This window comes from Sinohyriopsis cumingii, unplaced genomic scaffold (assembly GCF_028554795.1).
Source record: "Sinohyriopsis cumingii isolate HCF-2022 unplaced genomic scaffold, ASM2855479v2 utg002490l, whole genome shotgun sequence".
NCBI lineage: Eukaryota > Metazoa > Mollusca > Bivalvia > Unionida > Unionidae > Sinohyriopsis > Sinohyriopsis cumingii.
Genome location: NW_028316229.1, coordinates 169613 through 241701, shown reverse-complemented (window position 1 = coordinate 241701; position 72089 = coordinate 169613). Strand labels below are relative to the sequence as shown.

General features: G+C 37.9%; 1 protein-coding gene across 2 annotated transcripts; it reads left to right on the top strand.

Annotated features, from left to right (window-relative positions):
* Positions 1-13014: 13014 nt before the first annotated feature.
* On the top strand, positions 13015-55889 carry LOC149770188 (phospholipase A and acyltransferase 3-like). Of its 2 annotated transcripts, none has more exons than XM_089949262.1 (5): positions 13015-13133; positions 32012-32104; positions 34472-34628; positions 43641-43773; positions 51324-55889. In XM_089949262.1, exons 1-5 carry the CDS (start codon positions 13130-13132, stop codon positions 51408-51410), a joined length of 474 nt encoding a protein of 157 aa, XP_089805388.1. In that variant the 5' UTR covers positions 13015-13129; the 3' UTR covers positions 51411-55889. The 2 variants fall into 2 exon arrangements, with proteins under 2 accessions (XP_089805388.1, XP_089805387.1); XM_089949261.1 differs by lacking the exon at positions 13015-13133 and adding an exon at positions 27668-27816.
* The last annotated feature ends 16200 nt before the right edge of the window (positions 55890-72089 follow it).

The following is a 72089-nucleotide window of genomic DNA, read 5'->3' as shown; positions in this document are numbered from 1 at the left end:
CTTCCTGGCTTAGTCCAGCATGTTGTAATTTGACTTCCTGGCTTATTCCAGCATGTTCTAGTTTGACTTCCTGGCTGACTTACTGGCTTAGTCCAGCATGTTTTAGTTTGACTTCCTGGCTTAGTCCAGCATGTTTTAGTTTGACTTTCTGGCTTAGTCCTGCATTAATTTGACTTCCTGGCTCAGCTCAGCATTAGTTTGACTTCCTGGCTCAGCCAACCATGCTGTAGCCTGATTTCCTGGCTCAGCCCAGCATTAGTTTGACTTCATGGCTTAGCCCAGTATGTTGTAGTTTGACTTCCTGGCTTAGTCCAGCATGTTGTAGTTTGACTTCCTGGCTTAGTCCAGCATGTTTTAGTTTGACTTCCTGGCTTAGTCCTGCATTAGTCTGACTTCTTGGCTCATCCCAGCATTAGTCTGACTTCCTGGCTCAGCCCACCATGTTGTAGTTTGACTTACTGGCTCAGTCCAGCATTAGTTTGACTTCCTGGCTTAGCCCAGCATGTTGTAGTTTGACTTCCTGGCTTAGTCCAGCATGTTTTAGTTTGACTTTCTGGCTTAGCACAGCATGTTGTAGTTTGACATCCTGGCTTAATCCAGCATGTTGTAGTTTGACTTCCTGGCTTGACTTACTGGCTTAGTCCAGCATGTTGTATTTTGACTTCCTGGCTCAGCCTAGCATGTTTTAGTTTGACTTACTGGCTCAGCCCAGCATGTTGTAATTTGACTTCCTGGCTGGCTCAGCTCAGCATTAGTTTGACTTCCTGGATTAGGCCAGCATGTTGTAGTTTGACTTCCTGGCTTATTCCAGCATGTTTTAGTTTGATTTCCTGGCTTAGTCCTGCATTAATTTGACTTCCTGGCTCAGCCCAGCATTAGTTTGACTTCCTGGCTCAGCCCACCATATTGTAGTTTGACTTCCTGGCTCAGCCCAGCATTAGTTTGACTTCCTGGCTTAGCAAAGCATGTTGTAGTTTGACTTCCTGGCTTGACTTTCTGGCTTAGTCCAGGATGTTGTAGTTTGATTTCCTGGTTTAGCTCAGCATGTTGTAGTTTGACTTCCTGGCTTAGCCCAGCATGCTGTAGTTTACTATTGTCTCAGCATGTTGTAGTTTACTATTGTCCCAGCATGTTGTAGTTTGACTTCCTGGCTTGACTTTCTGGCTTAGTCCAGCATATTGTAGTTTGACTTCCTGGCTTGAATTCCTTAGCCCAGTATGTTGTAGTTTATTATTGTCCCAGCATGTTGTTTACTATTGTCCCAACATGTTGTAGTTTACTATTGTCCCAACATGTAGTAGTTTACTATTGTCCCAGCATGTTGTAGCTTACTATTGTCCCAACATGATTGGTTCATTTTGATTTTAGGATGAAGACATCAGTTCCAATATTCTGATTTCAAAGCAACTTGATACATGTATTTCCCTTAACCCAAGTAAGAGTCTTGTTAACTTGTAGCTATTGTTAAAAACTTATTTGACTTATTTATTTATGGATGGCAACTTGAGTTCTAGTGGTGTCTAACAAACAAATTTTATAAATAAAGTATAGGGGCCCCGAGTGGCCAAGTGGTCTAAAGTGCTCTCCATTACGGATCACTGCCATCTCACCTATGTTTGTGCCAGTTCAAGTCTCGGATTCAGCCAGTGTGGGTATGTGAAAAAGCTTGCCGGTAGCTTCTCGTGGGTCGGTGGCTCTTTCCAGGGTTTTCCCGGGTTCTTCCTCCACCATTAATACTGGCCGCCATGTATAGCCTATAGTGTGCTGAAAAATGGCTTTAAACCCAACAACAACAACAATAGCAACAACAACAACAATAAATGAAGCATATCTATTCTTCTTACCCCATAAAGAACATATTTGATTTTGGATTTGTTTGCTCAAAGGATGAGGTTAGTGCTACAAAAAGCAGATTTTACATTTTCTTTCATTTTAGCCCAAATAAGTATGAAACTTGTACATGTGACTTGGGGGTATGTACCTTTGAGATTAAAATCACTTTTAATAAAACAGATTTGGCCCCTGCATAAACTTCCATTTTTACCCACAAAAAATCATCAAACCTTTGAACTACACTTAAACCTCAACAAAATCATTCCATGATAGGTCAGGTGACAGCTTGTATGTAAAGATATTTGGTAAACAGTTATTCATTCCTGTTTATTACCAGTCTTTGGGAATATATGATTAGAGTTTCTAGTTGTATTCTGATATAATTTGGGAGAAATTATTTATTTAAATTGTTCATTACAATTGCCGAGTGCTTTCTAAAGTTTTGGACTAAAACATTACTTTGGGATTATTGAGAACTTGTTCAAAGATATTCTGGATTATGTGGTACATAAAGACTCTTGGTACATCAGGACATTCAAGATTATTTTAATACATTTTGAACATTCTATTCTTCTGGACTTTAAGTAGAACATTTTAGATTATTTGTTATTTAATTCACAATACTGTGTCTATTGAATTTTGGTTTGTATTTTAGGGAAATAAATTATTGATTGATATTACTAAACTTGTTGGTTTTGTTTCTTTCTGTTATAAAGTTTAACACCTAGAGTCATATCAGGTACTTATCTGACATCCACAGTTACCACCATGGCAACCATCTTGGAAAACTCGCCTGTTTGTTATTCAATCAGATAGTCATTTTGACGTGAAGACTTGTTATTAAGAAACGGATCATGGCAACTTATCTTGTAAAAGTGCACTGAGAAAGCTTATCTTGTAAAAGTGCATTGAGATAGCTTATCTTGTAAAAGTGAACTGAGGAAGCTTATCTTGTAAATGTGAACTGAGGAAGCTTATCTTGTAAATGTGAACTGAGGAAGCTTCTTGTAAAGGTGCACTAAGAAAGCTTATCTTGTAAAGATGCACTGAGAAAGCTTATCTTGTAAAGGTGCACTAAGAAAGCTTATCTTGTAAAGGTGCACTGAGAAAGCTTATCTTGTAAAGGTGCACTGAGAAAGTTTATCTTGTAAAGGTGCACTGAGAAAGCTTATCTTGTAAAAGTGCACTGAGAAAGCTTATCTTGTAAAAGTGCACTGAGAAAGCTTATCTTGTAAAGGTGCACTGAGAAAGCTTATCTTGTAAAACTGCACTGAGAAAGCTTATCTTGTAAAAGTGAACTGAGAAAGCTTATCTTGTAAAGGTGCACTGAGAAAGCTTATCTTGTAAAAGGGAACTGGGAAAGCTTATCTTGTAAAACTGCACTGAGAAAGCTTATCTTGTAAAAGTGAACTGAGAAAGCTTATCTTGTAAAGGTGCACAGAGAAAGCTTATCCTGTAAAAGTGCACTGAGAAAGCTTATCTTGTGAAAGTGCACTGAGAAAGCTTTCATGGCTTCTGATCATCAGTTTGAATGTAGCTCAGATACTTCACTGTAAAAAAAACTTTTGTTTCTCTCATGATAAATGATATTCTGTTAATTTCATGCCTACATTCATATTTAGTAATGTTGTATTTAGAAAAACTAGACAAAATTAGTCAAATATACTAATAATGGATGCGCATTCCTACCTTGGGTGCATTCATGGACAGTTTAGTTCAGTCTCATTCAAGCCTTTGAATTTTGGCACAACATGTTATGTTTTTCTATGCTCTTTAGTACATATTAATTGTATTGTTCAAAAATAGCTATCCAGACAGGGAGAGGTAGGAGACCATCAAGATGACTAGATTAATTTGGGTGTTGATATATTTCACATTTTGTATTAGTAAGAATAATAATAATTTTATTAGTTACAGAACTGTTTGTTTTTATCTCCATCCAAAGGTTCTGGGATGTAGTAGCAATATTTAATGTCCAGCATTCTGTCAGACCTTCTGTAAATCAAGTGGTTTCTGCAGCATGACTTTAGTCTGCTGTGGGACCCCCTCCCCATGTCAAATAGGTTACCAATTAGTAGAGGCAGAAATTTATCAATGTTAGCACTACTTGGTTCAAGGTCACTTGAGCTGAAACTTTAATTTTTTGGCATGATATTCAGCAAACATCATAGCTGGGCAGGGTCAGCTTGCTACTGATTCTGAGACTGGGAGGTGTAAGGTAAAATTCATTGAATACAACGTTGTAATTGTTCTGGTTTCTGCTTGGTAAACCAAGTGTCCTGGATCAAATTATCATTCAGCTTCTTACCTTGTTGACAACTGCGGTGGCCTAAGTGGTTAGAGCATCTGCCTCAGATGTGGGAGGTAGCGGGTTCAAACCCCAGCCAAGACATAATAAAGACATAAAAATGGTATTAACAGCTGCTTCGCTTGGCACTCAGCATTAAGAGGTTAGTGTTAGGGCTGGTCAGCCTATGTGTCAGGATAAAGTGACTGGGTGGGACATAATGCTACATGTCTGCATCACAATGCCCCAGTGCTAGACATCAATATAAACTGCCACACTGCAGCCATTGTAGCGATATGACTGAAAAATTGTTAAAGCTAAAATCCAACTCTCTCTCTCTCTCTCTCTCTCTCTCTCACACACACACACATTATACCTGGAATCACACGGACTTCATGAGAGGTTCATAAACCCAAGATGCTATGCACAAGTCTCCATTCTTCTTTTGGACTTCAGCAATAATTGATCCAAGTGGGTAGACACCAGTTCTACTTCATCCAAGAGGGCATCCATTACTATAGTGAGTAGACACAAGTTCTACTTCATCCAAGAGGGCATCCATTACTATAGTGAGTAGACGCCAGTTCTACTTCATCCAAGAGGGCATCCATTACTATAGTGAGTAGACGCCAGTTCTACTTCATCCAAGAGGAAGAGGAGAAGAGAAAAAGAAAGAAGAAGAGTAAATGAACAGACCCATCGTATGTCACCTTCTCCTGAGACAGACCAGTGAAGTCAAGCCTATGGTGAGGACACCTCCCAGCGATAAGCACCACAGCCACTACCACCACCAAGACCCGTGGATCCCCAGATAGAAAATTGGGAAGTGGAATTGGCAAAGCCAAGTGTGGGAGCCTCAGCGAACACAACATCCTTGGGTGCAGAATAGACGATGGGGCAAAATCAAGTCGACATTATTCCTCAAATGGAGGAGTGGGATAGTGAAGCCACTCAAGTCCCATCTGTGCTCCCATCCACAACAATCAATTGGGACAACGATTGGAGTTGGCGTTGTGTCTGTGGTGCCCAGCCTGGGAGGTGTCACCATTAAGCTAGTGCATATGAATTTTAAAACAACAGCCCTTCTCAGGGCTACCCATATCTCTAGAAAAGAGACTATTCAAAATTGCCAACTGGTGTTTATGTGGAGCAGTATGATTATAAACACTGACTCCTTTCCTGATGTAATTGTGTGTGTGTGTGTTTTTATGTGTTTGCGTACGCTTGTGTGGATACTAGATATTGTGTATGTATGAGTGTGAGTACGTAAGTGTGGATAATAGATATTGGGGTTTGTTTTCCCTCCCCTTATGTATTGATAGTATAATTGGGATTTTTTTTCTTCTTCCCATGTGTGGATAGTATATTTTGGGTTTGTTTTCCCTCCCTTCTGTATGGATAGTAGATATTGTGTTTGTTTTTCTCCTTCACGTGAACCGCTCTGGTGGTCTAGTTAGTGCGTCTGCCTTACATGCGGGAGGTCATTGGTTCGAACCCCGGCCAAATCATACCAAAGACTTACAAAAATGGTACTAACAGCTGCCTCGCTTGGCGTTCAGCATTAAGAGGTTAGTGTTAGGACTGTTTAGCCTAGTGTCAGGATAATGTGACTGGGTGGGACATCATGCTACATGTCTGCGTCATGATGCCCAAGTACTAGACATCACTATAAACTGCCACAGTACAGGCATTGTATTACTGGAAAAGCTATGTTAAAAATCCAAATCACACACACACACACACACACACACACACACACCCCCCTAGTCAGCTATTGAGCAGAGGCTTCTCCATATTGAATCTGGAGGCCAAAGGTCATGGTCACAGGAGCTACAATTTTCAATTTTGTTGCCACATAATAAAACTTCTTTTCTCATGTTTCCTGAACCAGTTTTTGTCAGTTTATTGTTTCATTTCATTTGATAAAGGACAGTTCCCTACTGAGCAGGCAATCAATAAATCAAATGTCAAAGTCACTAGATATGATACTACAAATTCTGTTCATTTTGTACCGTACAGAGATTTCCAGTGTTTAACAGTAATGACAGGGAACCAGTCTAAGCTGACAGTGACATTTTGTTTAACTAACAAGTTTACTATTTTTATAGCACAACAAGACTGGCCTCATGATGGTGGGGTAGTAAGCATTCATTAATTCTGAAGTTGAGTTAGAAGGAATAAACTATGAATTGATGTGGATAATTTCTTAATGTATTTATTATTGAATGACCCTTTGAATCTTGGATTCGGAAATCATCAGTTTTGTGTTTGTACCATTTCACAAAACTAACCAGTTAACTCCAAATATTAAATCAACTTGTTGAGGTCCTGTGATTTACTAGGCATTGGATAGCAGTTAAAGTGTAATATGTGGACCTTGGTTAAAGTGTAAAATGTGGACCTTGGTTGAAGTGTAATATGTGGACCTTGGTTGAAGTGTAATATGTGGACCTTGGTTGAAGTGTAATATGTGGACCTTGGTTAAAGTATAATATGTGGACCTTTGATGAAGTGTCATATGTGGACCTTGGTTGAAGTGTAATATGTGGACCTTGGTTAAAGTGTCATATGTGGACCTTGGATGAAGTGTAATATGTGGACTTTGGTTAAAGTGTAATATGTGGACCTTGGTTAAAGTGTAATATGTGGACCTTGGATGAAGTGTCATATGTGGACCTTGGATGAAGTGTAATATGTGGACCTTGGATGAAGTGTAATATGTGGACCTTGGTTGAAGTGTAATATGTGGACCTTGGTTAAAGTATAATATGTGGACCTTGGTTAAAGTATAATATGTGGACCTTTGATGAAGTGTCATATGTGGACCTTGGTTGAAGTGTAATATGTGGACCTTGGTTAAAGTGTAATATGTGGACCTTGGTTGAAGTGTAATATGTGGACCTTGGTTGAAGTGTAATATGTTGACCTTGGTTAAAGTATAATATGTGGACCTTTGATGAAGTGTAATATGTGGACTTTGGTTGAAGTGTAATATGTTGACCTTGGTTAAAGTATAATATGTGGACCTTTGATGAAGTGTCATATGTGGACCTTGGTTAAAGTGTAATATGTGGACCTTGGTTAAAGTGTAATATGTGGACCTTGGATGAAGTGTCATATGTGGACCTTGGATGAAGTGTCATATGTGGACCTTGGATGAAGTGTCATATGTGGACCTTGGTTGAAGTGTAATATGTGGACTTTGGTTAAAGTATAATATGTGGACCTTTGATGAAGTGTCATATGTGGACCTTGGATGAAGTGTCATATGTGGACCTTGGTTAAAGTGTAATATGTGTACCTTGGATGAAGTGTCATATGTGGACCTTGGATGAAGTGTAATATGTGGACCTTGGTTGAAGTATAATATGTGGACCTTGGTTAAAGTATAATATGTGGACCTTTGATGAAGTGTCATATGTGGACCTTGGTTAAAGTGTAATATGTGGACCTTGGATGAAGTGTCATATGTTGACCTTGGATGAAGTGTAATATGTGGACCTTGGATGAAGTGTCATATGTGGACCTTGGTTGAAGTGTAATATGTGGACTTTGGTTAAAGTATAATATGTGGACCTTTGATGAAGTGTCATATGTGGACCTTGGATGAAGTGTCATATGTGGACCTTGGTTAAAGTGTAATATGTGTACCTTGGATGAAGTGTCATATGTGGACCTTGGATGAAGTGTAATATGTGGACCTTGGTTGAAGTGTAATATGTGGACCTTGGTTAAGGTATAATATGTGGACCTTTGATGAAGTGTCATATGTGGACCTTGGTTAAAGTGTAATATGTGGACCTTGGATGAAGTGTAATATGTGGACTTTGGTTAAAGTGTAATATGTGGACCTTGGTTAAAGTGTAATATGTGGACCTTGGATGAAGTGTCATATGTGGACCTTGGATGAAGTGTAATATGTGGACCTTGGATGAAGTGTAATATGTGGACCTTGGATGAAGTGTAATATGTGGACCTTGGATGAAGTGTAATATGTGGACCTTGGTTAAAGTGTAATATGTGGACCTTGGTTGAAGTGTAATATGTGGACCTTGGTTAAAGTATAATATGTGGACCTTTGATGAAGTGTCATATGTGGACCTTGGATGAAGTGTAATATGTGGACCTTGGATGAAGTGTAATATGTGGACCTTGGTTAAAGTGTAATATGTGGACCTTGGTTAAAGTGTAATATGTGGACCTTGGATGAAGTGTAATATGTGGACCTTGGTTAAAGTGTAATATGTGGACCTTGGTTGAAGTGTAATATGTGGACCTTGGTTAAAGTATAATATGTTGACTTTGGTTAATTGAAATAACACTTGCTGCTGGTTTGGGATGAAGTTTACCCCAAATGTTGACTCCCTGGCCCTACCCAGGGTTTAAAATACTTTATAAATATTCCATCGGCTGCTCGAAAAAATCTTCTACTACCAAATATACTAGCCATTATCTTGTGCTGTAAAATGGTGTTACCCCAAAAAACTAAAAGCAAACTTGTTTCAGTACAGTGGATATCAAAGTGACATATACATTGTAAGCTGCTTGACCTCAAAGTCTTCACTGCCTACAATTCTTTAAACATCCACAAAAATCAGAGTCAAAATCAAATGCTGACCATTAAATGAAATTTGGATACCAAATACTGTCCCCCCAAAAATGAAAATTCCAATGGACCAAAACCACACATGATATTTGGTTCTCTCTTACATCACATGGTTAAATAGTCCCATTTTACATGTACATCACATGGTTAAATAGTCCCATTTTACATGTACACCATATGGTTAAATAGTCCCATTTTACATTAATGACTGAAAACCAACATTACTTGATTAATTTTGTCTAGTTTATTTATCCACAAATAGTTCAAGCGTAGTAAAAAAAAACTTCATATGTGAAACAAAAAGAATCTCTTAGCATCATCGACTGTACATAAATAATTGGCTTAAATATATCTTGGATTTGTTGCCAAGTTTGTCATTAAATAAAAACAAATTCAAAATGGACTGGAATCTTGAGTGTAATTTACTGTCAGAGTGAGAGAAGTCCCAGATGTTACTAACAGGACCTGTGAACCAATCTGTTAGTGTGGTAAATACAAATCTTGTATAATGATAACAGCAAACCAAATTGGCCAATTACATTCCTATAACAATTGATAACAAATATAAACCAGGTGAAATAAGGATCTGGTTTGTTATCTTGTATAATGATAACAGCAAACCAAATTGGCCAATTACATTCCTATAACAATTGATAACAAATATAAACCAGGTGAAATAAGGATCTGGTTTGCTATCTTGCATAATGATAACAGCAAACCAAATTGGCCAATTACATTCCTATTACAATTGATAACAAATATAAACCAGGTGAAATTTTAGAGATGAAGATAACTATTTTCTTTTTTTTTTATAAAGGGTGACATAGTCATCAAAAGTTTTTCCAACCGAGAAAATACAGGTACTACTATGCCCTTACCACGTTTACTAAGGAGAAAATACAGGTACTACTATGCCCTTTAAACATCTACTAAGGAGAAAATACAGGTACTACTATGCCCTTAACACATCTACTAAGGAGAAAATACAGGTACTACTATGCCCTTAACACATCTACTAAGGAGAAAATACAGGTACTACTAGGCCCTTAACACATCTACTAAGGAGAAAATACAGGTACTACTATGCCCTTAACACATCTACTAAGGAGGAAATACAGGTACTACTAGGCCCTTAACACATCTACTAAGGAGAAAATACAGGTACTACTAGGCCCTTAACACATCTACTAAGGAGAAAATACAGGTACTGCTATGCCCTTAACACATTTACTAAGGAGGAAATACAGGTACTACTAGGCCCTTAACACATTTCCTAAGGAGGAAATACAGGTACTACATGGCCCTTAACACATTTGCTCAGGAGAAAATACAGGTACTACTAGGCCCTTAACACATTTACTAAGGAGGAAATACAGGTACTACTAGGCCCTTAACACATTTACTAAGGAGAAAATACAGGTACTACTAGGCCCTTAACACATCTACTAAGGAGAAAATACAGGTACTGCTATGCCCTTAACACATTTACTAAGGAGGAAATACAGGTACTACTAGGCCCTTAACACATTTACTAAGGAGAAAATACAGGTACTACTATGCCCTTAACACATCTACTAAGGAGAAAATACAGGTACTACTATGCCCTTTAAACACCTACTAAGGAGAAAATACAGGTACTACTATGCCCTTAACACATCTACTAAGGAGAAAATACAGGTACTACTATGCCCTTACCACATTACTAAGGAGAAAATACAGGTACTACTATGCCCTTAACACATCTACTAAGGAGAAAATACATGTACTACTATGCCCTTTAAACATCTACTAAGGAGAAAATACAGGTACTACTAAGCCCTTAACACATCTACTAAGGAGAAAATACAGGTACTACTAGGCCCTTAACACATCTACTAAGGAGGAAGTACAGGTACTACTAGGCCCTTAACACATCTACTAAGGAGAAAATACAGGTACTACTAGGCCCTTAACACATCTACTAAGGAGGAAGTACAGGTACTACTAGGCCCTTAACACATCTACTAAGGAGAAAATACAGGTACTACTATGCCCTTTAAACATCTACTAAGGAGAAAATACAGGTACTACTATGCCCTTTAAACATCTACTAAGGAGGAAATACAGGTACTACTAGGCCCTTAACACATATACTAAGGAGGAAATACAGGTACTACTATGCCCTTAACACATCTACTAAGGAGGAAATACAGGTACTACTAGGCCCTTAACACATCTACTAAGGAGGAAATACAGGTACTACTAGGCCCTTAACACATCTACTAAGGAGGAAATACAGGTACTACTAGGCCCTTAACACATATACTAAGGAGGAAATACAGGTACTACTATGCCCTTAACACATTTACTAAGGAGGAAATACAGGTACTACTAGGCCCTTAACACATCTACTAAGGAGGAAATACAGGTACTACTAGGCCCTTAACACATCTACTAAGGAGGAAATACAGGTACTACTAGGCCCTTAACACATCTACTAAGGAGGAAATACAGGTACTACTAAGCCCTTAACACATTTGCTCAGGAGAAAATACAGGTACTACTAGGCCCTTAACACATTTGCTCAGGAGAAAATACAGGTACTACTAGGCCCTTAACACATCTGCTCAGGAGAAAATACAGGTACTACTATGCCCTTAACACATCTACTAAGGAGGAAATACAGGTACTACTATGCCCTTAACACATTTACTAAGGAGAAAATACAGGTACTACTAGGTCCTTAACACATCTGCTCAGGAGAAAATACAGGTACTACTAGGCCCTTAACACATCTGCTCAGGAGAAAATACAGGTACTACTAGGTCCCTAACACATTTTCTAGGAGAAAATACAGGTACTACTAGGTCCCTAACACATTTTCTAGGAGAAAATACAGGTACTACTAGGTCCCTAACACATTTTCTAGGAGGAAATACAGGTACTACTAGGCCCTTGACACATTTACTAAGGAAAAACTACAAGTACTACGAGGCCCTTAACACATTTACTTAGGAGAAAACACAGGTAGTACTAGGCCCTTAACACATTTACTAAGCAGGAAATACAGGTACTACTAGGCCCTTAACACATTTACTAAGCAGGAAATACAGATACCACTAGGCCCTTAGCACATTTACTTAGGAGGAAATACAGATAGTACTAGACCCTTAACATATCTACTAAGGAGGAAAGACAGGTACTACTAGGCACTTAACAAATTTACTAAGGAGAAAATACAGGTACTACTAGGTCTTTAACACATATACTAAGGAGGAAATACAGGTACTAATAGCTCTTAACACCTTTACTAAGGAGAAAATACAGGTACTACTATCCCCTTGACACATTTACTAAGGAGGAAATACAGGTACAACTAGGTCTTTAACACATATACTAAGGAGGAAATACAGGTACTACTAGGCCCTTAAGACATTACTAAGGAGGAAATACAGGTATTACTAGGCCCTTAACACATTTGCTCAGGAGAAAATACAGGTACTACTAGGCCCTTAACACATTTACTAAGGAGAAAATACAGGTACTACTAGGCCCTTAACACATTTGCTCAGGAGAAAATACAGGTACTACTAGGCCCTTAACACATTTACTAAGGAGGAAATACAGGTACTACTAGGCTCTTAACACATTTACTAAGGAGAAAATACAGGTACTACTAGGCCCTTAACACATTTGCTCAGGAGAAAATACAGGTACTACTAGGCCCTTAACACATTTACTAAGGAGGAAATACAGGTACTACTAGGCTCTTAACACATTTACTAAGGAGGAAATACAGGTACTACTAGGCCGTTAACACATCTACTAAGCAGGAAATACAGATACTACTAGGACCTTAAGACATCTACTAAGGAGGAAATACAGGTACTACTAGGCCCTTAACACATTTGCTCAGGAGAAAATACAGGTACTACTAGGCCCTTAACACATTTACTAAGGAGGAAATACAGGTACTACTAGGCTCTTAACACATTTACTAAGGAGGAAATACAGGTACTACTAGGCCGTTAACACATCTACTAAGCAGGAAATACAGATACTACTAGGACCTTAAGACATTTACTAAGGAGAAAATACAGGTACTACTATCCCCTTGACACATTTACTACGGTGGAAATACAGGTACTACTAGGCCTTGTATAACCGCCAAAATAACAAAGGAAAAATTGTTCTCAAATAGACTTCGACTAAAAATAGAAAACTACATTCGTGAATAATGAACCGGAAATTATAATCTGATGGCCTAGAATGTTCCAACTGTCTAAACCAATTGGAATGCGGAACACGTCCTCACCCAAATTGCACAAGAGCGACACATCTTGTGGCACAAACAAACGCAGCTTATATTGGTTCCAGCTGAAATATATTTTGCTTGTAGTTTTGTATATTGGAGCAATTCTAAAATGGGTAAGTAAATACTGAAACTTGTTTTTTCTTCTGTTTTTTTAAATAAAAATTGTTACAACATCATAAGATTTAATAGGCTTCATTAGCCGTGTAAATCAGCCACCAAACATGTTTTAGCAGATTTATCGGACAAGACCGTGATTACCTTTCGAGTTACATTTCAGTTCAGTCTTTTTGTGCATTTGATGAATGTTTGTATACGTTAATCAATCTCCTTCAATATCAGGTTAATGCCATGACCTGAGAATTGATGCATATCAGGGTAGAAGTTATTAAAGAAAACAAACATTTTCTTGTCATGTACAATAAATAGCACATGCTATTTTATAGATTTTAATCTAGAAGCAAATGCGTCCCAAATTTTGCACCAGGCACATTGCACAGCAGGCTGTGAATATAAGACCTGTTGACCACTCCGGTGGTCTAGTGGTTAGAGCGTCCGCCTCGGATGCTGGAGGTCGTGGGTTCTATCTCCGGCCGAGTCATATCAAAGACTCACAAAAATGGTACTAACAGCTGCCTCGCTTGGCGCTCAGCATTAAGAGATCGGTGTTAGGACTGGTCGGCCTGGTGTCAGGATAATGTGACTGGGTGGGATATCATGCTATATGTATGCGGCATGATGCCCCAGTTCTAGACATCACAATAAACTGTCACACTGCTGACATCGTAGCGACATGACTGAAAAATTGTTAAAGCTACGTTACACACACACACACACACACACACACACACACACACACACACACACAAGACCTGTCCATTACAAAGCTCACACTATGCTATACCGTTTGGGGCCAAATCAATCGTTTTCGTTCAGTATAAATTTTGTTGTATGCGTATTTGTTAATATCCATTTATCTCGAATTATTAAATCTTTGGCTTGCATTTTGACCTGCTGTATACACAATCCAGAGGAGTTATTGTTGGGACCACTTGCCAAAATCAGGAAAAATGTCAAGTTATTATGATATTTTTTGAGATGCCCTAACAAATCTGTTTTGTTACGATTATCAGATTTATTGAATGGACAAACATTTCAGGATGCCAGAAGGAATTTTTTCCTTTCTGGGAAAAAATTGTTTCCATTAACAATTCGTGTTAGAGCATTTTGTCTCCAATCTAGTCTGTGAGAGGCGGTAATAAACAAGCCAATCCATTTTCAAAGCAAACTCTAAAGTAAATGTAAATCAGTTGCATATTTAGTTCTCTGTAAATCTACTAACATAAGGCTCATCCTTGCAAATTAGCGGTTGCGGGTGGGGGGTAAGAAGGGGTGGGTGGCGCGGGCGCGAAATGTTCCTGTGAGACTTATTGGATTAGGATCACAATTGTTTTCATATAGAGCCTTTACATCTGGCTTTTAGTACTGAACATTCCAACTCTTAATAAATCATATGTTAAAATAAATTAATTGATTCACATATTTCACTTTCAGATAAGTAACAATGCCTCATTACTCGCTTTGCACTGTCGCCGAAAACACGTAGGCAATCACACCATAATGCTCATATTCTAAAGAATAAACAGTTACTTTTAAATCAGTACCAAAACCATGCATAATTCTAACCGGATGGCGTAGAATGTTCCAAATGCCTAAACCAATTGTAACCAGATGCTTCGGGCAGATGGGGCTCGTTAATCTTGGGTGGTCGCCCATCTAGGAGAAGGTAAACTCCGATTTCAAACCTTGGCTGCGTTGCGACTATACCCTCTCATGGGAAAGGCTAAGGGAGTAAACCCCAACAGAAAATCCGGAGCCATAACGTATCGGCTTGTTCTTTCCCTTGGATCCATCAGCTGCGTGGAGGGGGGGGGGGATCAACTGCATGGGCAACAGTTGATTCTCCATATCACCCTGCACAAGCTTGCGTCCTGGAGTGGACACTCCAGCTTCGCTCCACAGTGTCGACACAACAGGGGAAGCAGAAGTTTACCGGTTATAAGTCGCCGCTCGATTGGCGTAGAGCCAGACGCCATGGATTGCTTCTGGCGGTGGGAGAGACCAACAGGTTTCACTGCACAGCTACCGCCCGCCTCAAACTGGGCAGCCCCCAGCCAATAAGGTACCGTCCCGCCACAGTTCGCCTGCCTTGCTGGGTGCGTAAGGCTTAAGGTACGTGAGTACCTGACAAGCGGACTGCAACTACTGCACCAAGAAATAACAAAAGAAAACCAATACGGAAACCTCCAATCCTCAAGCTAGGTACCTGGAATGTCCGGACCATGCTGACTGGGCATTCAGATGATCTCCAGGCAATCAGCGATGTTCAAAAGACTTTAGTCATCAACGACAAACTTGCAAGACTCCAGGTCTTCTCGCTACAAGAGACACGACTACCAGATTCCGGGTCCCTTTGAGAAAAGAACTACAATTCGTCTGACAAGGAAAGAGCGCCGATGAAGCCAGAGAGGTTGGTGTCGGATTCTCTGTCAGGAACACTCTAGTGGGGATGATAGAACTCTGCCAACAAGGAAGTGGAAGACACCTATCCCTCCGACTCCACACCACAAACGGGCCTGTCAACCTGATCAGCGTTTACGCTCCCACACTAAGCGCCTCAACATACACTAGGGATGAGTTTTACGATGAGTTAAACTCGCTCATCGACACAATTCTCAAGGAAGAGAATTTGATTTTGCTGGCCGACTTCAATGCTCGGGTGGGTGCCGACCATGATTCTTTGCCCTCTTGTCGTGGCAAGTTTGGCGTTGGAAGATGAATGAGAATGGGCAGCGCCTTCTAGAGATGTGCTCGTACCACGACATCAGCATCACCAATTCATTTCTTTTTCAGATAAAGACACAGCATAAAGTGTCTTGGAGGCATCCCAGGTCTAAACACTGGCACCAGCTGTACTTGATCATTACAACACGGTTAGCCATGAAGGGTCTGCTTCTTACCCGTACCTTCTACAGTGCTGACTGAAACACCGACCACTCGCTGGTGTGATGCAAAATGAAGTTTCAGCCGAAGAAGATCGACCGCTCTAGGCAAGAGGGTAAACCACGCATAGATATGAGCAAAACGTCATATCCAGACAAGGCTGAGGAATTCACCTACGCTCTTTCCAAGACGTTTGAGTAAGAACCTCCCAACGGCAGTGCCAAAGAAAGATGGGATCACATCAGAGAGACTGAGTACAGCACAGCCACACGGGTCTTTGGTGAGAAGCAAGCAAAGAACAATTACTGGTTTGAGGCTAACTCCGCCAGCCATAGAAGAGCGTCGCAGTGCTCACCTGCAATATAAACGTTACCCCTGTCAGAAGACACTACAGGCATACAGGTCTACCAGAGGCAAAGTGCAGAGATTAGCACGGCAGTGTGCCAGTGAATACTGGCTTCAGCTCTGTCAGAGCATCCAGTCAGCAGCAGATATCGAAAACATCAGAGGCATGTACAATGGCATTAAGAAAGCTAAAATTGGATGCCCTCCAAAACTGCTAAGCATGATCCTGTCCTTCCACGATGACATGAAAGGCACTGTGCAGTACAGTGGTTCAACATCCGACCCCTTTGACATCCGCAGTGGAGTGAAACAGGGCTTCGTACTTGCTTCCACGCTCTGCGGCATCTTCTTCGCAGTCCTGCTTTAGCACGCCTTTGCGACGTCCACAGAAGGGATCTACCTGCACACGCGATCAGACGGCAGACTGTTCAAGAGCAAAGTGCGTGAAGTCACCATCAGGGACATGCTCTTCGCAGACGATCCTGCTCTAGCCACCCACACAGAAGCTGAGCTACAGAGCCTAATGGGCCTCTTTTCTAAAGCATGCGATGAGTTTGGGTTGACCATAAGCCTAAATAAAGCAAACTTGATGGTTCAGGACGCGGACTACCCAAGCATCATCATCAACAAATACGAACTTGAGATGGTCAGTCAGTTCAGGTACTTCGGCTCTACCATCACTAACAACCTTTCGCTCGATGCTGAGCTCAACAAGCGGATCGGAAAAGCATCAACAACTCTGTCCCGTTTGTCGCAGAGAGTGTGGAACAACAGCATGCTTACCCTGAACACTAAGATCACATTGTACCGTGCCTGCGTGCTAAGCACTCTCCTGTACGCCAGTGAAACCTGGACTCTATACGCCTCACAAGAGAAAAGACTAAGCGCCTTTCACATACGATGCCTCCGACGCATACTCGGGATCACCTGGAGCGATCGATTAACAAACAACGAGGTGCTTGAACGTGCCAAGATTCCCAGCATGGTCACACTCCTCTGCCAACGTCGCATCAGATGGCTGGGCCATGTACGTCTGATGGATGACGGACGGATCCCCAAAGACATTCTTTATTCGAAACTCGCCTCTGGCAAAAGGTCGATCGAACGGCCACATCTCCGCTTCAAGGATGTCTGCAAGCGCGACATGAAAGCCCTTGACATCGATGTCAACACCTGGGAAGAGCTCACTCTAGACAGATCAAGCTGGCGACATATTCCGATCAATGGTCTGAAAGCCGGCGAGGATAAGCTACGCTTGCTAGCTGATGAAAAACGGTCGCAGAGGAAGAATCAGCAGCTCCAACCAACACCAGATACAACCTTCAAGTTCAGCAAGTGCAACAAGGACTGCCACTCCCATGTTGGCCTACATAGCCACAGCAGACACTGCACAAGCACCAAGCAGGAAATCTCTCGTGGGCTCACTTCCATCGTCTTTCGAGACTAACGGATGCCAACACACACAAGCCATGCAATTATAGCGTCTGGTCATTTAATTACGTAGTGTAAAACAGGTAACGAAACTCAATGAACAATCTAAAAATGTAGCGAATGAAACATGTAAGAGACATTTAGTCATTTCAAGGAAATTTGGCAAAATGTGGAAGCTGAATTGCGTACACGGTACACACAACGCACATGATGCATACACGGATCAGCAGTCATTCACATCATTAGTGGACGCAGCCTAAAACGGAACATTATACCTACAGTCTTAGATAAAGCTGATACATAAACATCTATGTCTGTTCAAACTCCAGAGCAGTTAGAGGTACCGTATATGAGGCAATGAGTACTTAAGAAAAAATATCCTTGTACTACAAGACTGGTGGTAATGTTAATATTAATTTTTAAAATATAAAATTTGTTTGTAGATTTCTCAGCTCCACATATGTAACATTTAAGCTCCAAGCAGTATTATAAATGAATTAGACTGTACACATTTTGTTGTTGCAACTTTAGGGAAACATGTTTGCCTTTGCAAGGTAGACATTAGGATGGAGTATGGAACACCACAGACGATTTGATGTTAATTGTTTTTCATTTTCTTCTGTGACCTATATGAATCATTCCGTACCCTGATGAGGGTTTGGGACGAAGCCAGTTTGTGTACGTGCCCAAGTTGACTGTTTCCCTATTTAAAAAAAACCCATGAAATTGTTACCTTCCATCAACTGTTAGAATGTTTGTGCATACATATATGTCTTTATAATCTAAATGTATTTAATTAGGATGAAATATATGGACTTAATTATTGCAGACTATGTAGATAAGAACGTGAAGTTAAATTAATCGTGATGATGTTACACAAATGCCGAAATTATGTACTGTAAATATTGAGAAAATGAATAGCTGAGCAGAATAATTCAATTAAAACATCTTGTTTGAAATTTTAAAGGTTTAAATAGTTAATTCTAGAAATGTTGAAAAGTGACACAACTTAGGTCTGACATTGTCGAGTTAATTCTCCTCCTCTACGTTATTTTGTAACTATGAATTCAATAGAAAGTGTGTGCCTAAAATATCATAAAATGTCACAGTCAAGCTACAGAGCTAATGAGGAATTGACCGTTGGAACAGTGACTGTAATTTGAGAAGACTGAAAAATGAGAGAATTTCTTAAACGAATTTAGATAGAAGTGTAACAAGTGAAAAAAGGCTCAGTTTCAACAAATTTCATCTTAAGTTTTTATATGGGCAACTGGTACGAAATACCGTCACACTTTATTATGTTTCCTTCCCACTGAAACCTAAACTTACATATCTCACATGTCAACTTCCTCAAGTTTCATAGTCTATAATCCATGCAATGTTATTGCCTGGTGCAATTCATTACATAGTGCAAGACAAGTAGTAAAATTCTTTGAACAATTTAAACATGTAATGAATGAAACCTGTGAAAGGAGTTTTGTTATTTTAAAGTAATTGTGCAAAATGTGCATACAAAAGTTATTAAAGAGTATATATGAAGTACAGTATACAGACACTGACCAGCAATCGTTCACTGCATTCATGAAAACAAGTTAAAAAAGGAACATTCATAATACTCTGTTGTTTAAGACTGAGATAAAGTTCATACATCTTCTCTACCTGTAAAAGCTCCACTTGTGCGACTGACACGTGGGGAAATCTGCGATGTTCCTTCGTCTAGAAGCACAACTTATGCGGGTGTACTATCCATAACATTGGTTCAACAAGAAAACACAAACAGGACTTCAAGAAAACAACAGTTTGTTTTCGCTTGAAGACTGCTGATATTGTTAATATTAACGTATAAAATATTTAATATGTTTGTGGCTGTTCAAATTCCGCGTGTGTAACATTCTAACACCAGGTAGAATCATTGAGAATGAATGAGACTAAACATATTGTGTTGTAGCAAGTATAAGAAACATGTTAACCTTTGCTAGAAAGACATTAGGATGGTGCAAACAACACAGTAGACGTTGCAAATTTCATTCATTCTATTCTGTAACCTGTGAGAACCATTCCTTATCCTGCTGCAGTTTTGTTGTCCACGTCAAAATTGAATACATCCCCAATTATAACTTAACTAACTTAAATGTCTGTAAATGGGATGAAATATATTGACTTAAATATTGCAGCCGGTGTAGATAACAATGGGAAGGTGTGAAAGTAAGGTAATCATCATTATATTACGAAAATAATGTAAATATTGTAGAACTGAATAGCCGAGTAAAATAATTCAATTAAAACACCTTGTTTAAAATTGCAAAGTTTTAAGTTGTTCATTTCAATATGGTCAAGAAATGTCACAACTCTGTCATTGCTGAGTTAACTCCCTATCTTATACCAATGTTCTTTTTGTGTTGTATGTGATCCTGAGCATCGACACAACTGATCCATTGGGACATCTGTTTCAGCTGTAGAAATTAGAAAACATTTTATAATTTTATAGTTTACTTTAATATCCCTCTTATTTTCCAGCCCGTTAAAGTATTGGAAGTTTGCAAATGCGCTAGATTCCGATCTTATTGCATTAAATATTCTAAACAAATAGAATTTTCGACGGTGTTGTTTTGGGTATGATAAATGTAACTGTACAAATAGGGTATCCGCCATAACATCACAATCACTATACCAATCAGGTGAATGAATGTACGAAAATGTGCCTAGCAATGAGGTCATGTAGAAGTCGAATATATTTCTGCCACGAGTTGGCAAGTAGGCTATTTGTTCAAAGCCATGGACATTCATAATGTCAGTAAGTAGCTGGTCTACTAAATTACCAGACGTTTTCCCTAATTTGCATGTTCTATTTGTCCAATTAATGTTATTAAAATTACAAATATATGTGGGGTTTATTTCTGTTCTTATCAGATTTTTTCTCAAGCTGCTGTTTCAGCAAGAGAATGTCGTAACTGCGTCACTGTGACTGCTTATACCAACTGCCTTTTTAGTGGGATTATCTGTTCTCTACCATTTAGGTCCACGCAGATTCTGAAGCATTGTCAAATTGGTATTTGCATAATATCTTTATATATTAGTAATACATGTAATGTTCTATCATTCAAATGTACATTATAATTACATTTCTCCTGAAATAGCTCAGAGGCGGTGACTGAGGTATCAAAGTTAATGTCATGGAGAGCAACAAATATCTGGTTTTTCAACATGTAGAAAATAAGGTAAATCTAAATCGTTTTGGTTTCCTTCCCTTTTTAATATTAAATGAATTTTTTGTTTGAATGGATGGGTTGTTTTCAAAGAAAGAGTTAGAGATATTTATATTGTCAAATTTACGACATATCCAAGTACACGATACAGCTTGAATTACATTATTCTCTAAATTAGCTATGTATGAGTAGTCATTGTGTATCCAAACTTGGCACGAGTCACAATGCACAGCTTGGTCCGAATGTAAGACGTGTCCATTACAAAGTTCACACTCTGCTATACGGTTTGGGGCCAAAGCAATCGTTTTCGTCTAATATTAATATTTTGTTACGCATATTTGTTGATATCCACGTACCATTAATTATTCAATTTTTGGCTCGCATTGACCTGATTTAAACACAATCCACAGCGATCATTGTTGGGACCACTTGCCAAAATCTGGAAAAAAGTCAAGTTCCTATGATATTATTTGAAATGCCCTAACAAACCAGTTTTGTTACGATTATCCGATTTATTTAAATGGACAAATATTGCAGGATGCCAGAAGGGATGATTTGTTTAAATAAATTGTCCATCTACAATTCATGTGAGAGCATTTTATCTCCATTCTAGTCTGTGAGAAACAGTCTTGAGAATTGATTCTGTCACAACTAAAAGCATATGTGGCATCTAAACAGTCATTTCTCATTTCTCTACAGTGCCCATCACCACGGAGACTGTTCTAAAAAGAGCACAAAAATGCTTGTGACCCAGCTTATATTTCGACACACTTTCAGTAAAAGGTTACGCAACAAGTGCAGTTTTGGTAATTTTATTAAGAACAATTTACAGTTAATTATAAATGCATTTTGGTGATCGTTTTCTTTTTGCATGTACGAATTTTGATAGGATGAGCAGGCTGTTAAATGGAATGTGACAAGGTGAAATTGGCTCATGGTCTGAAAACATGTTAAAATTAAGTTCTTCAAAATTATTCAAGAATTTAATGTACTTTTGTAAGAGATGTACAAAGTCGACATTCCTTTAACCTTGAAATATGTGTGTCTGCCAAATTTTGTATCTTTAAAAAGCTGGCCATTGTCTATTTTATAATGGTTGTTCCTAAATGCATGTAATTGTATTAGTTAGATCTCCCAATTATGTGTCCATGCGATGTTCGTAGAACCAACTAAAGAGGATAGTAAGGTGCACAGTTACCATAATCAAAAGCAAAGACCACTCTATCATGTATTACACAATCTGGATATTTTGCAACTCATTTATTAAAGTTGCCAGTAATAAAAATAATCATCAAACATATTTAAAGTGTCCACCAATTGTTTGTAGATATCTCTTTGAAATACAGTATACATATTACAGCCCTTAGACAAAATATAACTAAACTACAAATTCACATCATGTTTAAATGGAAAACAATCCGTGATCAAATTTCATCAAAACAAAATAACCATGAATACTTGTAACAATATGTATACCATTAACTGTTCTATTGTTAATGAAGATGATTTAGAAACACAACAGACACCTTTCAAAAATCGACGAAGAGAATGTTGAAATTCTGAATACATTTCTAAAACACAGACATTTTTCATTTAAGAATTGAATGAAGCTCTAATAAAAAAAATGAATGCTCAAGATCTTCGTGTTAATATCCATAAGCGTGGTAGCTTCCAGTAGACAATGCTCAGACTTACAGAAGTTGCCGTTGTCTGAACGTTTATCACACAAGTTTGAGTCTGTGATACATTTTCTGAACAGATTCTTCACAATGAATACTCTGACAGATAACTCATTTGAGCTGGAATTTATTCTGCTTATATTGGACTGCTTTGATTAAGTGACCCTGTTCATTGTTGGTGGTATGAATTTAATAAGAATCAGAACATTGTATTTTTTCCCAAATAAATGCAGAGGATGGCTTAAAACAGATTTTACCACTGGACAGCAGGGAAATTAATAAACCACTGGACAGCAGGGCAAGCTCACGTGGAAATTAATAAGCCACTGGACAGCAGGGCAAGCTCACGTGGAAATCAATAAGCCACTGGACAGCAGGGCAAGCTCACGTGGAAATTAATAAGCCACTGGAAAGCAGGGCAAGCTCACGTGGAAATTAAAAAGCCACTGGGCAGCAGGGCGAGCTCACGTGGAAATTGATAAGCCACTGGACAGCAGGGCAAGCTCACGTGGAAATCAATAACCCACTGGACAGCAGGGCAAGCTCACGTGGAAATTAATAAGCCACTGGACAGCAGTGCAAGCTCACGTGGAAATTAATAAGCCACTGGACAGCAGATCAGGTTCACGTGTAAATTAATAAGCCACTGGACAGCAGTGCAAGCTCACGTGGAAATTAATAAGCCACTGGACAGCAGATCAGGTTCACGTGGAAATTAATAAGCCACTGGACAGCAGGGCAAGCTCACGTGTAAATTAATAAGCCACTGGACAGCAGTGCAAGCTCACGTGGAAATTAATAAGCCACTGGACAGCAGGGCAAGCTCACGTGGAAATTAATAAGCCACTGGACAGCAGATCAGGTTCACGTGGAAATTAATAAGCCACTGGACAGCAGGGCAAGCTCACGTGGAAATTAATAAGCCACTGGACAGCAGGGCAAGCTCACGTGTAAATTAATAAGCCACTGGACAGCAGGGCAAGCTCACGTGGAAATTAATAAGCCACTGGAAAGCAGGGCAAGCTCACGTGTAAATTAATAAGCCACTGGACAGCAGGGCAAGCTCACGTGGAAATTAATAAGCCACTGGACAGCAGGGCAAGCTTACGTGGAAATTAATAAGCCACTGGAAAGCAGGGCAAGCTCACGTGGAAATTAATAAGCCACTGGACAGCAGGGCAAGCTCACGTGGAAATTAATAAGCCACTGGAAAGCAGGGCAAGCTCACGTGTAAATTAATAAGCCACTGGACAGCAGGGCAAGCTCACGTGGAAATTAATAAGCCACTGGACAGCAGGGCAAGCTCACGTGTAAATTAATAAGCCACTGGACAGCAGGGCAAGCTCACGTGGAAATTAATAAGCCACTGGACAGCAGGGCAAGCTCACGTGTAAATTAATAAGCCACTGGACAGCAGGGCAAGCTCACGTGGAAATTAATAAGCCACTGGAAAGCAGGGCAAGCTCACGTGTAAATTAATAAGCCACTGGACAGCAGGGCAAGCTCACGTGGAAATTAATAAGCCACTGGACAGCAGGGCAAGCTCACGTGGAAATTAATAAGCCACTGGACAGCAGGGCAAGCTTACGTGGAAATTAATAAGCCACTGGAAAGCAGGGCAAGCTCACGTGGAAATTAATAAGCCACTGGACAGCAGGGCAAGCTCACGTGGAAATTAATAAGCCACTGGACAGCAGTGCAAGCTCACGTGGAAATTAATAAGCCACTGGACAGCAGATCAGGTTCACGTGGAAATTAATAAGCCACTGGACAGCAGGGCAAGCTCACGTGTAAATTAATAAGCCACTGGACAGCAGGGCAAGCTCACGTGGAAATTAATAAGCCACTGGAAAGCAGGGCAAGCTTACGTGTAAATTAATAAGCCACTGGACAGCAGGGCAAGCTCACGTGGAAATTAATAAGCCACTGGACAGCAGGGCAAGGTCGCGTGGAAATTAATAAGCCACTGGAAAGCAGGGCAAGCTTACGTGGAAATTAATAAGCCACTGGACAGCAGGGCAAGCTCACGTGGAAATTAATAAGCCACTGGACAGCAGGGCAAGCTCACGTGTAAATTAATAAGCCACTGGACAGCAGGGCAAGCTCACGTGGAAATTAATAAGCCACTGGACAGCAGGGCAAGCTCACGTGTAAATTAATAAGCCACTGGACAGCAGGGCAAGCTCACGTGGAAATTAATAAGCCACTGGAAAGCAGGGCAAGCTCACGTGTAAATTAATAAGCCACTGGACAGCAGGGCAAGCTCACGTGGAAATTAATAAGCCACTGGACAGCAGGGCAAGCTCACGTGGAAATTAATAAGCCACTGGACAGCAGGGCAAGCTTACGTGGAAATTAATAAGCCACTGGAAAGCAGGGCAAGCTCACGTGGAAATTAATAAGCCACTGGACAGCAGGGCAAGCTCACGTGGAAATTAATAAGCCACTGGACAGCAGTGCAAGCTCACGTGGAAATTAATAAGCCACTGGACAGCAGATCAGGTTCACGTGGAAATTAATAAGCCACTGGACAGCAGGGCAAGCTCACGTGTAAATTAATAAGCCACTGGACAGCAGGGCAAGCTCACGTGGAAATTAATAAGCCACTGGAAAGCAGGGCAAGCTTACGTGTAAATTAATAAGCCACTGGACAGCAGGGCAAGCTCACGTGGAAATTAATAAGCCACTGGACAGCAGGGCAAGGTCGCGTGGAAATTAATAAGCCACTGGAAAGCAGGGCAAGCTTACGTGGAAATTAATAAGCCACTGGACAGCAGGGCAAGCTCACGTGGAAATTAATAAACCCAGCAGAAATTCAGCTGCATCCCCGCATCCTAATAAAAGTAATTTAGTGAGCGTGTTCAATTTTAGCATTCTAAAAATATGTTCGAGAAAACAATTCACTTTGGAAAACTGGACCTGTTGTCCTGCGGCTGTCATTATTGACTGACCCTCCTCAAGACCTACATTCCACGTATGGGTGGGCCAGCAGCAATGTCGACCACAATAATAATTATTATTATTTTCTTTTTGTTTACACGTATATTGATGACATGTTGTTTAATGATATTGTGTAAAAAATAATCAGTACTCTGTACGAAAGGTAAGCTGTCAATCTGCTATTTGTATATTGATTCTTTGCTAAAAATATACAAATGGCCACACATTACTTCAATGAGTCAGTAGAATTTAAATTTAGAAGGAAAATAAAAATGTCTCTGTAAATATACATTCTACTTCTTCTTTCATTACAGTTTTTCAAGTAAATATCAATGTAAGTTTTTATTATGAAATTATAAATGTAATTATGACAATACAAATTTCAACAAGGGCCCCTTCTCATAAAAAATGCCCCCACCCCCGTAAGAAATTTTAGTTGGAACACTGAATAGGCTGATGTTTTAAAAACTGCTGATGAATTAATTTACCATTTGACCGCATACCGTACTACAAATGTTTTAGTCCTTTACATATTCATTTGGAAATTTTGTACTTCCAGCGCGAAAAATATTGCTTACTTTCAGAAGTTTTATTAATGACTTTGCACCTATTTCTGAGTGATGTGATTGAACAATAAGGAATAGTCGAGCTTGGCACCACAAACAATTTTGTACTGCGGTAGACAGCGGTATTTCTGAACATATCGCGGTACGTACCACGGTACACCTCAATTATAATCGGTACTAGCAATTGAATGTTCTAGGACAGGCGACTAACACTTTTAAAAAAAAAAAGATTACGTCTGTCAAGAGCTGGAAAAAATATTTTCATATGATTTAAGGTAAAATAACGCCATATTATGTTCATTATATTATTTCTAAAAGAATAATTATCTTGAGATAAAGAACAACAACAAAAACTATTCGGGTCAAAAGAAAATCTCAGCCCCCCCCCCCCCCCCGATTTGTTTTATATGGTTAGTACATTTTAGTAAATACATTTGCTATGTGTATGCTAATTGTAGAATAATGCGAATCTAAAAAGTTTAGCGAAAGTAGGATACTTAAGCTTACGCTATAGCAGACAACTTGTGAAAGACATTGTACTGATATTAGAAAGCTTGTTGATAAAAGTAGGAAGTGTTGACACGTAGTTTACTAGCTACACTATTGACATAATAGGCAGCGAACACCGGAGCATGGTATTTACCAGAGATGGCCAATACACATAAAACACACTCAACAAACAAGAAAATATTGAGTGGGCTTGAGTAATTAAGTAAAATTCAAAAAAAAAAAGAAAAAAAAAAAGGGCTCTCCTCAGAATCTTACAATGATTCGTAGTCTTACAAAGGAATACCTGTATGGTACGATTCTAAGTCTTAAAATATGTAACAGAAAGAAAATGAAACCAACAATTTAAGTACAATCAACAAGTAATTTTTATCCATACGATTCAAAATGAAAATTCAAATGACATTTACAATATTGTGAATTAAATTCCAAATAATCCTAAATGACCTATGAGAAGTTCAAAAATAAAGAATGTTACGAATGAATTCCAATACTTTTGAATGTGTTGGTATTATAGGATTAAATGATCATGGTTGGGTATTTATCGATGTGTAAATTTTACCTAATCACTCACAAAGTACATAAAGTCCTTATAATTCCAATTTACTTCATTTCTAACATCAGATCAGCGGATTTAACCAACGAAACATTCACTTTTATGTACATCGACGTTTTCATTCATTAGCCTCTTAACTGCGAGAGAATACATAGCCCTATCTTCGCTAGCCAAGATTCATTGATCGATTCTTTATACAGTGATACGGGGAAGAATGTCATAGCGGGTCATGCCATTGATATACTGTTATGATCATTATTTTAATACATAAAAAATGGTTGTTGCGGTTAAACTAGGAATATTCCTTTTTTTGTTGAAAATTACGCTTGCGTGTGGCACGTGTTGTTATAGCAACGTTTTTGTTACTTTCTACGCATTTCGATCTTTCAAGAGCAAAATCGTGTCCATTTTTAGTGACATCCCTTGGTTGACATATGACCATGACCTTTAATAACCGCTGCTGTAACATATTGTCGCGGTGAAATGCAATAATTTCCGAAGATTAGCTTCTGAAACCTGATATATACCATCTTCAGCAAAAAGGGCGAGTGTTGGAATGCAGGAAGGTCTGTGCAATTACATTGTTTTAACTTCTAGTGGTCCATTTTAAGCTGTGGCTTGTCATTTTTGATCAGAAATCACAGGAGTGGGTGGGTGGGAGCTTGTTATTATTATTAGGGGTGCAAGGCGTTGATATAGATAAAACTTAACATTAAATGATCTGGTAACAGGGAACCAAAAGTAGTCCGCAGAATTTATCTATGTGTAAAACATTCCAGATCAGTATCACGTGACTGTTTACATCCAATCAAAGCGCAGAAAACGCAGTCAGTTTATAAAAATGATGCACTCAAGAATGTCTTAGAATGTGTTCACTTCTATCCAAAGTAAAATATTAATCCAAAGGTCAATGAGCACTTTATTATGTGTGTGTGTGTGTGTGTGTGTGTGTGTGATTTGGATTTTTAAGGTAGCTTTAACGATTCTTCAGTCATATCGCTATTACGTCTGCAGTTCACAGTGATGTCTGGCGCGGGTGTTACGAAACACGCAAATCCACCCAAATCCACTCAAATCCACACCAAATCCACACCCTAGTACAATCTTTCGACTTTAATCACAAAATATCAATCCGTGTTGTTGAAAGGTTGAGCGTGACCTTAGAATAGATATTTTGTTGAACATGTGGCTCTGATTTTGTATAGAAATAGAACAGTGAAGAATTAAAGCATATAATTAAAACTATACAACAGTGTATAATATGTATATGTATCTTATTAAGTACGTCTTCATGCCTGCCTATACAAACGTCTTCCATACTGGCAAATAAGTCATATCAATCTTAAACAACCACCGAATTTGACAAATATGATACCAATTTAAAGGTTTCTCGTCAGTCTAAATAGACCTAACCCAATAGAACTGTGTAAAACTGCACAATAAAAAAATAACTCGATTTGTGGAAAAAGATTTGTTTTAATTATTTTTTTTAAAAAATGGGGGGTGTTGAGGTACCGTTGCAATTTAGAGTTGAGACGACAGACAAAATGCGATTTGGTGTGGATTTGGGTGGATTTGGTGTGGATTTGGGTGTTTCGTAACACCGTCTAGCTCTGGGGCATCATGCCACAGACATGGAGCAACATGTCCCACCCAGTCACATTATCCTGACACCAAGCCGACCAGTCCTAACACTAACCTCTCAATGCTGAGCGCCTAGCGAGGCAGCTGTAAGTACCAATTTTAGAAGTCTTTATGATTCGGCCGGGGTTTGAACCTGCGACCTCCCGCATCTGAGGCGGACGCTCTAGCCACCGAGCACTTTAGTAATTCCAAAGAATAGTTTAGGTAACACAACTGTAAACTCTGATCACATATGGATTCCCACAGACTGATCTGTTCATAAAAACTATCTTCATACATATTTTCAGTTGATTTATGTCATAAAAGAATGTGAAGCAATCCAATGGAGAAAACTGGTCTAATTGTAAAAACGACTGGCTTTGAACTCAAATGCTACGTAAATATTGTTTAGAACTTACATTCATTGACAAAAGTTCATCACACAATATAAATTAAATATACCTAATAGTGTATTTGTCACATTAACATACACCAGAAAATAACTTTACAAAATAAAATATTTTAATAGGAAATTTGTCAAAAAGTTATATTTGACCCGAATATATTTCACAACATTCTATTTGGCCACCACATTAGCATACGTCACACCTGTCAAAAAGTTGTCAAAAGAATAATAAATATAATTATATTTATAGTATTCAAAATTAATTTATCACAAATAAAACTGGTTTTTTTTAAAAATAATAATAACATTTTTAATTATTTCGTCTTGAAAAATAAAAACATACTGCTAGTATCATTCAATTTGTAACAAGATTACTCAGGAAATTTCGTACATTCCTTTTTGACAGAATCTACCAAAGAATCAGTACAATGAAAAAGTACTGTACTTCACACAACCAAGAAAAATGCCGCGGTAAAATGGTATGTGTGTAATACCGCCCACCTCTAATAAATAGACTGAGATGAATATTGTCTGCATTCAAAAGGATAAATCAGCGCCATGGTTTTCACAGATGGCATCTGATCTTCAAACTGTATAAAACTTTTTCAAACTTGCAAACGTAACTTCTTGATTGGAGTAAATGAACTTAACAATGCTTTTCTTTCATTTTACTAAACGTTAGTATGTTGGGGCATATTGGATACCCCAACTTTCTTAAGTATAACTTCCAACAGTTCTAGGAGACAATATAATTTTGAGCATTGTGATTAACATCATGAAATTCTCTTTCATCAAGGTGTTTGTTGATAGGTCTGTCCTAACTAAAGTATACTATCCTAAAGACAAACTTTTTTTCTGGTGCAGTTTGGAGGCTTAATTATATTTATAAGTGCTTCACTTTCTGAACCTCTTTCCACATATATTTTCTGCAGTGAATGTATCACCAGAACCATTTGATTGCATTTATTATTTGTGTTCCAGCTCCTATGGATTCCATTAATTTGTTTAATGCCAAATCCATTTCAAATCTTCAAAGATGAAACAATTATTTGCAAAAAGTGGACTATTTGCTCTCACAGAATCAGTTATGTCAATGAGTTGATGCATGTTCATTGTCGTATGTCCTGTCCGGCTTGGAAAGTTCTCAAGAAACTTAAAAAAGGCATTTCTTTCCACATTCTACTCGATCCATTGCCTGAGTCACACATTACACATATATCCCTATTGAAAATGTCACTGGAATTTCAGTGTAATTCACTGAAATGCTCTTATTTTACCAAGATATTCATACTTGCCAAATCTCAGTGATATTTCACTGATATTTCACAAAGATTTTGCCAAAATTTCGGAGATTTTCTGATTAAAATTTCACTGAAATTTTATTGAAAAATATCAGTGAGAAACAGTACTTCATTTGAGAAAAACTAAAAAGGTCAAAGAAAATTTCTTCACAGGGTTCATGATAGCCATGTAAATGCAGAGAAACATCCGACACTGGTCAAATATCATTGCATTATTCTCCTGATTATTCTCTTTATTCCTCTCTTGAAATGCCACGAGCACGTCTTTTGGTGCACTGAGACCATTTTGGGTATTTGACATGTACACTGTCCGTGAACAGTGCATGGACTCGAGTCTGTGAAGACCACGAGAAACGACAGAATTGACCTGTCTCCGGTTGAATAAAAGATTCTGTTGTCAGGGAAGGGTTTAGAACAGGCATCGACAATGATAACGTTGACAACAACTTTGCCATTTGCAACACTATCAGCACGCCAGACTGCATCGTTGACGGTGCACTTATGAAATAATGTGACTATGTTTGGCCCCGAAAATAACCTTACAAACTTTTCTGCAAAACCTGAATAGGTGACTGAGAGGAGTCGCATCTGAAAACGACAATGAGCCTTCAAGGATTTTTTTCTAGACACAATGCAAATCCATGGTTAAAATCTGGCTTTAAATTTTGTCTAGCAGCGCCATTCTTTTCAGGTCTGTTAGGTATACCAGCTGGTTGTGGGTTCATGAAAGCAATCTGCACACGTGGATGTGATAGATACTGGATATGATCTGCATGTTCATTTGCATCCTTGTTGGTCAGTGGATCTCCCATTATCATCACTTTATCTGGTGGACCCAATAATCATTATGGCAACGTCAACGTTGTAGAGAATTACTTCGATTTCCTTTCCGCTGATGGAATAATATGCGTTGCGGATTAGGCCATGGTGTTTAGATAGTAATCAAAACGCAGGTGCTTGATTGTGTGGGTGTGTTTGATAGTATATGTGATGTGTTGTATTCTAGAACAAATGTTTAATATTGCCATTCGCATTTGTTCCTATAAAACTTTTGACCCCATAAACATTTTTTACATTATAAGCAGTTTCAGCCTCATAATACCATACATTTATGGACCATTCTAACATAGGATCTCATGTATGATCCAATATCGCCCCCTAGATGTTAACCTACAGAGTGATGTTGATTCCCATATGACTCCCCAATGCCCACGTTAACTACTAGCGTTGATTTTGTCAAGTTTTTCCACGATGTGTCTTCATGGATAGTGGATGATAGCTTGGAAATATTTTGTTTTGCTGTATATTTCCTATTGAATAGATATTCTGTTTTACAATCTCTCATACATACAGTGGTCAGCTAATGTTTTGTTAAGTAATACTTAAAACTGATGTTTCAGTTATCACTGTCTTTACTTTCTTTTTACTAAGATGGCTTTGTTAGAGTGGAAGACCTTCGTCCTGACATGGGAGACCTAATAGAAATTTACCATGGCATATACAAGCACTGGGCTGTTTATATTGGTAAGTTTATACGTTTTAACCCATTTGTATCAATGATAACACCTGCATTTAGAAAATGTATGTGGTAGTTTTGTTTTGCATAAAGCAAACATATCTTGAGAGACCACACACCTCGTGCCAACAAGATGTGGTCTTCACGATAGTTATGTATACGAAGGAAAAGTTTTAAAGGATGAAACTTAAAAATAAAAAATTGGATTAAATATATTTGACTTTTTGTTCAAATTACTTGTTAAAATCTTATATTCATTCAGTTAAGCAATTTATTATATTGCATGAAAAATACATTGATATTAAATATTTACATTTTTATTTTTGAAGTTCACATGTAGACTATCAGCATACGAATCGTAAATTTTAATTAGTTTCAAATTTACTTATCCAGTCCAAAATGTTAGCTATGATACGACATAAACAATTGATAAACAGAAGGATGTAAGATATGTATAGAAGTGAAACTGTATTTGTACAAACTTTAATAATAGTAGCATTAATAAAGCAACAATGACAATACGCCTTCGCAATAAGTATAGTGTTACGGCGGTGCTCTACAGTTACGTAAGTAGTTATATGTGGCTATCGGGTACAATATGGGTTTATAAAGAGCAAATATATGGGGCATAAGGGGAATTTAACATGGGTATGGCACTTAGGGGCATAAGCAGAAATTAACATGGGTGACATCACGGTAGTGGACACTGGGGAAAAATGGGAATAGTGTTACAAGTGGCTGCTCTCAGTCAGGTGGGAACTTAGTAACAGTGTTCGAGTTGACCTCAATAAGCGCAACTGTAGGTAGGTATTGAAAAGTTTATGTGAAATGTTATAGGGGCAAGGGTTTTTATAGGGATAAAGGGGTTGATTTGGTCGTCCAATATACACATACACAAACAAGCATACACTTATACAACATAAAAACAAAATATATTTTAACAATCAGTATATCTGTACGAGACAATTGAGTGGCCCTGAAAAGGACCATTGGGCTTTTGTTAACCAAATCCAGTTAACTTACGGAGCATGGCACTGGTCTTCCTCTTTGTTATACTTTGTCTGACAACCCGACCGTACATCAAGACTGTCTTCAGATAGCCTTGCCTGTCCACATAAATCCTTCTTTTCCAAATACCCACATATGTTATCTTTGTGATAGCCCTTGACGATTTTGCATACATGGGGCAGTCAAGGCTGAACAACTCAACGTTTGTACACATCTTGTCATGAGAACAGGTGAAATTAACGAGGTGAGCCATGGGTATTATATCTAAGGGCGGATCGAACCGTAGTGACATCTTTATCCAATTCAAAAGCGCATTACAAAGTTCAGGCACAGCGTGGAGTCTTTCTTCCAGTCAGAAGATAGCTGCATGTGATGTTACATACCCTATATTGGTGCACTAGCATCCGTGCGCATTGAATTGATGCGATATAGCATGGCAGAAACATAGAAGACGATTTATTGCTTTCAGAAAATCAGTTCTCTCATTCTTAACCTGTTTATTCTGTTAAGTCTGATGATGATGTATCAAAGTGAGTGTCAAGAATCAACCGAGTTGCTCGTTTTGAAGCCTGTAAATTCTGTCTATAGTAAAGGTTATACAGGAAATTTATGTGCATTTACTCATCTTAAATTAAATATAAATTGTTGTTGAAAAATGTGATACTAGTTCTGCATAACTAAAGTCTATTCAATTCTGAATACTCTGCCCCATAACTGTCATCAGGAAACTTCCAGATGAAAATTATTGATCGTCATGGACTTTTACAAGGGTGGCCAGGTACTAAACTGGGTCAAAAATGTAGACCATTGATAATTAAATTGTTTAAGGTTTTAGATACGTTTTAGTTTTGCTTCTTTCTGTTACTTAGATTGTGACTATCAAGTCGTAATACTTTAATCTTTAATTATCTCCAATGTGTTTAAAATCAGATCTCTATGTTCAACGCGAAGATCTGTCAGGGACCGCTTAGGGGTCATGTTATGGCGACATATGCTATACCATACATGCTAATTTTATCAGCCGATCAGATGAAGTTTTACATCATTGTGTTTGGGAGACTGATCAGCATTGCTGAAGAGCATCAATATGTGCTGAACGTAATTCAATTTTAGATTTCTGAAAGCTGCATTTCATTGGCTTATTCAAAGGTCACTAGAGCATGACCCCGTAGAGATCGCTGTCAGATTTTCACATAGGACGGTGGAGATCTGATTTGTATCAGATTGTATTTATCCCATGAATGTGAAACAGAGTAACTTTTCTGCTACATTCAGTTTCGTTTCCGGCCTTGCATGGTATTCTTTGAAAGTACAAATATTATTCATGTACTCATTTCGAATCCACTGTAATGAGATTATTGTTTCAGGCAATGGCGAGGTGGTGCACTTTAAATCCATACAGATGAGTGCTTGCTGCATAGTATGCCCAAATGGTTGCCCGGGCATAATAAGAAGGGAATTGCTAGCAGATGTCGTTGGAGAAGATATCTGCAGAGTGAATAATTATATGGACACAACAAGAAGGCAAGATTGACTATTTTTATTACCTTTATTACATTTTAGGTCTCCAGTTTTCCAGGGCTTCCAAAATAAGTTCAAAATATCAAAATAATAACATCTGATGCTGGTCTCTTTGCTCAAATGTAGCACATTGAGAGGCTGTAAAATATGTGATGCATTAACTTTTCTGTCTTCATTGTTATAATAAAAATCCTTTACAAGCAGCACGTACAGTTTAATTTTTAAACGTAATAGTCTTTAAAACTATCGTCAACGAGTAGAAAGGAATTATAGTAAGATCGTACCCTTGCCAATTCTATCCAAAATTGATCAAAACATAGCCATGTTTTGATCAAAATGTATCAAGTTCTAGAAAAATGCATCCAAAAAAGACACCACCATCACACCACAGTTTCGTCATCTCATTGCTAACCTGACCAGAGACCAAGAGAGCTTATGCAATAGTTCTATATCCTTCCAGCATCATCCGTTGTCAGTCCATCAACATTATTACTTTATCTAAATGAATTCTTGGATGCGTTTGATTCGAGTCCTGTTTTAGGGTAGCTCTCGCCACCTAATAGTCATGACTTTGAGAACAGGAAGCAATTTCTGGACTCAACCACTCTTTACATTAAATGCGGTTCAGCTGCAAGATAGTTCACAATTTGCATTTTATGTAATCAATTTGTTTTCTTGTACCATACCTTTATTTCCACATTCTGTCCATCGTCTATCAAGAATTTCTCGTTACTACTCTGGAGGCCATATTTTTTAATTCGATTTTGATCAAACTTGGAACATGGGCTTAGATTATTACCATCCCAGACGAGTTTGATAATGAACAGTATCCATGCATAATAATGTGAGGTTCTTGCATCTGATTTCCTGAGTTTGTGACCACTTTGTCTGATCCGATTTACATTAAACGTGGAATTCTGGTTTATATGATCAAGCACTTTCATGAGTATGATGATAAGTGATATTTACCAATATTTATGAGGTGACGTGGTATCTCCTTAACTAATTACCACTCTGAAGACTAAAATTCCAATCATAGTTTGAATAAACTTGCTAAATATATTTAATTTATCATGATCTTAGATTGTCAGAATGATCAGCAAGGTCGTCATGTGATAATGAAGTGATTTTGCATCTAAAATGGACAGCTTTTCATGACTTCACAAACTTGATAAGATTTTGTTATTAAAGTTAATAAATGGGCTTTTGTCATAAAAAACGAGTCTTATTATGAATAAGATCTGTAGATATTAATGACATTCAGAACAGTTACAAATGTTCTTTGTGCGCATGCTATGTAATCAACTTGTTTTCTCTTTCTGTATAACTTTCTTATCTCTTTTTGCATGGGGAAGAACGCTGTGTAACCACAAACGTGATTGTCAGTAGTTATCATGAGTTATATCCCCACGCAAAAAAGTACAAAAGCAGTTTTAAAAATAATAGAAGATGCATGCAGCTCAAAATAACAATTTATACACATTTGCAACCTAGAGGTTAATATGAATAATTTATACTTTATAAATGAACAAAACTGGTCATAAAAATGTTTAACGAGGATGTCTAAAACGAAACAACTGTCCATCTTTCGTTTTTGCATATTATGAATAAATGAAAACAAAATGTAGAAATAAAAAGGTTGTTCGGAAATTGAGCGAATTGTAATGCATTTGAGAATAAATTTAGCAGTTGTTTTGTAGAGTTAGTTTATATGTTGACTGTTGCCAGGTCAGATACAGTGTTTTATTTTGTTCTCAATGTCATGATGCCATTACATTATATTAGGCTGCAGCACTGGTACAAACTAAATACATACTGGTTATTTTTATATGCCCACCATATGATGGAGCATAATCTTCGTTAGAATTTTGCTACCAATTTCGTTTCAGCACAATAACCATCTACAGTTACCATGCTCTGCAGATGGCTTGCCCTAGTATAACGAATTTCCTTATTGATTTCCTTGTTTAAATGGCAAAGGTCAAGCCCACTGACGTAATAGAAGAAGAAATAAGTTCAATAATTCAAGTTACTCATCTACAGTCACTAAACATTTTGCAAGTTCAATCACACCGACATAAATTGAAAAGAAGAATGATTAATAACAGTTACACATTACATATTATTAATGCATTGCTATATCCTTTCCTGGTGCTAGTCCCTAGTCTGAGGACATTATTGTCCCAATACGATGCTTAATCCACTTCCGAAAATCATTATATTATCCTTCTTTTCCTTGTACTTTTTGCATTTATTCGCATGTCTTTGCGGCGCTGAACTCTTAGGCAATTAAGTCTTTTGGCTATCATATTTGTTGTTTATGGCCTGATGAGATTTGGAATTTTTCAGAAAGTCACTGGGCATGTAGAAACAGGAGAAATGGGTCCTTCCTCCTCTACTCTAGAGGAACTCTCTGTTCGCAGGAGGGAGCTATGGCTTTTACTGATGGAGGGAAGTCGCCAGCTCCAAACTGATATTTGTCCAGATGACCTCTGTGGGAGGGATCATTATCACTTCTTGGCATAGGGAAATTACCAGCCCCAATTACAAAGCCCCGCCTTCCAGACGCAAGGGAAGTGCAGTTGTCGTCTTGTTCTATTAGACATCGAATTTAAACAAAATATTGTTAATCGTAGTAGAGTTCTTTAAACAGATATTGTCCAATTAGGTCTACATCTACTGACCATTCATTTTCCCAGTGACCGTCACCGGGGCATTGGTTGCTGATACCGGTCACCAAGTAATTTGTCAGGTAATAGTAAAGAACTGTCACAGGTACCAGGCATAAAAGTTCATCTAACGACAGTCATAGAAGCTCTGTCACCTGCTTACCAGCTAGCTGGGACCAACCATTGGTCACTGGTGACCCATAACCAGTTAAAGAGTGATGTCTCAAGTGACATACGGATAGTTTCTACCGCTGGTCACAGGGCAGTAAACACTGCAACGAGTCATGGGGAATTGAGCTCTCATCAGTTGACACTTCCAGTCTATCACCATGTATGGTATATAGTACTGATCTTTCGTTTTCGTCTCGGGTGGCCAATAATGTCGCAACAAGCGCTGGTCACTGAACATGAAGCACCAATCAACATACGCTGGATGTTGGACATTGGTCTTCAGACAGAGTAGCAAGCTTTCACCTCCGGTCTAGAGGAAGGAATCGGCTAGACAACCCCATTTCTTAGTTTTCATTTAATCCATATAGGAAACTTACTTCGAATATTTATGAGTAGTCTGGGAAAAGGAGTCTGGTCGATACACCTATCTTTCCAATAATTCCATTCAACCCTTCGGAGCAATTGTTCATTTTTCTGACCATGCCACCATGGATGACCTTGATATGGCTCAGTGAATCATCAAGCTGATGATACCCTAGGTCTTCCTTGCCTCCTCTGTCTTCGTTATTGAAAAAAGGGAAGGGGTCCGCAGAGAGGGAATCGCCAATTACTTACTCCAGGAGAGAGAATCAACAGGCTAGTCCCATCTCCTCTGGCGAGTTGACACGGGATAGTGAATCCTTATTAAGGAAGTATTATACTCCCTGGAGGTATGTGAGTTGAAATAATCCTGCCTCGCCTTGAGTGCGAAGAGCTGTAACGTTTTGTGGATGCAGTCGATTTCCCAGAAAAACCTGACACACCTGTCCTTCTCAGCTATTGGGTTAGCCTTCTTCGTCCCACCCAACAGGACAGATGACAGAAAAGAAAGAGGTGTGGACTTTTTATAAGGCAAACAACGAGGTTTACCGTCTTTATGTGTGCCGAATGTTCCCAATCATCAGTGGCTCGGATTATTTCCAGTTTGAAAAAGTTCTCTGGGTCACAGCCCATGTTGAATCTTCTGTCGCGCCCTCACTTAGCGACATGATAAAGGTCAATTGGGGGCCAGACAGCAGAATGAAAGGTCTATCCCTTCTTCCATACTTCGTCCTCTGGTCTCAGCCAATAACTACAGGGTCCATTTGCCCGCTTTGCCATTTATGCCTCACACCTTGGACTCGGGTGCTTTCCATGTGGAAATTTTGGCAAGGACCTGTGATTGTCTCCCTGTCAAGGCTCAACAGATTTTCGAACTGAAACGCAGACACTAGATACCATAGCTTTGCCTGCTGATCTTTTTTTTTTTGCTGCTTCTATCAGTCTGTTGAATGAAGAATCTTTGTTTCTAGTTACCTTGCAGAGACGGTTCTAGCTCTTGGCCAATACAGTCGTAATGTCTTAGCTATGGCCTATAACAAGCTTTCGATGTTTATGGCGCTGTCTGCAGAGAATCTTCACTTCTACGGACATAAGCCTTTTTTAGGCCACCGTTCTGGGCGGAGCTGGAGACATCCTTCTGCAATCAAATATTGCCGAAATGTTTTAAAAAAACCTTAAATGAGTCCTCAAAAACTGCTGAACAGTATTTGTTGAAATTTAAGAGTAATCATCCTTGCATGAAGATTTTTCACCATTACGCAAATAAGATTGATCTGCCTGGAAATATGGCCACCATTACGAACATTAGAAAATCTGTTCAACAACTTCTACAAAATGTAAACAAATCTTTCAAATTTTTACAAATGATGTCGATAAAGACACCATTGCTAAAACATAAAATCATATAAATGACTTATCTTCCAAAACCCGTTACTTACAGTTGGAACAAGCATAAAAGACTGAAGTAAGTTCAAGTGCGTATAAGTAATGCTAATCTACCATGAAAGGCAACCACTGTTAAAAGATTTTATACAACTTTAAACGATTACAATTTGTCTGAACCCTATCAGCAAAATTCAACCAAATTTATTTAACAGCAAGCAGTCTGGTATTAAGAACTTTAAAATTGATATCAACATTATATCAATATTGGTGTTGTTACGAAATGTAGATAGTCTTTAATAACATGTTCTAAATAACCACTGAGCAGAATTTGACCAAATTTCACAGAGAGTACCCCTTGTTTGATTTTCTTTCAGATTTTTACAAATGATACCATTCTTCCATCAGATGTGGCTGTTGTTACTAAAAAATATTGTTTTTAAAAAGCAAAAAGCACTGACATAACTTTATCTAAAAATTAAATTATTTTTTTAAAAGACTGTTGAACTGAATTTGAACATTTCAACACAAAGAATCCTGGACTATGGGCGTTTCGATATTGGAAACATAATTATGATGTGAAGTTGTATGTGGATGAAGATAAATTAAAACTCAAGAAACTTTGAAACATTTGGTTTCATGCCATATACCGGATCAACAGAATTGGATAAACTTTGACAGAAAACATCAGACTGACCCGGATTTCTTGGCCAACATCACTTACATTTGGCTGAGAGGTGATTTGCGCATGGTGAGCTATGTCAGGCCTACTAGGTCCTCTTGTTATAATTAAACTGTCAATTTCTTAACCGTCAGCACAATGCAGATCCTTATAATGAATTGCGAACCTATGCTAGTAATTTTAAGCACATAAAACTCTATTTGGGTATCGGATGAGTAATGTATACCTACATACTCTTAACAACAACTGAATGACAACATCATCAACATTATTAGCATAAACAGGGTGAACAAATGAAATTCTAATATTAATAAATCTATTCTAGTGAATGAATTTTATTCCTATTTCATGATCAGTGTTTAATCAGTTATATATATATATATATATATATATATATATATATATATATATATATATATATAGATATGTGTGTGTGTGTGTGTGTATCTATCTATCTATCTATCTATATATATATATATATATATATATATATATATATATATATATATATATATATATATATATATATATAATTGTTTGTTTTAAATTTATTCATTCCATTACATGCTATTGTAATGTAATATTGTTTACTGGATTTGACATTGTCCAGAATTGATTTTTTAAAAATATTTTTTATTTTTTGATTTTCGTTATCTGCTGTGCTGCATAATTAAACATTGTATCACATGACCTTGACTCAACTTAATGATTCTTACTCTGAGACAGATAAAAAAAAATTAAAAGAAAGTTGTTTACCAAAACTGTCACTGATTTTGGAACAAGGTCAGCATTGTTGCTGACCTTGTTCCAAAATCAGTGACAGTTTTGGTAAACAACTTTCTTTTAATTTTTTTTATCTGTCTCAGAGTAAGAATCATTAAGTTGAGTCAAGGTCATACCAGGAATATGTGATATTTATCATGTAACAAGCTTCTATTTTTTCCAGAAGAATGAACCCTTGACCCCCATCTGGGAATCTGTTACGCGTTTTAGTCAGTCTTATAACTGATGTTATGATAAAGGATTGCCAGTCGGGCTTAAAACATTTGACACGTTAAGTTGTATTATGTTGTGTCCAGTTTGGGCTGAATTTTAAATTTTCTTCAAATTGTTGAATTCAAGTGATTGTTTTCCCTGGAAATACAAAAGTGCTCTGATATAACTCTTGGACAAAAACTTTCACTGGAATTTATACGGAATTCAAAACTGGAATGATGTTTTCTCTGATTCAACAAGAGACTGTTGACACATCAGTACAACGCTGACTTACTGATGTTATCACCTTCCATCATGGATTTCATTGGGATCTGAACTGAGATTCATTAGAACTTTTCATTGATAGGACTTTTTTAATCTTGGATTATTTTTGGATTTAATTCGTAAAACTGTGTTCTTTTTTCTCAATTTTCACTTTGTATTCTAGGGAAATAAATTATTTGCTAAATTTTACAAAGCTTGTTGTCTTCACTCTTTTCTGTTACTTATTTTAAGAGCATAGACTCTTAACAAAATTCACAAAAAAGATTAAAATGTTTTTGAAACGTCACGTTGATGGTACTTCATTATTAAATTACTTCTCTTATATTATTATCATCCAGCTAAAAGCACCATAAAGTGTTTATTTTTAACAGGGAACAATGTTTAGCAGATCTGGCAGATTTTGAAAAATCATGGATTTATGTTCAGCATTATTGATTTCATATCTAAATTTTGAAGTCTTCACATCATTTGGCAATTCTAAAACTTCACTTTCAAGAGCAAACTAAATAAATTTTATTATAAAAGAGATAGTACCACAATTTTTGACACAAAAATATTTTTAGATTTAGAATTATTTGACAATGGTACACATCAACTGTTTTGAAAAATTATTGTACGATTTTCAACAGTTGTTTTAAACGGTGACTGGAGAGCTTGGCCCAGAAAATATTAAGCCCATTGTTGAGTTGGCCGACAATAAGGCGAAGCAGGTCATTCTGTACCGAAGTTCTTTCGTACCCAAATGCTATGGTCAATTCATACCCAAAACAAAAGTTGTTTAGTGCACACATTTAATTACAAATATAACCACCAAGATTACATAAAAAATATATTTTCTACACATTTCAAACTTACATATTCGATTTCAGACATTGCCTTTGTGACAGATGTATGACGTATTACCTGGGAAGCATTATAGATGTTTTATTGCTGGCAGTGTGCATGAGTTTATTCAGTTATTTAAAACATTAAATATATCGCTTTAAAATACAGAAGTAAATATATGTAAAATGCAGTGCCAAGTTAAATTTACCCCCCCCCCCCCCAGCTGTTTATCAGTGTTTGGACAATTCTTTGCCCGGATATGCATTAGTCATGCAATTTTTATGGCAGGAACAGTTTATTAGACAAAAGATATGTTTGTAATTAGAGAGGTAGCAGTAAATGTGAAATTACGGTATATTTGGCCATGTACAATAAATAATGACCATCACATTGGGTACGAAACAAAAAGTTTCTACTGGGTACGAAACGAGTTGGGTACGGATTACATAACTACTGTAAGACTTCGTATCACTTGTTGTATTTGAACAATTGATAGCAAACAATGCCTGTTTCAGATCAAAATTTGAAGTTTTTCGATGATCATTACCTTTGGTCTTCTATGGCTTCGTAACACATGATTATAGCAAAATTAAAAATGAATCGGCTTTTAATTTTTGCATCAACCAATATATTGCTCCCCAAGATTGTGATTCCTGTAACTTAAGAATACACAATTTGTAGTACAGCTGTGTTATTTTATCAACTGAATGATAACTGGTATCAATTATTCATTAAAATCCGTATGTAAAACACTGTACATCAATATAATTTCTATAAATCAGTCAAAATGTTGATTATGCAGCATATAAATTAATTAATATGGGATTCTAGTTTTTTCCCACCAGTACATTTCTGTTGCAAAATAAATGACTGTTAAAAGAAACTTACAAAGATAAAAAGAAACTGAAATGACTGTAGAACAAAGAACATCACATCCATATTACTAGTATATAAATCGTGAACTGAAAGGATGATTACGTAATGTGCTGAGTACGTTATTGGGCCGACTCTTCTATGGGCCAAGTAGTTCCGATACCTTTTAAACAGATGCATATGTATCAAAAAATGACGATAAACTGGAAATGATATTGATTCCATTCATTATTTGGAAACCAGCCACACATTTAAATATCAGTTTCTGCTGAATTTATGAAAACAGCTGGTATGGCAACATGAACAAAAATTAAATTAACCAACAAATGTTAATACTGGTTGAATTCACAGCCTCTAAATTCTACTGTTACTAAAATAATTTTCCTTAATCAGCTTCATGATTTATATATCTTATAAAATGTATTTACCGATCAGCATTGTCATCCAAATAAGAGGACGGTGAGGAAGGCTGCAAAACATAACAGTCTTGAAATAAAACATGACTGATGGAATTTTCTTGATTATTCACTTGAAGGAATAGAGTCCAAAATTTTGTGATCTTATAGAATAGAACTAAATACTTATTGGCAATACAATTAAGTAAATAATTATCAAATTAATAATTGCCTAACTGAAAAAAGTGAAAACCACAAAAATATCTCTGTAAAATTTAATCATAGTAATATGAAAAATGGTCATCTTGAGACAGACTTGTAATATTGTGAAATGAAATTTTAAGCCCCAGGAAAGAATTAAAATATAAGGATTCAATAACGTGCATGTATTTTTCAGAACTTTTACCCAGGAGACTATCCGGAATAATGCTTTGCAGATGGTTGGGCAGCAGCCCCAGTACCTGGTTTCTGTCTGCAATTGCGAGCACTTCGCAACTGTATGCAGATACAACATGGAAAGGAGTGTTCAGGTAGGAAACTTACCATAGATTATTCTCTACAAGAATCGACCTGATGATGACAATATTTCATGCAGTAGAGACTTGTGCATTCTGGTATCTTTCACTCTAAAATTTTGGAAAATTTTTGTTGTTGTTTTTGTTTTCTTTATATAATACCGATGAATTTGATGCAATCAAAACGATTATGCAGGACAATATTTTTGTCTCACTTTCTTCAACATGATAAATATATAATAGTCACTTTTCAGCCTGAGTCAGCACGAACAATATTAAAGTTATGAGTTAAAGGTTTTCACTGAAGTTTATATAATTCAGATATATTCTATATCAATTGCTACATTCGGATACAAATTTTGGGAAAATATCACTTTAGATCTAAATTGTATGCATTGATATTCTAGGATTTTCTAGCTTGCATGTCTCACCTGCTAAAGCAGAAAACTTGTTTCATGATCGTGAACAATTTTGAAAGTTTTGTGTTGCAAATTTTAAAATTCACATATCTTCTACAGCAGTGTCTCCGTTCAGCTGAAACATTGGATAACATTAAGGCTCAATAGTAGCATAGGAAACAATGATACCAATATACCAATCCCGATCTATCTTCATCCATACAATTTAATTTACAACGAATCTCTGTTAAGACATGAAGAGCGCGATAAACTAAAATAAATATAACAATTGATTTACTACCGTACTGATCAATAGGTATCCCTGTTTTCAGTACTATTGACTAAATGCAATATTTAAACTACTGGAAATGTCTATACTATCTCTGTTCTTCTCTATACCTCATGAAGTAAGAAGGTATAACGAGGTATTGAAAATAGTCTGAAGAATATAAATGGATAGAATAGCAAAAAATATACTTTGGAGAGTTGCTGAAGTATTGATTGAGAAGGAGATTAAGATATTGACTAAAAAGGTGACTGAGATATTGACTGAAAAGGTGACTAAGATATTGACTGAAATCTTCGAAGGTGACTAAGATAATGATTGCAGATGTGACTGATATTGACTGAAAAGGTGGCTAAGATATTGACTGAAAAGGTGCCTAAGATATTGACTGAAAAGGTGACTTAGATATTGACTGAAAAGGTGACTAAGATATTGACTGAAAAAGGTGACTAAGATACTTACTGAAAAGGTAACTGAGATATTGACTGAAAAGGAGACTAAGATATTAACTGAAAAGGTGACTAAGATATTAACAGAGAAGGTGACTAAGATATTGACTGAAAACTGAGCAGGTGTCTAAGATATTAACTGAAAATGTGACTAAGATATTGACTGAAAAGGATGCTAAGATATTGACTAAAAAGGTGACTAAGATATTGACTGAGAAGGTGACTAAGATATTGACTGAAAACTGAGAAGGTGACTAAGATATTGACTGAAAATGTGACTATGATATTGACTGTAAAAGTGGCTAAGATATTAACTGAAAAGGTGACAGATATTGACTGAAAAAAATGACATAGATATTGACTGAAAAGGTGACTAAGATATTGACTGAAAAGGTGAATAACATATTAACTGAGAAGAACGCTAAAATATAGACTGAAAATGTGTCTGAAAAGGTGACTAAGATATTGGCTGAGAAGATGGCTAAGATATTGACTAAAAAGGTGGTTGTTGTTGTTGTTGTTGTGGGGTTTAACGCCATTTTTCAGCACACGATAGGCTATGCATGGCGGCCAGTATTAATGGTGGAGGAAGAACCCGGGAAAACCCCGAAAAGAACCACCGACCCACGAGAAGCTACTGGCAAGCTTTCTCACATACCCACATTGGCCGAATCCAACTAAAAAGGTGACTAAGATATTGATTGTAAAGGTGACTAAGATATTGACTTAAAAGGTGACTGAGATATTGACTGAAAGGGTTGCTAAGATATTGATGGAAAAGGTGACTAACATATTGACTAAGAAGATGGCAAAGTTATACTGAAAATATGACTGAAAAGGTGACTAAGATATTGACTGAAAAGGTTACTAAGATGTTGACTGAAAATGTAACTAAGATATTGAGTGAGAAGGTGACTAAGATATTGACTGAAAAGTTGGCTAAGATATTGACTGAAAACTGAGAAGGTGACTAAGATAATGACTAAAATGGTGATTAAGATATTGACTGAAAGGGTGACTATGATATTGACTGAAAATGTGACTTAGATCTTGAATGAAAAGGTGACAGTGATGTTGACTGAAAAGGTGACTAACTCATTCACTGAAAACTTAAAAGGTGACTAAGATATAGACTGAAAAGGTGACAAAGATATTGACTGAAAAGGTGACTAAGATATTGATTGAAAACATAAAAGGTGACTAAGATTTTGACTGAGAAGGTGACTAAAATATTGACTGAAAGGGTAATTAAGATTTTGACTGAAAACTTAAAAGGTGACTAAGATAATGACTAAAAATGTGGCTACGATTTACACTGAAAAGGTGGATAAGATATTGACTGAAAAGGTGACAACGATATTGATTGTAAACGTGACTAGGATATTAAATAAAATGGTAACTAAGATATTGACTGAGAAGGTGGCTAAGATATTGACTGAAAAGGTGACAGCAATATTGACTGTAAATGTGACTAAGATATTGAATAAAATGGTAACTAAGATATTGACTGAGAAGATGACTAAGATATTGACTGAAAGTGACTAAGATATTGACTGAAAATGTGACTAACATTTTGTCTGAAAAGGTGAATAAGATATTGACTGAAAATGTGACTAAGATATTGACTGAGAAGGTAACTAAGATATTGACTGAGAAAGTGGCTAATATATAGACTGAAAATGTGACTATAATATTGACTGAAAAGGTGGCTATGATCTTGAATGAAAAGGAGACTAAGATATTGATTGAAAAGGTGACTAAGATATTGACTGAAAAGTTGACTAAGATATTGACTGAAAAGGTGTCTAAGATATAAACTGAAAAGGTGGCTCATATATTAACTATAAAGATGGCAGGCATGTTGGCTAAAAAGGTGGCCAAAGAATTATTACTAAAATTATTATTCCGTAACTGAACCTAAAACCATATGAATAAACCAGTTTAACCAATAACTACAAGCGCAAATTCATTAATCTCATTAGTATGACCCTTCACGCTTTTTGAGTGAAGCAACCAAAACATTTCTTTCAAGCACAGTCAATAATTGATCGATCAAACGGGCACTTTCACTGATGTGTATCGGATTGTTACATTGTGTTATTAATGACATTTCTGTTTATGAAAACTCTCGAAAAACCAAGAATTCTCAGCACAAACAGCCACAGATGAAAAATAAACGTAGTGGTTTATTGCCCGTGGCAGTGCCGGATTTAGGCCTTCTAGAGCCCTAAGCACTATTATGGTGCCCACACCCCCTGTCCTGCAAAATGTGAAACAAAAAAAAAAAACAATATTAAAAACAAAAAAAGGTGGGAAAATACTAATGTTGCCATCATTCCAAATCAAAATACCCTTACATGTAGATCGAAATGGTCATATATAATTCATTCAATTTTATCATCAACAATTATTATGAATCTTTTTCTGGCGCCCCTGTTGGGCTGGTGCCATAAGTACATGCTTAGTGTGCTTAATAGGTAATCCGGCACTGGCCCATGGCTTACAACAATATTCTTAAACAAGAGCTAAGAAGTACTTTTGTTAAATTATGCCAGGGTAAATATATTATAGCTCAAAGAACTTTAGGGAAAGCTGGCAGAGGTTGAGAGCTGTGGTTGTAACTCATTCTTGATTTTTTCAAATTTTAAGGCAAAATATATTATAAATTTATTCATACTAATGATATTTCATTTCTGTAGGTTTCTCACATTTCCACAGAGACTTCTTTTCCTAACTGATCTAGCTGATATTACTTTAGCTGTATAGGTCAATAATTTTTCTGATGGTAAGGACTTTAGAGCTAAGGTTAAATGCATATACATATACATTTTCAGCAGAGTTGCATATCCCCGCGATTTTTCACTTGAACTAGTCATGTTATTTCTTCGTCTATATTAAAAGTAAAACTGTATCCTAGAAGCAATATCCTACTGTTTCGAGCGACGTTTATGTGTATCAAGGCCAGAGACTTTAATTTTCGATTACCATGATTCGTACATAAGTCAATAATAATGTTCCAACCATCAGTGTAAGTATTATGATAATGGAGGTTTTGATTTTTGTTACAGATCTTTGTAAAAGCCTTATACCCCTAATTAACTTTAACCTTACATCGAGCATACAAGCCCACGCGCGTACCCACTAAGCAAAGTTACCAAGATGTGTCCATATGAGAGGATAGTCATGTGGAGTAGAAGACCTATGCTTAGTCCCTGTAACCAAACAAAACCGTTATTATGAGACTACTCCACTCGTGTGGTGAATAAGACGACCACTATTATTGGAACTGTATTACACACACAACCTGTGCACATAAGTGAAGTTTTCATTAAGTCCGATATGAGTATACTACATATATGGAGATTCTTCTTTTTCTATGAGACTAAAATACATGTACCACTGAAGGAATAACTTTTGGTCACTACCATGGTGTTTAGTAAATAACGGCTTTGTGTAGTGTGTTTTCCGGTCGACTACATCCACACCTGACACCTGTTGAAATATTCTATTTTTGATACCCAAGGCACATGTGGCTGATGTGAGCTTGATGTTAAAAAATGTTGTAGTCTGAAGAGAAGAAAACCTATCAAGTTACAAAATTACCTCAGATTACTCCTGTGACCTATTCTGACACTGGACCCTGTCTGATCCTAGTTTCCCCTGATCCTTCCTACCTCAATTATGATATTTGGACATTTTGTTAGGGTGTAGGGTCAGAGTCCATTGCCTATCGAAAAGTTGGAATTCGCTGCTTACTGGCCAGACTAGCAAACTTGAATGACCTTTCATGGAGATATACCTGCATGAAATCAAAAGGAGTATGATATATTTTCTCAAAAATTGCGATTATAACATTCGTTACAGCTTTAATCCGCTAACATACGAGACGAAATCACAGCGTTGATGAAATAAGATAAGATAAGAATTCTTTATTTGAAACTACAAAGTCCATATCTCTAAATTAAAAAATAGATATAAAGTAAAAACATTGTAAACATAAAAGAACATATATATCATACATACAAGTATACAGATACATATACAACTATTAACTGCGTTATGCATTGTTAAGAATGAAATGAAATGACACATTTAAATAGTAATTTGTCATGGCAGGTACAATTGGGAGCAATTCTCATGTTTTGACCTTGAGCTCGCTATTTGCATTTCTAATCACATGACGACACAAATTTCACAATCTACATGTCAATGACATCAGAGGTCAAATTATCAGGCAACAATAATAAACCATTTCTAATGTTGATATGGGGGCGCTCACCAGTTATTATGTATTTTTGAGAGAGTGACATATGTAAAGAAAAGTTGTTTGCATTTAAAACATGCACAGTGGAGAGAATGTTGGCATACCTATATGCTACATTAATGTAATGTGGATGACATTTCTTTGGATATTGTACTTTTGGAAACTGTACCTGATCTAAGCACACTGCTAACTAAAATGACTGCTCCCTTGTGCTAAAAAAATCAGCCTGAATTAGTCTAAAGTACACTCTAAGTAGCAGTATTAAAATAGGAAAAATTAATTTTGCCAGACTAGACAATACCAGCTTCTGAAAGTGCAATGAATGAATTACCAAATATATAAAATGTATAAAAAAAAGTTATCGGCTCTTTTTTACACAATTTACCTCTGAAGTTCAGGATGTGAAAATGACCAAGTGGAGCTAGCACTTTTTTGAAAGGTGCACATCTGGAGTAAGGCCAAGCTGTATACTCTATAACCCATATTACACCCATCAATCATACACCAAAATAAAGGGAATTAAAGGTTCTTTGAACTATACCTAAGATATACAAGGTCTTTTTTAAATAGCCAGTATAACCAGTGAGGAAAACCAGGGAAATTCTTTTTCATTAAAATTCTATGCAAAATACAAAACTGTAGAGCGCCAGCTATAGGAAAACAAATCTAACATAAAATGGAAAGTCATGTAATCTTTATAGAAAAATGAAAAAAATAAACTTCTACAAATATTTATTCTAAAAACAATGGTCAGAAATCTGTAATTGTTGCAGCCACTTGGAAAAAACTAGATTCATGAAGCAGAGTGCACGGGTCAATGCGGTAGTCACGTGATACCGACAACAGCAAAAAAAAACCATCGCTGACACGTGCTTAGTACTTGATGAATCTGGTTTTCTACACCTTGCTGCAATAACGACATATTTCTGGTCGTTGTTCTCAGAATAAATATGTAGGGAATTTAGTGTGGCTTATATTTATTTACAAACATTACGCAACTTTGTTTAATATTTTCGAATTCTATGTACAACTATTTTGGAAATGATTTATTGTTGATATCAAGTGACTAAAGGAAATATAAAAAATGGCGTAGCAAGGGTCAGAGGAAACTTGGATTAGACCCTGTCTAACATACTTTAAAACAGACAAGGTAACTTCCAAACAAACCTTTCCACAACTGACACCTCCATCTCCGGCTGATATTCCCATTAATGAAAGGATTCTGATATAATATGTGGCTTGTTTTACGCCTGGTATATTTTTCTATTCGTCAAGCCATCGCTGACTTTTCTGCATTGCAGCAAACTGCAGTTATCAGCTCTAAAACATGAGAATTGTCCCCAATTTTACCTGCCATGACAAAGTTATACTCACCTACAACCTACCTCTTTTTTCTAGTATGTTAGAAAGGGTCCAGTGTTAGAACAGGTCATAGGAGTAATCTGAGGTTATTTTGTCACGTGATAGGATTTTTGTCCCTTCAGGTTTTTGTTCAACATCAAGCTTACGTCAGCCACCTGCGATCTAAGGTCCATCAAAGGTGGAAATCTTCTTTAAAACTTATTTAAATCTTAAAACATTATAAATAAAACATGATGCAGTTCTCATTATTTTCAGTTGACTCTCATTGAAGTCAATAAATCATGTAGAAAGATATAACAATTGCTGGATGTAGATTATATTTTGCAACAAACTTCGAACTCGAGATTATATTTTGCAGCAAACCATTCCACAGAAAATAATGTTGTCCTTGAACTTACTGTTCATTTCTATTCAGCTGATAATTAAAACAAACAAATTTTGTCGGAATTGGCTGTTTTATTTTACCAAAACAGTTATTCTCACAAATGGGTTATACCATCAGTACATAAATTGTGTCACTTAATAGTGAAATGTAGGTAAAGCAGGGATTAATATTTCTTTCATTTTTATATTTAATATACTTGCATATACTGATGTTTCACTTAATTATATTTACTAAGAAGTTACCCTGTAAGTCAAAGATGTATCACTTATGAATAAGTTAATTTTGTAAGGAAATTAACATTGGTGTCTCAGAAAATTGTTGGTATTTGGATAGAAAAAAATGGAATAATAATTACATTTCTATTACGTGATAATGAAGCATGCAAAATAGTTACAATTGATGATTATATATCTATTTTCAGGTCGAAGATCTGTCTTGGTCTCTGGGTCTTTTTCTTTTTGGTGTTTGTGTTGTTTCTGCTGTTGCTCTTTGGGCTCATAAACGCTAATACAATACATGTATTACAAAAAAGAAAATAAAGGAATTTCCGGTATAATTTTATTTTACTTTGATACCTTCCTTGCAAGTGTAAAATGTGGCATGTGCTGAACATACATTTATTTCAACTAAATTTCATTTCTTTTCCACATTCCGTGGTCTTAAAATAAGTAACAAGAAAGACAAAAAGAGAACGTAAAAACAATTTACAATATAGTGAATGAAATCACAAAGTCCTAAAGGTTCTATTAACTCCAAAAGTTTCAAGTAAACCGAATGAGTCCAGATGTATTCCAAATGATATCCTGTAGTGTACTGATGTATTAACATCACAGAAGAATCACTATGTTATAATCCCAAAATGTCTTTAAATGAATTCGTAGTGTTTCAGTGACAGCTATTCTTCCAATTAATCTGAAATAAGTCAAGCATTTAATTCCAACAAATAATTAAATTAAAATGAATCCTCTCAAAATAAAATTTCCAAGACTAGTGTTTACTACTAAGAATGCCTAATTTTATATAATAATAATAGATTACTAAAATGCAATAAATAGGTCATTGGACATAAATTCTAGAATAACCTGATCTTTTCAACAGCAGCTGTTTTACACTAATAATGAATTAGGTTAGCTTGGCCATTTAGAACTCGTGTCATGGAGTTAGGTTATGTGACGTTTACTGGAACAGTTGTGCAACTAAACCTTGGAACTTTACGAATGAATGTACACACTTGATACATGGCTCATCTTTAAAGTGCTAACTTATGACTGATAAGAAATTCAATTTTTAAATATTATTAATTAAATAACACTTACAAAACTATAATCATGAATGGGAATGCACATAATCTATAAACATAACACCTCACTTGATCAAATGCTTTTGGGGGAGGGTTTCTTGTTTAATTTCCCTGTTGTGTTTATCTTCATTTTGTTATTTTTTCAACCACCTATTTAAGAGCCAATTCCTGACCCTATTTTGTTAGCTGAGGCCCCTTTGAAAAAGGAGCAGACCTAATGGTGTGATAAATTCTGGTGCTATAAAATATAAGTGATGTGTGGCTCATTTAAAAATAATTCACACGTATAAAGGATTTGTAAGGTTGCTAAGCACAATAAATAACTGTACGAATATTTTAATATCGCGCTTTGTGATTTTAGATTATGAATATATTTTTAATTTGGGTGATTGTGATTGGCACTTACTTCATACGGGTTTGTCTCCCATTGTCAATCTTGGTCTTTTTGGTCATTGTGTTTTGACCTCTTTTAAGGCCTCTTACACTATTTAGTATATTCATTTTCTGCTATAAAGAGTTAAGTTCTGATGTGAATATCTTCACATTAAGTGTCCAGATATAGAGTAATTCCGCTGCCAAATTACTTGTGTAAGTGTGAATCGCAATTCACCTGCCATCATACTTTTGAGCATTTCTAAGGTGTTATGTATAATTTGAACTACTTGTGTGTTTCCCTCACGCTCTTACAAGCAAGGTTTTTCCCATCAATCTCTGTGTGAGAACAATGGATCTCAAGGGTATAAATACCAGTCATGACCAGCAGTGACTATATGTATGAAATAGGAGAACTAGTAGAGCTGTGCATATGTAACATAAGAGAGCTAATATGACTGCTGCATGCTTACAATTATATTATAACAAAATAAACTGTTACAGACTATATAATATTCCAAATGATATGAAATAAACCTACAAATATATCCTTCAGTGTTGAAGATTGATGCGCCCATAGAATTAACAACATGGCTATTCTACAGTAGTGTTATTTAACTGATTGCATACATCTGTATTGACTCGAGTGACAAAACAATAATCTGCTGTTATATAATTACTGCATATGGAAATTCAAATAGATACATATATTAAAATATCAGTACTGTTACTGCAGTAAATAACTAAGCATGTATAGAAGGGAGCATTCGTGGTAATATTCCTACATGAAGTATTCAATAGCTGCATATTACATTAACATGACATTTAGATAGCTATAAAGAAGAAAAACAATTCTAAATTTATATTTCAAAGTATTAGCGCATTCTGGACCATAACAATACTGTACTCATTGGGAAACACATTCGAGTGGTATCATTTTTTATGTGTTTTATAATTCATTTTGTTTCTGGTTGTACTCTTCCCTGAGAAATACACTAATCATTTTTCAGTGATTATTTTATTATGTACTTTCATAACTTTACACTAAGCCACACATGTCATCTACATTTATGTAAAGAAAGAATTTTAGGTGTGATCAATTCATTTGGATCGATTTCAGAGTCTTGACTGAAACATTGCAATTTCATTCTTGATTCATTATGCACATTGCACAGTTAATATTTATCAGCATTTATTAAATAGATCTCCTGTCTTGTGATTAAAATCCCAAGCTGACATCAAGTCAAAGATGACCTTGGGCTACAAATGGAAATGATGATGATTTCTGCTAAAGTACTGTAAGAAGTGAACTTGTCACTCACTGAAAGGAGTGTTTTGCAAAAGTTTGCAAATGGGAAGTGTCTGCAATAGTTAAAAAATGACTGGAGTTCTTTCCCCATGATTTGAATAGGTGTGTCATACACCTCAATTATTTGCTAACATTGAGTATGGACATACTGGACCATCCCAGCCACGGCTTTTTGGAGCCTGATTGTATATCATTTAGAGACTCCAGAAGCCAAACAGCTGTCTGAGGCAGCCCATCTTTACTACCTTGCACAAAAGCAATAATGTACTCATTCAAATTGTTGAAATCCTGCTTAATGCCTGTGTTGCATTTAAATAAGTGCCATGATAACTGTCACCTGATTGCTTTAAGAGGTCCCCTAATTTGTATGCAATGACCCACTCACTGGCCTCACAGCGGTGGCACATGCTACTTCAATCAGTGACTATTTCACATTAAAAATCATTTTGAAAAAAAATGTGATAATTTTCCCCAAAAGCCTTAGAACATCAACAAGGAGGCAACAAAATGGCAGTAGATGGATGTTTTCATTTTCTTTTAAAGGCCATTAGCCTTTGTATTTTTATTTGCCTCCCTCATGTTCTAGACCTTGGACAATGACAGAGCAACCTTGATAAGTGGCCTCAACAGCTTATTGTAAAGATAGCCACTGCACATTTTTTTGGACTCTTAAACTTTTTAGATGAGTTTTCATAATAGTTTTTTGATCTCTTATTTTCTTATATCTTAAAATAATCATAAAAATCGTATAGTGGCCTGGATATCAGCTGGGGCTTTGCCCTGTTTGTCACCATACTAAGCAGCAAGGGCGAGGTGAATAGTGATAACATTTGGATTTATTCATGCAAACCATGCAACCTCCAAACCATAACAATAGTATATTTGATGCAAATTCACTCTAAGGCTAATTGTTGGAATCATCAAGAATTCTGGTACAGGCTATTGGTTAGATCCTCACTCTTCGCAATCATGTGATTGATGCTCTAGCTAGGGATACTTCCATTCCTTGGAATCCTCAAGAGTTCTGGTAGATGGTCAGTTCCTTACTCTTCATAAACTTGTCATTAACCTACATATTTAAAACATTATCACATGAAAGTCATAAAAACATGTTAACAAATATAAACACGTTATGGATGTTTAATGTAAGTTTTTTTATTTAGAATTAATCTTTAGTTCGTTCTTTACTGCATAATTGGTATTCATTTTCTAATTGATCATTGTTATGTATATCTATATTTTTTGTAACTCCTGGTATATCATTTAATTTAATTTTCATGATTTTTATTCATCTTTGTAAACTGAATAGAATATCTTTTGATACAAATTTTATACATGATTTGAATCTGTTAAAGAATGCAAATTGCATAGGGTTTATAAATGTATGTACTGACAATTAGTAACTACAATCTAATAGTAAGACTTAAAATGGAGCCTATGGCATAGTTTCTCAGTGACTGATGAGATATCGACGTTTCAAGAATAATTATGTGGCTTCCCATTGGTTGCACAAGGTCACGTGAATATGCTTAAGTCAAAGTAAAATCGTAAGTGTATGCTGTCACATGGGGTCTATTGCAAAATACATTTGGAATATAATATGGTGTATATAGGGAGAAAAATTGAGTCATTCACACTTAGTATGTTTCTGTTGTAAGTCTGCAGATATATTGTATGTTGTACTTAGATATTTTTCGAGAGAAAAAACATTTGCTTGGACAGTTCAGTGGAAATTGAAAGTGCTCATTATTTGGACTATAGTATTATTCTGGAACTGTTATAAATTGTTTGAAGAAATTCCGGACAATGCCATCTTGACAGCATAATGGTTCTTGGTCGTCCAGTACGTATCCAGAATTGAAATTTATAAGGGATTTTTCATTCATTTAGGACTTTCAAAGACCTTTATAAGGACTAGTTTGGATTCACTTTATAATACTGTTAAGTTCCTCTCATGTTTTCATTTATAACTTTGATAATTAAACTGCTTGCAGGGTTTTATAAAACTTGTTCGTTTTGCTTCTTTCTTGTCACTTAAGATTGTGACCACAGAGTTGTAACAATCATCATCTTGTATATAAACACCAACATTTGTCTTTATGTGTGTCCCATCTAGGCTTTTGATTTTCTTTTATAACTCCCATCTGCCAAAAATGAGGTTGCCAGTTTGTGACTCATGGCATCCCATTTTTAAACCTTTTTCTAATATTGATGTTGAAACTTTCTTGCAAACTTGTGCATCCCAACTTTTTATATTTTTTTAAAAAACTTTTTGGACTTTTATGTTGAAACTTTCTTTTGGCTCATGTCTGCCAAAAAATGTCACCTGTGTGAAACTCACGGAATCCCAATTTTTATTTTTATTTTATTTTTTAAAGTTTTTATGTCAAGACTTTCTTTTGAACTTGTGCATCCCAATATTTTTCATTTTTTAAAAAAGTTTATTTTTATTTTTATGTTGAAATTTTCTTTTATAACTCCTGTCCTAGGATGAACAATTGAGCTAGTTCTTTCATACAGTTAATCATGGATCGTAGTCCCAATGTCTTTCTAGGATATTAGCTGAAAGGCTTTGGCTTTCCACCAGACTCACTATTCAAAAGCAAATCTATGAAGCCGCAAAGAAGAATGTCACAAATATAGTCCATGCAGCGAAATCAGCCCACTACACTACTAAGATCATGGAAAGTTCCAGCTGCAAAGAGCTCTTCGAGATTACTAACAAGGTAATGTCAAGGAACAAATCTACACCGCTTCCAACTACCTTCTCTTCCGTCGACCTTCCGGACATGTTTGCAAATTTTTTCTTCCGTGACAAAGTACAAACCATTAGAGATAAGCTTGACACCACAATTTCAATTGACTCGTCATCACCATACAGTTGGGATACAGAATTTGAGCAGCAACCATTAGCAGCATTTGAACCTGTCTCAATGGATTTCGTACATACAATCCTGATGATGAGTGCACCAAAATCATGTGAACTTGATCCAATTCCAACATCACTGCTGCTTGAGTGCTTAGATCCAGTATTGCCTTCACTAACTGATGTTATTAATACCTCTCTCTCATCCGGGGAATTCTCATCATTTTTCAAAACTGCCATTGTACAGCCTCTGCTGAAGAAACCAACACTAGACCATAACGATTTAAAGAACTACCGCCCAGTTTCTAATCTCGCATTCATATCAAAATTCTTAGAAAAGGTTGTTCTATCCCAGCTTGTATCTCATTTTAATTCAAACAGTCTTTTTAGCAATGTACAATCTGCATATCGCCCTTGCCACAGTACTGAAACTACTCTTCTAAAAGTAGTTAATGACATTCTGTCTGCTTTGGATAGCGGAAAGATTACAGTCCTCACCCTCCTTGATTTGTCTACAGCATTTGACACAAAAGACCATGATATATTACTTCACCGTCTCCAGCATGTATTTGGCATTCATGATACAGCCTTACTGTGGTTCAAGTCCTACTTAGTCAACAGGACACAAATTTGTCTGCAAATGAAATACACTCCAGCCCAGTTGAACTATGTTGTGGTGTTCCAAAGGGGTCTGTTCTCTTCATTCTTTACACACAGCCGCTCTCAAGTGTCCGTGTCTCACCAATTGTACGCTGATGACACCCAAATATACAAATCTAGCCACCCAACTGAAGTTGATGATACCATCCAAGGTGTAGAGAGGTGCATTTCTGATGTGAAATCATGGATGATATGTAACAAGCTGCAGATGAATGATGATAAAACTGAGGCCATTCTGATCACAACAAAAAGACTTTCTCATTCCCATCCTTTACCTCAAACAATAAATATCAGCAACACCAACATTAAATTCACACAATCAGTACGAAACCTAGGTGTTACTCTGGACAGTACTCTCACATTGCACCAACATGTCATGAACATATGCAAGGCTGCATATCTTGAGCTGAGACGCATCAGCTCCATTCGCAAATATCTTTCAGTTGATGCCACTAAAACAATTGTGTGTTCATTAGTACTTTCAAGACTGGACTATTGTAACTCAATTCTGTCTGGTTCATCTCAATATCTACTCCAAAAACTTCAAAACACAGCTGCTCGGATCATACTTAGAGTACCACGACCAGAGCACACCTCCCCGCTCTGTACCCTTTACTGGCTATCCATTCGATCCAGAATCAAACACAAAATTTGTTCTCTGTGCTACGTTTCACTGACAGACTCTAGTCCAACATACCTATCCGACCTTACTAATGTGTACACACCAGCAAAATACTTACGCTCCTCTTCTGACAATCGTATACTCATTATTCCCACTATGAAAACAAAGTCATATGGACAGCGTTCTTTTGCATACCAGGGCCCAGCAACATGGAATAAATTGCCCACTGAACTTAGACACAAAGACACAGTGATCACATTCAAGAGTGCTCTCAAAACTCACTTATTTCGACTGCAAGAACAAACTTAAAGACCTAATAATGTTTCCTACCTTAAATATTATCAGCATGTTTTTTCTGTTTTCTAATTTCATGGTGTTTGTGTTTGTAATCATATCATTATGTTTTTTATCTTATGGGTGTTTTTCTAATGTTGTAAAGCGCTTAGTGCTTCTAAATATTAGGCGCTATATAAAGTTCTCATTATTATTATTATTATTAGTCCCAGTGTCTAGCTAATGAACACAGTTAATTATTACATCAGTCATCTAATATTGCTCTTTTAATTTTTTCATTCATTTCGTAATTATAATGTTATCATCTATTTTAAGATAACTTTAAATATTCAAAATAGTAATGAACAATATTTAGAAATTTCTAACTGTGCACATTGAAACCAATGGATTGTGATAGGTACTGCAGTAGGCATTTAGGCTATGTTTTTTAAACACAATATTTTGTCCTCAATTTAAATAACCTAATGCATAATATGTGTTCAGTGATGTTTGGAAACATTTATATCAGACAATTCCTTTTGAATGCAGAATTCCACTGCACCAGCGAGAATTTAAGTTGTGATACTTGGTTAGGGGCCATCCATTTAGTATGTACACAAAAATCTGGGAAAGCTTGACCCCTCCCCCCTGCCGGCTGAACCCAGTCGAACAGGTTGCGTATTAGACAAATTATTATTGAGGCTTCACCCCCCCCCCCCATTTCCTGTGTGTACGTACATTATCAGTAGACCCCTCCCCCATGCGCAAGCGTATGCATTTGGATTAACCCCCCTCCACGCATACGTACTAAATGGACGGCCCCTTACAGTGTGAAATAATCACCCATATGAAAACTTTGGTGATGAATTGATATGCATATTTTTCAATTATATTTGACTGCTAGTTTGACGTACAACTTTAACAGGAACACTATATTTACACAACTGACTTGTGAAGGTTTGAAATGTAAAATTTGAGTGCAGCCTTACAACTTAATTGAACTCTTTCTTATATCCTAGGGACTTAATCTACATAGCAAGGAAAAGCAAAGCCAACAAGTATTCTATAATTTAAAATATAAATTTATTTCCCTAAAATACAAAGTTAATGAATTAAAAGTAATTGACCAGTATGGTATGAATTCCTACAATTCCTGTATGTTCTAAATACTCCAAGATAATCCAGATATGCTTATTTGCTACGGAAGAATTGCCATTTTAATATCGAAAAGTTTTTACTTGAATTCAAGGTAAATCCAACAAATATTAAGTCCCAAAATTGTCCTTGAATGTTTCATGATAAATCCAGATATTAACGTTTCCATGTCTTTGAATAATTTCACAATAATCATTATTGTCTGTTTAAAGCACAGGTGGCTGATGCAAGCTTGGAAAAAAAAACAATAACCTAAAGGAAGAATAATCATACCAAGTGACAAAATTACCTCAGATTACCCCATGACCTGTTCTGACCCTATCATACTATATGAAAGAAATATTTTCATACGGCTTAGTGAATTTTAATTTGCTCCCTATTGAGATTTGAACCAGAGTCTGCAGGTTAAGGCAACAATTGCATAGCCTGCATGCACCAGGCCCTATACCTCCTGGATCATGCACACATAACCGCCAAAAGCATGAAACATGGCTGCTTGTATAAGCATTCATGTGTAGCAGACACACCTGCAGGATAACCAGTCAATTAACTCGCATCTTATACACGGTCGCTCCTGATTTCTGTGAGAGAAATCAATGCTGGTGATAAGATAAAATTAAGTCTAATTCATTATCATATAAGCTATGAAAAAGTTACAATTGTCATATCAAGATTTTTAAATTGGCAGCTGATATAACTCTGCAGATGTCTACCGAACAATGAGTGCGGGGTTATGTACCAACTATCCCATGAAAGAAAGTCATGGAAATTATCAACCAATGAAAATTTATCAGGATGCCAAACATGCCAAACAATATGAGAGTTCCTGACGATGTGCCAGATATCACAAAGATGAACACAAATTATACATTTATGAGGAAAACATAAGTTTCTAATGTCAAACTATAACTCTAATCAAAGTACTGAGATGCTGTGCAGACAGCCACATGAATGAGATTTTGTGATGCTGTAAAAAATAGTTTCTCGATAAAGTTATTGTTCATGTTGTATGCTAGTATGTCAAATTTTGTTTATAATTACTTTTGAAAAATCTAAAAATGAATCACTTGTTATTACTAAATGATGGAAAGCATCATGTTATCAAAATATTGATGTCATATTTCCAGTATATATATATATATATATATATATATATATATATATATATATATATATATATATATATATATATACACTTGTGCCAACAAGGAAAACATGGCAAGAATTTTGACCAAAAACCCCTGTATTAATCTCGATAGGAATGGATATAAGATAACAATCGAATGAGATGGGGGCACTCACCAGTTATTATGTACTTTTGAGAGGGTGACATATGTAAGGTGAAGCTGTTTGCATTTGAAACATACACAGTGGAGAGAATGTTGGCATACCTCTATGCTATTTTGATGTAATGTGGCTGACATTTCTTTGGATAATTTACTAACTGAAATTCTACACGATCTAATCACATTGCTAACTAAAATCACTGCTTGCTAATGTGCTAACAAAATCAGCCTGAATTAGTCTATAAAGAACACTAGCTTTAGCACCTATTAAAATAGGGAAACTGAATTTTGCCAAACTAGACAATACCAACTTCTGAAAGTGCAATGGATGAATTACCAAATATATAAAATGTAAAAAAAAAAGTTATCTCTTTTTTTTTTTACAATTTTCCTCTGAAGTCCAGGAAGTGAAAATGACCAAGGGGAGCTAGCAGTTTTTAAAAAGGTGCACATCTGGAGTAAGGCCAAGCTGTATACTCTATAACCCATATTAGACCCATTAATCATACATGGAAATAAAGGGAAATAAAAGTTTTTTGAACAATACATAAGATATACAAGGTCGTTTTTAAATAGCCAGCATAACCAGTGAGAAAAGCCAGGGAAATTATTTTTCTTTAAAATTCTAATCCTATGCAAAATACGAAACTGAAGAGCACCATCATAGCCAATAGCTAATTAGAGCACTGCCAGTAGTGAAGTGGGACACTATAGGGTCTATGGGACTTACCATTAAAAACACCCCTGGGACACTATAGGGTCTATGTAAATTTAACATGGACAAAACCTCTGGGACGCTATAGGGTCTATGGGAATTAACATGGACAAAAACCCCTGGGACTGTATAGGGTCTACGTAAATTTAACATGGACAAAAACCCCTGGGCCTGTATAGGGTCTATGTAAATTTAACATGGAGAAAAACACTGGGCCTGTATAGGGTCTATGAGGAATTAGCATTACAGACCTTCTTGGGCCGGTATAGGGTCTATGTAAATTTAACATTAACACCCTGGGCCTGTATAGGGTCTATGTAAATTAAACATGGACAAAAAAACCCTGGGTCTGTATAGGGTCTATGTAAAATTGAAACAGGGAGGGGTTTCTATTTTTTTGTTTAAAAAAAAATAAAAAAGTAAAATATAAAAAGGGGTAGGCAATTGAAAGTCGATCTCTTTTCGAGAAATGTGGGTGGCCCTGAAAAGGGCCTTTGGGTTTATATATGCCCTTAACATGAAGGGCATCTGTGACTTCTTCTTGTCCTTAGGCTTCGTCTCACTGTAGGACCGTAAATCAGGACTCTTTTGAGGCATCCTTGCCTCTCCACGTAAATCCTATGTATCCATAGGTTGCTGACGGTCCTATGGACAACTGTCCATTCGGATCGGACAAACATCGGTATGTCCGTCCTGAACATCATCGTTGACACAAGGGTGGAAGATTCAACGTCAGTCCACATGCTGAGGCGACAAGAACAGGTAAATCAATGCAGTGAACTGCGCTTATTTATAGGTAGAGGAAGGATTGAAACGGATTGAGTTCATTGACCAATCCAAACACGCGTTACAAAATTCAGTCAGCTCGCATCCAATCCGAAGAGAACAGTCTGTGACGTCACGTGGTCTATATAGATTCGCTAGCGCTTGTGTACAGTCAATCTATGCGACAGTGATTCAACATGACGGAAACTCAGAAAACGATCCAATGGGGTGCATCAGCAGTGGAGACCACCCAAGGGAACCCGGACTTACTTTCAGAAGAGGTACATTGGGATTTTGTGGATTTTCTTACCTCGCAAGAATTTGTTCCGGAACCTTCATTACCACACGTGGATAATTTTAGACAGAGACAGAAAGAAGAATTGGAGAAATTTATACAACGACAAAAGGAAGCGGAACAAGCTTTTCTTTTACAGCAACAACAGCAAGAAGAGGTAAGAAAAAAAAAACAAGAAGAAGAAGAAGAAGCAGCAGCAAAGAAACAAGAGGGTGAAAATCAAACGGTCACGGTACTGTTAGACATTTTAGCGGAGTTAAGAAGTCTGAAACAAATGTATCAGACTTCTTTATCACGACAGAAGAGAATACGACCTTCCCGAGCTAAACACGCCAACCCTGTGACTAAGCCTACCGTACCGCCCTTAGTGATTTCAACCCAATCATCATCATCAGAAGTACGCCTCGGCCGTGGCAAAGGCTTAAGGCAGTTAAAGTTGATTGCTTAAACTCACCCCTACACCAAAACCCAGAGGCCTTTTTCAGGGCCACCCACTTCTCTCGAAAAGAGATAGACTTTCAATTGCCAATAACTCAAAAAAACAAAACAAAAAAAAAACATTTTACCCCTATAGTACGTGTATATGAGTGCGTGAGTGTAGCTTCTTATTTAAAATCAAAACTCAAAGACACTTAACTTTTTATACCTAATTTATTCTTTTATCAATAGTTACAATCCAATTCACAATGCACAACAGAGCACTTTAAAAAGTACATTCACTTCTTCTGTCTCACTGTTTAGTCTCTCTGTTTTTTAAATTTCTTCACCGTCACAGTCTTTTCCTCCTCTTCCTCCTCACTTTCTTCCCTTCTTCTTTTCTTCTCCTGTTTCTTTTTCTTCACCTGTCTGCTATCTTCCTCCTCTTCTTCCTCTGAAGAATTCCACTCTTCTTCTGACTCCTCTTGTTTCTTTTTTGGGCAATCTGGAGACCAATGTCCTTTCTCTTGACAATAATAACAGGTATCTTGACTTTTGTCTCTTTTAACCCCTGTTTTTCTTTTTTGACGGTCTGGACACTCTGAAGACCAATGCCCTTTCTTTTGACAGATATAGCAAGTATCTTCACTTTTATCTCGAAAAGAAGGAGAGTAGTCCGTCGGCTGGTCTGAAGAGAATTTTCTAATGACCCCTCGCAAAGCTCTGATGAAACGTTCCATCTGGGTAGTCTCTTCCATCGTTGTGCTCGGTTTGAGAGTGAAATGAATAGTGAAAGGACAAGACACACACCCTTTTATATACGCTCGTCTGCCATGACTATAAATTAGTCCATGCTGTTTAAACTTGAGTCATTTGACATTTTTCACTCAAGATGAAACGATCCAATTCATTTGAGAAGAAAGAAGAAGAAAGTAAGAGGCAGAAACGTGATCTATCGCCTCGTACCAGGGCTGAAGTCTTGGCACAAATTCATGCCAGTGATTTTGAAGAGGACATGAGTGAACCAGAATCCAAACCCTCTAAACAAAATTCACCACCCTCAGTCAACCCTGAAAAGTACTATTCCATTCGAGAGACGGAAAAGCGCTCCTCTAGAAAATTTAGAACCACGGCTTACAAATACACGGTGAAGTTTAAAGATTTCAAGGCTGAAGTACCGTTAGAGAAAGCAGAAGGGTTCATCACCGGAGTGTGGGATTCTTTGCTCACCACACTCAAGCGACAATGTCAACCCAAAGAAGACGATCGCTTGAGACTTTCCATACAACACGACGGTTTGAAATCCCCTGTTTGGATCGAGTTTAGCACCCCTGCAGAATTAACCACTTCCAAAGTCATGGACAAAATTCAACACGTGCAACAATCTAATGACCAGTTTGACATCACCGAACGACCTTCGCAGCACCAAAAAGAGTCTCGTCCGAATTCACAACTCTCAAGACCAGATGTGTTTAGCCAGGGCCATCGTGGTGGGACGAACCTATGCCAACAAGAACGACACGACAGAATGGAAAAGAGCCTGGGAGAACATTCGACAATCGGACCGAGCCAAATAACGAAGTGAAGCAGAACTCCTGTTGCAACAAGCTGGCCTGTCCAAAGACACACCCTGCGGCATTCCTGAAATGCAAAAATTGCAAGATGCCCTAGCTCCATTCTACACCTTGAAAGTGCACCCTCAAAAAGTGCGCGAACCTATGTTGTTTCGAGGGAAAGACTTTAAGGATGGAAAATACATTCACGTCTGTCATCACGATGACCATTTCGATACCATTACCAGTATCACCGGATTCCTGGGATACAAATATTACTGTGAGAAATGTGACCATGGTTATAATAATTGAGAGCAACACAAACATTGCGGATCGAAATGCTCAGGATGTTTGGCCTCTCAACCCTGTCTGAGCGAAGGGCAAAAACCATTGCATTGTCCTGCTTGTCTGCGCACGTTTGTCAGCCCTACCTGTTACCAACAACATCTGAAGACACAAGGTTCACAGCAGAAATGTGCTTGTCAACTGCTGTGATTGTGCCCTACGTGTGGACAAGGCATATGTACCAATAATGCCAAGGCACACGTATGTTCAGGAAAGAAAAAAATATCACATTTGTCACCACATCGTGGACTTGGAACACCAATGCTACGTGCAAAAATACCAACCCCCACCAGAGAAAGAGGACGGTCACAAGAAGAAAGGCAATTTCATCTTTTTCGATTTCGAATGCATGCAAGAGACTGGCATTCACATTCCTAATTTCTGCGTGGCTCATCGAGTGTGCGAGAAGTGCATTCAAGAACCTATCTTCAGTCATTGCCCTCACTGCAGCAAGATTCCTGGAGGACGTGAAAAAATCTTTCGGGGACCGAACACGCTAGCCGATTTTGCCCAATGGATCTTAGACCCCATCGACAAGACGTGGAGCCAAGAGGACATCGAACGTTACGGAGATTGTCATCGTCATGCCACGGTGATGGCTCACAATTTCTCCGGATACGATGGACAGTTTCTTTTGAGATACTATACGGAACAAGGCACCGAGCGTCCTAAAGTGACTTTGAACGGAGCCAAAATCATTTTCATGCAAGTGGGACAAGTACAGTTTAAAGATTCGATGAGTTACTTGGCCATGCCTTTGAGCCGAATGCCTAAAACGTTTGGAATGACAGAAATGGCTGAAGGGTACTTTCCACACTTTTTCAATACGGAAGCCAATCAACACGCCGTTCTACCCCATTTGCCTGAGGCTCATTATTACGACCCTGACAACATGCGTACCGAACAAAGAGAAGCTTTCTACGCTTGGTACCAGGCTCACGCCTCGGACCCTTTCGACTTTCAGGAAGAAATGTTAAAGTATTGTTGTTCCGACGTGGACATTTTACGACGTTGCTGTGGAAAATTTCGAGAACTGTTCATGGAACACGGAGGGGTCGATCCTTTGAAAGAAGCTTGCACCATTGCCAAAGCGTGTTCCTTAGTGTATCGAGAACGATTCATGCCTGAAAACACCGTGGCTGTCATCAGTCCTCAAACGACCAACTATGTCAAACGTCAATACTCGGTCAAAGCCCTACGCTGGTTACATTACTTGTGCGACAAGGAAGACAAATGGATTCAGCATGCCCGCAACGGAGGAGGCGAAAAGACCATCGGAACGCATTCGGTCGATGGTTGGGACTTAGAAAACCCCAAGATCGTGTACGAGTTTAACGGTTGCTTATTTCACGGATGTCCCGTCTGTTACCCTGACCGTGGCACTAAAAATCAGTTTTTACAACGAACCATGGAAGACTTGTACCAGGCCACTTGTCAGCGACGCCTAAAGTTAGAACAGGAAGGATACCAAGTGGTGGAAATGTGGGAACACGAGTACGATCACCATTTGAAAACCGATCCCGAGTTTAAACGCCTCGTGGAAAGTTACCAGTTCATGGACCCGCTGAACCCGAGGTATAGTTTGTACGGAGGAAGGACCAATGCCACTTGTTTGCTGTACCAAGCCGACGAAGAGAAAGGAGAAGAAATCAAATACTTGGACGTGTGTTCGCTGTATCCCTACGTGTGCAAATATTGTCGCTTTCCTGCAGGGCACCCACAAATGTTCACGAAACACATCGACCTGAAAAACATTCGACAATACGAAGGCTTGATCAAGTGCAAAGTTTTGCTTCCCACGGACTTGTACCATCCCGTGTTACCTCACCATTGTCAAGGCAAACTGATGTTTCCTTTGTGGCGTACTTGTGCCGAAACGTGCAACCAAGATCAACCTTGCCATCACACCCAGGAAGAACGGGCCTTGACGGGGACGTGGGTCAGCGTGGAATTGTTCAAAGTTCTGGACATGGGATATCAACTGTTAGAAGTGTACGAAATTTGTCACTTTCCCAGGACACAACAATATCACAAGGGTGACCCCACGCAGAAAGGCATTTTCGCAGACTACGTGGATGCCTTTTTGAAACTGAAACAAGAAGCCAGTGGCTACCCTTCCTGGTGTCACACTCCCGGAGACCAAAAGACATTCAAAGAGAAATACTGGGCACAAGAAGGCATTACTTCAGATCACATCGAGAAAAACGAAGGCAGGCGATCGTTTGCCAAAGTGATGTTAAATTGCTTGTGGGGTAAAATGGCACAAGGTCCGTGTTTACCCAAGACGGAGTATTTGACAGAACCTTCCCGCTACTTTCAGATGATTCACGACAAAACCAAATTCATGAAACACGTGGACGTCGTTCGCGAGGATTTGATCTTAGTCAATTACGAAGAAGATCTGGACTTTGTACAAGACGACCTTTTTGGAAATATCATCATTGCGGCTTACGTGACAGCTCATGCTCGCTTAAAATTGTACGAAGCTTTAGAACTGTTAGGGGAACGCGTCCTGTACTTTGACACGGACAGTTGCTTTTACATCGATCACCCGAGTCAGCAACACCCTGACATCGAAGGAGACCGTTTAGGAGCCTGGACAGACGAGTATCCCGACGACAAGATTCTAAGTTTCGTCAGTGGCGGTCCCAAAAATAACGGATACGAATACCGGGACAAACAAGGAGAAGTGCACACGACGTGCAAAATGAAAGGATTGACTCTGAATTATCGTACCAGTCGAGTGGTGAACTTTGGGGTACTGAAAGAAGCCTTGCAATCGGGAGAGGATGAACACTTTAAAGTGACCACCTATCAACCTAACAAGATTGTACGTTTACCCACTCACCACATCGTCAGTCGGCCCTTGGAAAAAGTCTATCAAATCGTGTACCAGAAGCGAGTGCGACTTCCCAATCATTTCACCTTACCGTATGGACACGTCGGTATTGGTCTGTATATAAAAAGGAACCCTAGGCAAGATCGATAGTTCATTATGACTATCAAGACCAAGTGAACAAGATGAATACTTTCAGAGAAACACAAAACAAGTTTAGAAAGGCACAATTCAAGTGTGGGGCTTCTGAAGTGGAATGCAATTTTGAGCCTTGCGACTTTTCAACCTGTGTTAGTGACAGTACCAGAATAACCCGTCACCCAGGACAGGACTGTCGTGTACATCCCTGAAAGACCCTTTCGGGAGGACACTTGTGTGACCTTACCCCCTATAGAACTGGTCAGAACATTACCCAAAACATGTTGTACAGACACTTGTTTTTATTCCACGTTGATGGTTATCATGTGCCTTTTATCCTTGTACTTAAGCCTTTGGCTTTTATGTATTTTTGTCTTTCGTATTCATGTTTAAAACATTCAATAAACGTGTCCTGAAAAAAGTATTTAAACTCTCGTCTTGTTTGTTTTCGTGTCACAAGTGACATTCCTCACACTATGGCTACCTCTGCTGTCTCTGCTCCCTCTTCCTCTACTGTCAAAGTCATCGACGAACACTTAGATCGTGCCAGTTGGGAGGCTTTGTATCTTCGCCATCCCTTTAACATGCTCATTGCTGGACCTAGCGGTTCAGGCAAAACCGAATTCGTCAAACGTTTGATCGAACATAAACATCATTTGATCGATCGACCACCTCAACGGATCGTGTGGTGTTACAAAGAGTGGCAATCGGCGTACAGCCTCTTGCGAGAAAGTCAAGGCGATTCCATCGTGTTTGTGGAAGGCATTCCTAAAGAAGACGACGGCATCGTCTCTGACTCCCGTCAAACCCATTTGGTCATTTTGACGACATCTTAGGAGAAGACGAAGAAGAAATTAAACTGTGGTTCACGCGCAAAGGGCATCATGGTAATGCCAGTGTCGTTTACATCACTCAAAATTTGTTTCAATAAAGTAAAGCCTATCGCAACATCAGTCTCAATGCGCATTACGTGGTCTTGTTTAAAAGCCCTCGAGATAAATCGCAAGTGCAAGTCTTAGCCAAACAGTTAGGGACACCTTGGCTGACTCAGGCGTGCGACGATGCCACTCAAACTCCACACGCCTATTTACTCGTCGATTTGAAACCTTCGACCCCCGAGGATTTGCGATTTCGTACCCACTTGTTTCACCACTGGGACCAAGACGGAGGGCCTGTCCTGTACACGTCTCCGTCCTCGACTTAATTTCACTCCACAAGAAAATCTATAAAAACCTCAGACCCTTTTCGTCTGTCTCACACACATTTTGAACATGACGTCCCTTCAGTCGCATCTTCCCGTCAAATTGATTCGTGCCTTGTATGGCATCAGTCGAGAAAAAATCCACAAACACGAGCTCGTGTCTTAGAAGCTAGTCTCAAAAAGTCTTACGATGGTTCACGGTGACGGCACGTCAATTACTCCAAGGAATCAGTCAGATTCCTCATCAAACCAAACGCTTTTTTGATCGAAACAAAGTCGCTTTGACCCAACTGGCCGATTCCCGCATCGACACTCAAACCAAATAACAAATCATTTTGAAACCTGGAGGGAGCGGTACTCTAGGAGGGGTCATCATTTAAGATGGGATCCTAATGCCCCCAAAGTTCTCCCCAAGAAAAAAGTCAAACGAAGCTCCAAGAAGAAGAAAAAGACCAGGTCCCCAAGGAGAACTTCTCCAGTGGCGGGACCCTCCTGTTACCAGACACCACCCCGGAAAAAGAAAAGAAGCCCCCAGAAAAAGAAACAGAGAAAAAGTCCCCAGAAAAAGAAAAGCCCACAGAAGAAAACTAGTCGCAAGAGAGGCACTTCGGCCAGGACGCAACCTTACACTCGCAAACCACGACCTGCCATGGCGGTGACCGCGTCTCCGGCAGCTTCAAGTTCATCCACTTCTCCGTTGATGACGCCAAGAACTGAAGAGTACTTGGAGACGTTGATCACACCAAGAACTTCTCCGTTGATGACCCCAAGAACTTCCCCTGTGGCAGGACCCTCCAATTTAGCGGCAGTGGCTGCTGCTCACAAAGTACCTTCTCCCAAAATCAAAGTCCAAAAAACATCGGGCATGTTACAAAGTTTACTGGATTTGTCCAAGCAAGAACTGGCTCGATTTAGTCCGTTACGTACCCCGGCACGACGTGTCATGCCTGTCCTGAAGTTGATACGACGTAAAGACAATCAGTGGCGACGCGTTCCAGTATAAAAAAGGTGTGTGACGAAGTCGGGGTATCAGTGTTTTGGTGCTCCTGAAGATTCAAAGATGTCACCTTCCAAAAAACATCCCTCTTCTGAACAACCCCAAGGAAAGAAAAGGAAAGGACTGCCAGCACGTTTAGTCAAACATGGGGACATGTTATCTGTCCTGTCCAAAGCTTCTCCACCCCTACGAAAAAAACTCATTCAATCAGCTTCCAAAGAGGTCATCGATACCGTGTGCGAATGTTGTTTGAACGTGTTGAAAGGTACGATCCCTTTGTCCAAACACCAGAAACAATGCTTAGGCAAACATCGTGACGTTCTTCGCCAAATGGTTCAAAAGAAAATCCTCCTTCGTCAAAAGAAGAAGATGTTGGTCCAACGTGGAGGCATTTTACCCCTCTTTTTAGGCCCCTTGCTGAAAGGAGTCTTGGGAACCATGTTGGGAGGACTGATGGGAGCAAGATAAAAAGGCCCTCGGAAGTCCCAAGATCTCAGAATCGACCCTTGACAACCCCATGGAAGGACGAAAACTAGCTTTAGTGCCTTACAAACGATGAATGGAATACCATCGTTGGCAAGAACAACGCACCCCGCATTTCCCTCCTAATCCCCATTTGAGCGAAATGTCCCAGTTACAACACAAATTGCAGTCCTTGATGGATCGCCAAGATTTGTACGAAACAGAAAAATCGCAAAAGTACGGTCAACTATTGCAACGACTACAACTCTTTCACCAGAAAGCTTTAGACGAAACAGCTCTACCCACTCAGAAAGATTTTAATACCTTGATGAAAAGTCCAGCACCATCACCAGTGCCACCACCACCACTGCCAGTGACCAAGACAGAAAAAGAAGAAGAAGAAGAAGGGTTTCAAACTCCACCAGAAAAAGTGCGCAAGTTAACAACACCACCTAACTCCAGAATTGGATGGATTAAAAAGATGATGACCACCCCTTCCTCCTCACAAGAGAAAAAGAAAGTGAAGACAGAAGTGAAGACAGACGTGAAACAAGAACCGATATCCCCTGTTCCGACATCCTCCTCTGCGGCACCTATTGCTGGTCGCACACGCAAAGCACTGCAATCCAAGAAAGTACCCGAAGAGAAAAAGAGTAGCATCTTCCAAGAGTGGGTGCCTTATTAACACACAAACACAAAATGAAAAAAGTGTTAGCCAGCATTTACTACGATCCCTCCCATCCTGCAGGTTACGCAGGAGTTCAAAAATTGTATCGTGCTGCCAAAATGCGACTGAAAAGTCTCCGTTTACCTCAAGTGCAACGATGGTTACAAGAACAAGCTACTTACACTTTGCACAAACCCATTCGACGCAAGTTTGCCAGAAGTCGCACCCAAGTGGAAGGCATCGATCATCAATGGCAAGCCGATTTAGCCGATGTCTCTCATTTGGCCAGCTACAATCGTGGCTACAAATATTTGTTTTGTGTCATCGACGTCTTTTCCAAATTTGCCTGGGTCGTACCCTTGACTTCCAAATCGAGCAGCGAGTTAGTGCGAGCCCTGCAACGAGTGTTGAAACAAAGCGGTCGTCACCCTCTTCGATGGCAAACGGACAAAGGCACCGAATTTCTGAACCAAGCTTTCCAAAAAGAATTAAAGAAACGTGACATTCATTTTTTTACCACCGAGAATCCCGAATCCAAAGCCAGCATCGTGGAACCTTTTCAACGCACTTTGAAAGAACGTATGTGGAAATATTTTTCGCATCACCACACTCTGAAGTACATCGACATCTTACCGTACCTGGTGCAAGCGTACAACCAATCTTACCATCGAAGCATCGGACGTGCCCCGCAAGAAGTGACTCCCGAGAACGAAGTGCTGATGTTTGAGCGCCTGTTTGGTACGTCCCCGACGAGGGCTGCCCCCAAGAAAAGTGGAGTGTTCACCGTAGGAGATTGGGTACGCATTGGGAAAACCAAACGCACTTTCGACAAAGGTTACTTACCTAACTGGACGACCGAATTGTTTCGTGTCACTGGACGAGTGCATGGCCGTCATCCTGCCGTCTATAAATTGGAAGACATGAACGGAGAAGTGCTCAAAGGAACGTTTTAC

What these genes read in the sequence shown, in the direction of transcription:
- LOC149770188 (XM_089949261.1), top strand. An exon ending in TATATGGACACAACAAGAAG is followed by an intron (nt 34,629 to 43,640) that starts GCAAGATTGACT and finishes TGTATTTTTCAG; the next exon opens with AACTTTTACCCAGGAGACTA. An exon ending in ACATGGAAAGGAGTGTTCAG is followed by an intron (nt 43,774 to 51,323) that starts GTAGGAAACTTA and finishes ATCTATTTTCAG; the next exon opens with GTCGAAGATCTGTCTTGGTC.